The sequence below is a fragment of the Panthera uncia genome (assembly GCF_023721935.1).
Source record: "Panthera uncia isolate 11264 chromosome A1 unlocalized genomic scaffold, Puncia_PCG_1.0 HiC_scaffold_17, whole genome shotgun sequence".
NCBI classification, from domain to species: Eukaryota; Metazoa; Chordata; class Mammalia; order Carnivora; family Felidae; genus Panthera; species Panthera uncia.
This window is the reverse complement of record NW_026057577.1, coordinates 2563700-2635788: the sequence shown is the minus strand read 5'-3', so window position 1 is coordinate 2635788 and position 72089 is coordinate 2563700. Positions and strand designations below refer to the sequence as shown.

Genomic DNA, 72089 nt, shown 5'->3' with positions numbered 1-72089 from the left:
CCTGGGTGGCTCAATTGGTTAACCACTGGACTTCAGCTGCAGTCATGATCTCATGGTTCATGGGTTCAAGCCCCACTTTGGGCTCTGTGCTGACAACTCAGAGCCTGGATTCTACTTCAGATTCTCTGTGTGTGTCTCTCTCTGCCCCTTCTCAGTTCATGCTCTGTCTCTCTCAAACATAAATAAACATGTAATTTTTTAAAGAGATGGTTCTTAGAAAGAATTAATGAAATTTGTAAACCCTTAATGAGACTTATCAAGCAGAAAACAGAAAAGACCCCAATAGATAAAATCACAAATGAAAAAGAGATCATAACCAACACCATAGAAGTACAAAAGTATAAGAGAATACTATGAAAAATTATATGCCAACAAACTGGACAATCTGTAACAAATGGACAATTTCCTATAGACTGACAGACTACCAAATCTGAAATCGGAAGAAATAAACAATTTGAACACCCATAACCAACAAATAAATTGAATCAGTTATCCAAAATCTCCCAAGAAATAAACTCCAGGGCCCGATGGCTTCCGAGGGAAATTCTACCAGACTTTTAAAGAAGAGTTAAAAGAGGTTTTTCCCAAACTATTCCAAAAAAAAAAATATAAAAAAAAAAAAAAAAACAAACGAAAAAGAAAAAGAAAGAAAGAAAGAAAGAAAAAGAAATTGAAGGAAAACTTCCAAACTCATTAGATCCAGCATTATCTTGATCCAAAACCAAAGACCCCACTAAACGGGAGAATTAATTACAAGACAATATCCCTGATGAATATGGATGCAAAAATTGTCAACAAGATACTCCCAAATTGGATCCAGTAGTACATTAAAAGACTTATTCACCTTGATCAAGTGGAACTTATACCTGGGCTGCAGTAGTTCAATAGATTCAGAAAAAAGCACTAGATGAATGTAGTATCCTTTCATGATTAAAAAAAAGTGTTAAATAGGTATAGAAGTAGCATAACTCAAAACAAATTTATATAACAATCTCACATATAACTTTAAATTCAATAGTGAAATATTTTTCTCTAAAATCAGAAACAAAACAGAGGTGCCCATCCTTACCAATCCTATTCAAAAGGTAATGGAAATCATAGCCAGAATAAACAAACAAGGGGGAAAAAACATCCTATTTGCAACAGAATACGTAATATTTTATTTGTGTGCATATGTTGTAAACTTATATACAGAAAATCCAAAAGAGTCCACCAGAAACTTATTGGAATTAATCAACAATTATAGTAAAGTAGTTGAATACAAACCAACTTAGAGAAAATATTTGTGATTGGGTGCCTGGGTGGCTCAGTCAGTTAAGCATCTGTCTAGATCATAATCTCATAGTTTGAGTTTGAACTCCGTTTTGGGTAGCACAGAACACGATTGGGATTTTCTCTCCCTTTCTCTGCCCCTCCATAGCTTTCTTGCTTTCTCAAAATAAATAAATAAAATTAAAAATAAATTATTTGTATTTGTATAAACAACAGAACATTAAAAAATAAAGAAAAAATCTGATTCATAATTGCATCAAAAAGAATTCAAACCTTTGAAATACGCTTAACGAAGGAAGTTAAAGGTCTACATATAAATGAATGTAAGAGTTTTATTTAAAAAATGATGAATATACAGGAGCTACTGGGTGGCTCAGATGGTTAACTGTCTGATTTTTGGCTCAGGTCATGATCTCCCAGTTCCTGAGTTCAAGCCTCACATTGGGCTCTACGCCGAAAGTACAGAGATTGGTTGGGAATTTCTCTCTCTCTCTCTCTCTCTCTCTCTCTCTCTCTTTCTCTCTCTCTCTGCCCCTACCCCACTCACACATGATCTCTTTCTTTCTCTCTCTCTCAAATAAACATTAAAAAATTAAAAATTAAAAAAATTAAAAATGAATATACAGAAAAATGAAAACATTTCATTTTACTGGGTTGGAAGAATTAATATTGGTACGTATTCATCATACTAATAGCTATCTATAGATTGAATGCAATTCTTAAAAATTCCAATAACATTTTTCATAGAAATAGCATAAGTAGTTCTAAAATTTGTATGGAGACAGAAAAAACAAATAGCCTGCTTAAGCAATCCTGAGAAACAACAAGAATGAAGGTATCATAGTTTCTGATTTTAACCTATACTACAAGTTTGTTGTAATTTGTATTTGTAATTTGTAATTTGTTGTATTTGGAAATACAAATAATGCTATAGTCACAATAGGGCATGGGTATAAAAATAGAAACATAGACCAATAGAACAGAATTGAGAGTCTAGAAATAAACCCTTACATATATGGTCATCTAATATTTAGCAAGGATTCCAAGAATATTCAAAGGAGAAAAAAGAGTCTCTTCAATAAATAATATTGAGAAAAAATTATAGCTTTGAGTAGAAGAAATTGGACCCCATATTATGCCAGCCATAAAATTTAACTCAATACATGTTAAGGGTTGAAATATACTATTCCAAACCATAAAACTCCTAGAAGAAAATATAAGACAAAAAGCTCTGATCTTTGGCAGTGTTTCCTGGGTACAATACCAAAAGCCCAAGCATCAAAACAAAAAATGAATGTGATTACTAAAACCCTTTTGCATAACAAAAGAAATAACCAAGAACATAAAAAGGCATCCTACAGAATGGGAGCATATATTTGCTAATCATGAATAATAGGTAATATACAAATTATTAAAAAAAAACTAATTCAGCTCAATGGCAGAAATAAATCTTATTAAGAAGTTGGCAACAGAAGTGAGTAGACATTTTCCAAAAATGACATACAAATGATCACCAGGTGCACAAAAAGATGCTTAATCACTAGTCATTAGTATAAGAAATGTATAGCAAAACTAGAATGAATTTCACTTCACATGTGTTAGATTGGCTATCATCAAAATGACATGAGATAACAAGTGTTGGCAAATATATGGAAAAGGAAATCCTGGTGCTGTGTTGGTGGGAATGTAAATTGGTTCAGCTGCTACATTATGATCCAGCAATCCCAGTTCTGGGTTTGTATCAAAGGAAAACAAAAACAGAATATCAAAGATATAGACCTCCCATGTTCACAATAACCTAGACAATAGAGACAACCTAAGTGTCTATAAATGAATGAATAAATGGATGATGGGTGGATGGATGGATGGGTGCATGGATGAATGAATGAAGAAAGAAGATGCAGTATATGATATTTATGGTGTGTGTATATAGAATACTTATTTAATATAAAATATTCAGTTAATTTGATATAATAAAATGAATACCTCATTATATGTAGTCTAATTTTCATTACTGATAAAATCATATGAATTAATTTTTCATTAAGAAACTTTTGTGGGGCACCTGGGTGGCTGAGTCAGTTCAGTGTCAGACTTCAGCTCAGGTCATGATCTCACAGTTCATGGGTTTGAGCCCTGTGTTTGGCCCTGTGAGTATAGCTCAGAGCCTGTAGCCTGCTTAAGATTCTGTGTTTCCCTCTTTCTCCCTGCCCCTTCCTCACTCACACTCTGTCTCTCTCTCTCAAAAACAAGTAGACATTAAAAAAAAATGTTCCTTTGCAATAATTTTTAGAATAAAATGGTAAAAATTTTATAAATATAAATCTATGTGCATATATAAGACATAATTTTAAAGATTCACTTATTTAATACTATGTATTTCCTTCTAGCACAGGATGAGTACTTTCATTTTACCACAATTAATGTATATATACAAGTGTATGTATACATATTTCTCACTTCAGTAACAAAGGTTTCAAAACAAACTATTGAATGAACATTGAGTATTTAAAGTAACGTTTGGAAATTTTTCATTCGTTTTTAGAAACTTCCAGGAGAGGGTAAAGTGATACATATAGCCGTATTAGTCATTGATTTAATGTAATGATGAAATTTTGCTTCCCAAATTCCCTCTTAATTAAGCTTGAAAGGAAGCGAGAACAAAAGTTGCTTGTGCTTGCTAGACTGTTTTTGGTCCCTCTCTACATCTCTTTCTCTGTACAGAGGCATAGCCCTCTGGCTCAGATTTTCACAATAAAAAATGATCCAGAAGTACTAAGACAAAGATGCAATGGGTGCATGGAGATTCTTACATGCAGTACTTGCTAACATTATTGTGTAAGAAAACATGGGTCATGGATTTCAAAATTAAGTGTTTTCACTATTTAGAATCCATATTAATAGAAATTGAATGCTATTTTTAAATAACTTTTAATAAATGTTATTCATAGTAATTTTATTAACTAAATATTTAATGCATGAAGTATATTAAATGTATTACATATGTATTCTTGTATTAAATTACACACTTAGTAATATAAATAATACACACTGAACCAATACTTTAAATTATAAAAATGCATTAATTGATTTTTCTGTTTTGAGACATAGTTGATATAATTATACTATACTTAGGTGTACAGCATAATAATTCGATATATATATATATATATATACACATATATATAATATGTATATAGTAAAATATTATCACAAAAAGTTTAGTTACCATCTATAATCACCCATAGTTACAATTCATTTTCTTCTGATGAGAACTTTTAAAACCTACTCTGTTAGCAATTTCCTATGTACAAATGTACAATAGAAAATTGTTAACTAGAGTCACCACGCTGTTCATTACATTGCAGAACTTACTTACTTTTTAACTTATAAATTTTATAACTAGAAGTTTTTACCTTGTGAACACTTGCACCTATTTTGTCTACATTTTTATGCATTTTTGATAGTGGGTTGTAATATTGGAATTATATTTTACTCTCTCATGAAATACAAAAGTTCTATGAAAAGGTGTCATAGACTCTGGGTCTTCAGTTCTTTCTTGTCCAGCAAGAAAGTGGGACACAGGATTAAAAATGCAAGAGATGGCTAATGTCCAGGAGAAGACAGAAGCCCTGATTAAGGGTCTTTGCTCCGTTTTTATTAGGATCAGAAGGGTTATAAACATGGTGATAGACATGCACAAAGAGACAATGAAACTGAACATTAACTCATGGGCATGAGGGAAAGAGGGTTTTGAAAATATGTGGGATTAGAGGTTTGGGTTAATACAAAACAAAATCCTGGCACCTGGGAGAAGGTTGTTTACAGCACATTCAGTGAGGCCCTATGTCTTTTTACCTAAACTGGCTTAGGGGAGGAAATATACAGAGCATACTACCTCAGGGTCAGCAAGGCACCATTCTTTAGCTCCACTATGGGCAACTTTGCCCTGCAGTCACTATAGCCCTATTTACCTGTTTACCTAATTTTATCCTCCCTTCCTGTGAAAGCAGCTTTCTGCTATAGTACTAAGTTGGGGGACACTTCTGCCCCGAATACCTAATCTTGTTTACCTCATCTTGGATGTTTTGATCATGAGACTCCCTATTCCTACACTTTTGTCCTACACTGGGACCTTTGCCTCATTTTACCTATTCTTATTTACCTAATCTTGTTTACCCAAACTTGGGTGTGTACACCCTATGACTTTCTAATTCTTTATGCCTTTTTAACCCATCAATGCAGGCTCAGGGAATTCCTAAGCTTATTCCCCACACAAAGGTAGGTAGATCCCATAAAATGTGACTGTATTATAAAAGATAATTTTTTATAATTTCTTAGAATTTGAGAGGGAAGGCACAATATATTTTTAGATGTATGTGTTTATTTAAAAAAATTTAAATGATTACTTACTTTTGAGAGAGAGACAGAATGCAAGCAGGTGAGGGGCAGAGAAAGAGGGAGACACATAACCCAAAGCAGCTCCAGGCTCTGAGCCATCAGCACAGCGTCTTGTGTGGGGCTCGAACCCACAAACCACAAGATCATGACCTGAGCCGAAGTCAGACACTGAACCAACTGAGCCACCCAGGTGCTCTTAGATGTATGCGTTTGTGAAACTTTATTATTATCAGGGTTTTGGAGATATCCACTTCTTTCCATGCTTAATGGTATAGAAACTTATTTTGTTTCTATATTAATATAGAAAATACACACTTCAAGTATTTTTCTTACTATTTTAATGGAGAAAGTTAGTTTTGAGCATATTTTTCATTGCCTCAAGGACATCTTTATTCCTAAAGCTGTAGATTATAGGGTTGAAGGTAGGTGTGAGGATGGTATAGAATATTGCCAAAGACTTGTCCTGGCCTGGAGTGTGGTATGATTTGGGTCTCATGTATGTGAAAATAAATGGCCCATAATACATTGTGACCACCATCATGTGGAAGGAACAGGTAGAAAATGACTTTTTCCGTGCTTCTGATGATTTCATTTGAAATACAGTAATGAGAATTTGGACAAAAGAAGCAACGATTAGGGAGAAAGGGACAAGCAGAAAAATTAAGCCACTTACATAAATTCCTCGTTCATAGAGTGTTGTGTCCACACAGGACAACTTCAACATGGCAGGGACTTCACAGAAAAAGTGATCAATAGCTCTTGAGGCACAGAAGGGAAAGTGGAGTGCATAAGCTGTGTGGACTATGGAGTTGACAGTCCCAATAAGCCAGGACCCTCTAGCCATGACAATGCAGACATAGTCATTCATAAGAATGGGATAGTGCAATGGATGACAGATGGCTACATAGCGATCATAAGACATTGCTGCCAGGAGAAGGCACTCGCCACCCAGGAGAGTGAGGGATAGAAATACCTGGAAGCCACAACCTACAAATGAAATATTTCTGCTGCCTGACAGAAAGTCAGTGACCATTTTGGGAACAATGTTGGAAATATGCAAGATGTCCATAAAAGAGAGATGGCTCAGCAGGAAATACATCGGAGTGTGGAGTCTTGAGTCCCTGAGGATAAGGAGGATTATGACTGTGTTTTCTGTTACAGTCATAATAAAAATGATGAATATAAAGGAAAAGAAAACTAGACTTGATTGAGAAGAAGAGAAGAGTCCCAAAAGAATAAAATCACTGGTGAAAGTGTGATTTTCATGTCCCATCATGAACGTCTCTCTTTTTCCTAAAGTAGAAAATAAAAGAGAGCTAAAATAGAGTAGTGTAAATATTAAACTCATTTACATTTAGATGCACAATAAAATGAGAGTTAGTGATGCATATTTTGCAATTAAAGTTAATGGAATGTCAACCAGTTTTTGAAGTGGGTTTCTTTCACAACACGGTCATTTATTTGTTTGAATCAACTGATGATATTGAGTACATTGAGTGAGCTATTTACTCCATGTAGTCTCATAGTCTCAATTCCATATTCTTTATTTTGGTTCAATCTTTGTCAAGTGTCACCTTTTCCAGGAGACCTAACTGTAAACACTGTTTTTTCTTTCTTTCTTTCTTTCTTTCTTTCTTTCTTTCTTTCTTTTTCTCTTTCCTTCTTAACTGTGTTTCAAATTTTTATTTAAATTATAGTTATTTAACATATAATGTAATACTGGTTTCAGGAGTAGAAATTAGTGATTCAACACTTACATATAACACCCAGTGCTCATGATAACAAGTGCTCTCTTATTGCCAGTCACCCATTTAGCCCAACCTCTATTCACCTTCCCTCCAGCAACCCTCAGTCTGTTCTCTATATTTAGGAGTATTTTATGGTTTGCCTCCTTCTCTCTTTTTTTTTCCCTTCCCCTATGTTCACTGTTTTGTTTCTTAAATCCCACACATTGGTGAAATCATATAGTACGTGTGTTTCTCTGACTTATCTTGCTTAGCATAATACACTCTAGCTCCAAGCACATCCTGGCAAATGGCAAGATTTCATTCTTTTTGAAGACTGAATGATATTCCATTATACTTATATGCCACATCTTCGTTATTCATCAGTCAATGGAAATTTGGACTCTTTCCATAATTTATTTTTTTAAATTATTTTAATGTAATGTTTATTTATTTTTGAGAGAGAGAGAGAGAGAGGAGAGAGAGAGAGAGAGAGAGAGAGAGAGAGAGAGAGAGAGATACAGAGCATGAGCAGGGGAAGGGCAGAGAGAGAGGGAGACACAGAATCCAAAGCAGGCTTCAGGCTCTGAGCTGTCAGCACAGAGCCTGACAAGGGGCTTGAACTCACAAACTGTGAGATCATGACCTGAGCCAAAGTCGGACACCTAACCGACTGAGCCACCCAGGCGCCCCATCCATAATTTAAAATATCAGTATCAACACCCAAACCCCAACTACCATATTTCTCCTCTGCTCTCTTTGATGTATTTTGCAAATCAAATTTCATCTTCTATATATTAAATAAACTTATGAAATACATTCCTGTTTATTGTGATTCTAACCCACCAGAACTTGAATTTCCCAATTGGAAACTTTCATTAGAACTCTGTATTAGATGAATGGCTAACACAATGCTTGGTAGGTTGTAGATGCTGAATAATATATTTTCAATACATGAGTAAATGGATAGAATATGGAACTCAATTTTCTGTCTCATTTTTATCTGGATAAAACTTAAAGAAAATGAAATGTGTCATTTCTAAATTTTTCTAAAGTAATAAGTAATGAAATGCTACAAAGACTAGTTTAATCTATGTTTGCAATTTGTTTCAACGTTTTTTATTTATTTTTGGGACAGAGAGAGACAGAGCATGAACGGGGGAGGGGCAGAGAGAGAGGGAGACACAGAATCGGAAACAGGCTCCAGGCTCCAAGCCATCAGCCCAGAGCCTGACGCGGGGCTCGAACTCACGGACCGCGAGATCGTGACCTAGCTGAAGTCAGACGCTTAACCGACTGCGCCACCCAGGCGCCCCTCTATGTTTGCAATTTGAAATATCAGTATTTACATGTAAGTACATGAAAATTGTATTCAATTAAATAAGAATATATTTTATTTTAACTAGTTTTTTCAATTCTAGAAATTGAATTGTATTTCATTAATTGTTTATATAGGGAATCATATTGTCTTCTAAATAATTATATTGTTTATATGTGGATACTGGCTATCTAACTGGTCCCTTTACTATTAGCAGAAACTGTATGTATGACCTACATACACACATAGGAAAATAAATAAATAAATAAATAAATAAATAAATAATATGCACACATACATACTTACACACATACACACACAATTTTACAATTTTGGAAAATACAGATGCAGATCATGAAAAATAAATAACAAATATAAAACAAGTTATTTGCCATCTTTAAAAACTATTCATAAGTTTGAATGAAATGAGTTTGGCTTTTACTTTGGGGATGCAAGCGTACAAATGTGTTCCTGATGAAATAGGAATAATTTGTATTTTTCTCTTTTATTTTATTACAGTGAATATTGAGATTCTTCATTAGGAAATAAGCCTCTTAATTCTATTTCAATGTCCTGGATTGTGAACACTGTGTTGCTCTAATTTTTAAATATTAAAAGATTAGCATTTGAGTGAAGTTTGCAGACATATGAATGTTTAAGTAGTTCATGCAGTTTTGACTGGTTTGACCTACAGCTCAAGAAAATTTTATATAGACATAGATTCAGATTTAAGGACAGCGATGACTTCCATGAACTGGTGGAACATAAGTCTCTAAAATCTGTGAATCTTTCTGACAACTCAAATTCAATATATCCTTATCCAAAGCTGTTGAGTTTTTCCCACTCCCAAAACCAATTTTATCCTTCTGTTTTTCCTTTTTCCATTGATGATTTACTTTGTTCAACTCATTCCCATTCAAAAATCCATACTGAATTTTAGTGTTAGGAAGTATGGGTAATGTCTATTTTCTACAAAATTCCCATTATGTAGCAGTGCCTGGCCTATTGTAGGTTCTCAGTAAATGCTTATTAAAGGAATTTTTGACCATGGAATTGAAATCAAAAGTTTTCAACAATGCATCTATTATATTTACATTTTTAAAGAGTTTGTGCTGCCTCCACAAGAATGTCTGTATTTTGTCTTCCGATATTTGAAACACTCCATGATAAATTCCCTAACCGCTTCATCATCTTACATTTACTTTCTTCTTTCCACTTCCATGGGGAATATGAAGTTTCTACAACCATTTTTTAAGACTCTTTGTCTTACCAGTCAATCAGGAATTTGGACTATCCTCCATAAAGTTAGAATGGTAGATAAAATGATATCTTCCATGCCATTCAGAATGTCGAGTGAAATCTATCCTTGGATCCAAAATGCTATGCTCTAGTGGTGAGCTTCCTAACACGAAGATAAAAAATGGAGAAAACACATGTTACATACAGAGTAAATTCTTCCAAATATGTGCAACTCTAATAAAAGTTACAGTCTCTTTCTCCCCACCTGCCATTAAATGCTTTATTTTTTTGTATAATAATGCTAAATGTAATGAAGAAATGTAGCATGCAGTTTATATCTTCCTATATTCTAGAAGTTTGGAGACTAAAATGCTACTATTGAGGCACCTGGGTGGTTCAGTCAGTTAAGTGGCCAACTTCAGCTCAGGTCATGATCTCACAGTTCATGGGTTTGAGCCCCACATCGGGCTCTGTGCTGACAGCTCGGAGCCTGGAACCTGCTTCGGATTCTGCATCTCCCTCTCTCTTTGCCCCTCCCCTGCTCATGTTCTGTCTCTTTCTGTCTCAAAAATAAATATTTTTTAAATATTAAAAATATAGAGAATGCTAGTATCATTAGATGCCATTTTTGTTTAACTATAAACACTGTTGTATTCCAATCTTTCTTCCCAGGTATGTGAAAGGCCTCCATACTGTTTACCCAGTGAGTTCACTACAGTTAAATTATTTTTACTATTTTACAATTATCAAGATTTTCAAATGCATCGTGGATCCATTAATTTTGACTTAACAGGATTCAAAAATATTTTTTTCATTTCTCTGACATATCTATCAGTATATAAATAAATCATTTCAAATATTTTTTTAAATTTAAAGGAATTTACATTTAAAGAAAGAAATCAATCAATAATATCAATAAGGCTACACATTTATTCAATGATATATATACTTTGCCACTGCATCTTTAAAGTTTTTACTGTAAGACAAAAGACAAAAGCAACCAGTCATTTCTTCTAAAAAATATTTATTTTGAAAAGTGATTGATATAGAAACCCTGGGTAATAGTAAGTCTAATATACACACTTACACTTTATACTAAATGACCACACTGCTTTTATTTTTTGATGTAATCTAAAAAAACACAAAACCTTACAATCTCAATGACCCAATTGATTTAGCAATTATAAGTTCTATCATAAAACTTCAGTTATCAGACTTACATGGTTGCTGTGCAACTAGTTCCAATTCAGTGGTTGTTACTGATTATTCACACAACTGTAACAGAATATTTTATTGAAGATGAAGAAGCCTGACAATGATATTCCTAAATATGGATGGAATAAAATCATTCCTTATTTAAAGGACTTGACATGGAAAATATATGCCATAAATGTATGATAGACATGATTTTGCCTAGGAATATGTATGTTACTGACCCAAATAATTATATTAAGAAAGTATCAATATAAACCTAAAATCTCCATGATTTAAAGAGATAAACAAGAAAATTTAATGTGAATACAGTATTTTTAAAATACGTCACATCATGTCTTATTATAATACAACACATCAATCACACATAAAATTGTATCTGATTTTAATTTTTATCAAAATGGATGATAATGGCACATGCTTCACAGGGTTGTTCTGAAGATTAAATTTGACATCACATAAAATAACATGTACACACACACATGGAACATATCTTAGTATATAGTAGTTACACAGAAATCAATGCTTATTACTGTTGTTTCATTATTTTTTCTAAAATTACTATATTACCATTTCTATCATTTCTTTATTATTACTATTGTTATTATTATTTCTTGATATTTTAAATAAGCATTTAAGCTATCATATACTAGAAAAAGAGAGTGTAATATTCAGCATATGAAGGAATATAACTGAGTAAAGAAATAAAATTCGATGTGGTGATCAGAACTATATTGTGTACCAGTACCTGGTGAAATTGGTTCATGAGGCTCTCTGGGGGAAACAGAAATGCATTATGTTGAACGATAGTATGTGGTTTGCTTCTCACCCATATACACACATACAGATGTGCGTGGGGGAGCAAAGCAATGTTCCTTATTATGAAATCAGTCAGCTGAGCTGTTCACAAATTTATTTTATACTAGCCATTTGACATTATAATTAACTTTTTTTTTCCTCTTGACTTTTCAGGACACAAAAACATACACCAAAGAATCATTGCAAGGTGATCTTACATCTATTCCATTTTGCTTTCATAACCCATTTAAGGGAGTCCTGTGAGGATATTCTCACATCGACATCAGATTCATCATGCCCAACACGAACTGCCAAAGTTCTATGAAACATGTACCACAATTGGTACCACCATTTACAATAGCCCAAGCCAGAAATCTGAAAAAAGTTATCCCAAATTGTCTTTATCTCTGCACTCTTCCTTATGAAAATTATCATCTCCCACCTGTTCTACTTGTGTAAATGATTCCCCTGGGTTATTCCTTCTCACAGTGCTACATACCATGTGTGGTCATGGTGACTCTAAAATATCAATTCTATCCTTTTTAAATGGAATGTCTAGGGGCGCCTGGGTGGCGCAGTCGGTTAGGCGTCCGACTTCAGCCAGGTCACGATCTCGCGGTCCGTGAGTTCGAGCCCCGCGTCAGGCTCTGGGCTGATGGCTCGGAGCCTGGAGCCTGTTTCCGATTCTGTGTCTCCCTCTCTCTCTGCCCCTCCCCCGTTCATGCTCTGTCTCTCTCTGTCCCAAAAATAAATAAAAAACGTTGAAAAAAAAATTAAAAAAAAAAAATGGAATGTCTAAATCTGTACTACTTCAGTACCATCCACATGTGACCACATGCTTCACAACTCTTCTTGAAGTCAGTAGAGTGTGCCTGATAAAGTACACTTTGGACAATGACAGTGAAAGAGTGTTGGGATCAGAAGCACACACTCATTCCTTTATCCCATGAATTTCATATACATGTAATAATGTGTACTCCTGCATTCATTCTGGATGTGTTGTACAGGAAATAAAACACAGGAGTTCAGGAGCAGAAACCTATGAGCCCACAGGTAGCTTATTATGCATAATGATAATGTGTGAATATTAATGAAAAGTAACTCACCAAATTATTAAAAAAAATAATTTGGGAAGGGAAAAGGCAAGAGGTTTCCCTGTGATTCTTTCTTGTTATCTTTAACATTCCTATTGGGTCATACATTTTGGGGGTAAGGGATCTAGGATAATTCCAGTATGTTTATTCAAAATGTATAATACATGCTTTTATGACATAGAAACTCAAATGATTATGATATTGTGAAGATAATTGACATAAATGTCTGACTCCAATTTCTCCTTCCCCATAAATACATTTTTTGTTTACTCCAGTTTATTCTTTTTGCAACACAGTTTTGAGCATTGCATATAAGTTGCTAGGTTACAATGCATACAGATTTGATCCCAGGTACACTAAAAAAAATATGAAACAACCAACCAAATAATCAAACAAAGGAAAACACTTCCTATAAATTGTGAAACAGGCAACCAAATAATCAAACAAAGGAAAACACAAATCTCCCTATCTCGAGCTCCCATTTCCACTGAAACTACAGCATTGATATTTATATAACCTTGCCTTCTTGCAGCTTTGTCACACCCATATTCTTTCTTCCACATCTACAGTCTTCCCCTCCATTTCTAAGGTCTTTGCAGTCTTCCAATATCTAAGGTTTCATGTAAAAATATCCTTTTGTGGGTATTTTTTCTCTTTAGTTTATTCTTCCTTGCTTCTCTTTCTTGCTTAGAACTGGCCAGCTCTGACAGTTCATCTTATTTGAGCCACAGTTTCACTGTCTGAGTTTATGTTTGCTCTATGTACCCTGAATGATTTACTCATCCTTTTCTTACCTGGTTCCTAATGTTACCCCAGGGTCCTCTTCTCTCACCTCATTAAACATTACCAATTTCACACCACCCAGGACAGAACACTGTTGATGAGTTCTTTCACATCTAACACACTGGGCTCACTGGTTCCCCAGAGGCTTCCAACAAGTCCCTTCTCTTTGGTGTCTAACCATTTCTCACAGCATTCATGTGTCTGCTTCAATGTCACTTCTTCTATAGTGAGAGGCATGGGGTGATGCCTCAATCTGGGAATTTGCATCAAAGTACCTGAAAGTATGCAGGGGGAAGTTGGATAAATAGTTTGAGAGGACCAAGAAGACACAGGAAGGACACCTACCACCTTGACGTCCTGTGTCATGTAGCTTCTGGAAGAGAAAATACCCACCCTTTGATAGGTGACATAGGTCTCTAGGAGACAGCTGGGAGAGGAAGTGAAGGGTACATGAGGAAATTCTTTGTGTGGAGTGGGGTGGGGTCACAGAGATAGACAGGCATTCCTCAGGGAACAGCAGAAGAATCCTGGTGTCAGAGACAGAAGGGAGATAGTCTGATTCAGACTGATTAAACAAAGTGATATCAAGCATTTGTTAATAAAAAAAAAAAAATCCCACCTTTCTGAACCCTTCCCCATTACACCCTCTCTTCTTAGCATATTTTATTCCTATTCTTCAGGGCCTGAGAGCATACTGTCTGCTAAAGGAACTGTGTTTGGTCTGTCTCTTACATTTGATAAAAATTCTAGGGAAGGCCACTAGGCTGACCTCACTTGTTGCAGCGTTGAGAGTCTCCTGCATGTTTGCGAAGTCAATGAATGAACCTACTTATCATTCAGGCAGCCTACTACAGAGACGTACATAAAAAGATCTGTTTTATCTAAGTAATGATGATTATTTTTATTCTTGGTGGATTCATAAGTCAACTAAATGGGTACCAAATAACTAAATATAAAAGTAAACATAACAAAAAAAATCAGTTAATTTATTGGTCTTACACCTAATTATTATGTCAAGTATACAATAATGAGCATTTATGAATGGTGGACCCTATTTAAGCATCTAGTATTGATTAGCATCTTACAGTTATTAGTTGTTTATAATTGGAGATCTGTATGGTCTCACAGAGATTAGACAACATGCCCCAATTATAACCAAGGGTTTAAGTCCTGAAATTCTGGTGTGAGAACTCACATTCAAATGTGAAGACCGTTTTCCACAGTAATTGTTAATCTATTTTAACCCAACAAAGTGGCTTCATTGGACAACATCTTGTTCTTTAGGAAGGGAAAGGTTAGTTAAGTTCCATGGATTTCTGTGTTGTGTATGAGGGGATGTCCACCCCTACTTGCATAACTGTACTGAAAGCTATTTAAAATCAGACAATTGAGTTCAGATCTCTGTGAAGGGAACCATGAATTCAGCCCCAATATACTTGCCTTTCTTTTTCAAAAAATGCAAATATTGAATGTACCTCTCAGATTATGGTAATCATTAAAATGAAAACATGAAAGTGAAATGTTAAGCAAAATACACAGAGTAATTAATGAATTAAAGACATTTTATGTTTACTTTTATTGTTATATACAGTTATTTCATTATGTTCAACTATTTTTACTCCACTTGAATGAAGGATTAACTAATGTATGAATCTAAAAGTTTTTACAGATATAAAATATATAACAAAATTACCTTTGGATCAAAGTATGACTATATTGAGGAGCACAAACAAGGTTTAAACTACAATAAAACGGTAAAGATCAAGTAGAAATGCTGAGGGGCACCTGGGTGGCTCAGTTGGTTAAGCATCCGACTTTGGCTCAGGTCATGATTTCACTGTATGTGGGTTGGAGCCCCATGTTGGGCTCTGTGCTGACAGCTCAGAGCCTGGAGCCTGATTCAGATTCTGTGTCTCCCTTCCTGCCCCTCCCCCTATCGTGTTCTGTGTGTGTCTCTCTCTCAAAAATAAATAAATATATTTTTTAAAAAATTAGAAATGCTGAAGCATGGCATTCAGGTTTGGAAAAAATTCCTCAAGTAACCCTTCTTCTAAAGTCTATAGGTGCCATTTCCAAAGTGCCACAGCAGTTTGTAAAACTGGAACTTTCCATTCTCCTTGACATTTTCTTTTCTAGATTATTTGTCTTTTTTGGTTAATGAGAAAGAGACTATAAGACTCGGGAAATTGCTATAAAGGTGTTGTGAAAGATAGGATTCAGATTAAGCAAAAATGGGAAAAGTAAGAAAGTAAACTTTTAAATGTGTTATGTTAAACTACTGTCTCAAAGTTAATTTTGTATTTTATTGTTAGGTCTCTGGAGAGCACATAAATACAAAGTTGCAAATTCAGAGATATATTAATAAATTTCTATATATTTATAATTATTTCCTTTGAAAAAAACAACAACCTATTGTGGCACCTGTGTGGCTCAGTTGGTTAAGTGTCCAACTTTGGCTCAGGTCATGATCTCACGGTTCATGAGTTCAAGCCTGCATCGGGCTCTGTGCTGACAGCTCAGAGTCTGGAACCTGCTTCAGATTCTCTCTCCCTCTCTTGTTCTGCCCTTTCCTCACTCATACTCTGTCTCCCTCTCTCAAAAATAAACATTAAAAAAATGCGTTGAATAGAAAAACCAACAACTTCTTTAAAAGTGCCAAATTTCTTTCCTGAAAATCATTGCAGCTATATAATCATTTAACATTAAAACACAAGGAATATTTAGTGAACACACACCAAAACCTTATATTCTGTAACCTATTTCTATTCTTCAGTAGGCAAAAATTACCTGCTGCAGAAAAAATGTATCTGATTTTCAAGATATAATTTCGCCAGTGGAATTGAAATATTATGTTATGATGAATAATTAAAATAAATATACAAATAAATGTACAATTGAAGACCAATGGGCATAGTCAAAGAGTTGTATTACATAAATATCCATTTTAATTAAAATAGTCTTTGAAAACTGAAGAGCGAAAGATTGTAATAAAAATAAAATAATAACAAGAAATGCAAATATAATGTTTCAAAATTCCAAATAATTCTATGAATGTCATACACTATTTACTAGCAATCTATTAAATTATTTTTGCTTTGGAAGTATCTACATATTTGTTTGTTTTTCTAATGATGAAAATTTATAGTTCACTAAAGAAGATACATACATAAGCAATAGGGTAACACAAAATTTCTAGGAATCATTACACATTAGATAAATGTAAAATGAAAGTTTCTTGAGTTACCCCATACTAGAATATGTAAAATGAAAAAAGTTGACATTACCCATAATTGTCATTTGGAACAAATAGTATTCTTGTGATTTGTTGGTGGAAATGCAAAATTGAACAACCATTTTGTAAAACTATTTACTAAAAATTTGTCTGGCATTTACCAAATAAAATAAAAACACTTATCACAAAAGAAAGTTTAATAGCAGTTTTAGTCATAAAATTTCCAGACTGAAGATAGCTCACATGTTCATAAAAAAACAGTGAATAACAAACAGTAATGCATTCAGAGATGGGAATATTATTTATAAACAAAAAGAGAAAACTCTTTGTAAATGTAAAATTCTGGTAAAATCTTTAAAAATATATTAAGTTGAGAAAAAGACAGGAAATTAAAAACAAAACACCAGCTTTGTATTTTAAGTAGCAGAAAATTTTAGAAGTCAAACTAGGATAGAGATACAAATGGCCCCAGTGTTTTTATCTTGTTTGAGTGGTTTTACTTCTGGTCTGGTGAGAATTGTCTCTTGTTAGTAGGCTCATTGTTACAAGCCCAAGTTACTGAATCTGGTTGAAATGTATTCTTTAGATGTGAGCATTCTCGTGTTTATAAGTTATATCTCAATTAAAAATAACAGTATTCAAAATTATTTGCCTTTGTAATTCAAAAATTTATTGGGGGGGGGTGCCTAGGTGGTTCAGTCCGTTTGCGTCCCACTTTGGCCCAGGTCATGATCTCACGCTTGTGAGTTCCACGCGGGTCAGGGCTCTGTGCTGACAGCTCAGAGCCTGTAGCCTGCTTCAGATACTCTCTCCCGATCTCTCTTCTATTCTGTTCACACACACTCTCTCTCTCTCTCAAAAATAAATAAACATTAAAAAAAAATAAAAAAAAATTATTGTGGGGTGTGGTGTAAAAACATTCTAATGATTTGTGAATAACATATTTTTAGCATTCCCCAATTTGATTTGTGGATGACAATTTTATAAAAGATCCAAAGTAGGGATGTCTCTCTGCATTTCAAACTAAAATAGTAACCGGTAGAGATATAATGTATACATAACTTCTCTGCAGGAAATCCCTAAGAGTCTGTATAGTCGATTTCACTCACAATTGGAATGTAAGAAACAAAATTAATGAACAAAGAGAAAGAGAGACAAACAAAAAGAAACAGGCTCTTAAAAATAGAGAACAAAGTGGTTGTTACCAGTGGGAGGTGGGTGGGAGAATGGGTGACATAGCTGAGGAGATTAAAAGTACATTAACCTTGATGAGCACTGGGTAATGTATAGAATTGTTGAATCACTATGTTGTACACCTGAAAATAATGTAACACTGTATGTTATACTGGAATTAAAAAATAAATTTAAAAAGCTTTTGATAAGTTATATATGTATAACTTTCATATAAAAGACCTAGCTTTTATATAGTTAAACACATTAATTGATCTCAGCTTCTAATAATATTGGCGATGATATATGGCAAAGGTACAAATGTAAATTACAAATTATGTGAATAATGTCCTCCTGTTCACTTATATGGGTGTTAAGTGATGCAAAGACACACTTATTATATAATTGCAATTTATCAAGAATGTTTATTCATTATGCCAATTAATTAATAATAAAAGTGGGGGATACTTATTTAGAAAATGTTGAAAATGAAAAAAATTGGAAAAAAGTTATAAATAATTTTATGTCCAAGTTAAAATATTTGTAAATGGCAGATGAAAGATGTAAAAAAGGTTTATAATTTTCAAACATGCACCTATCAAGAAATATGTAGATCAAATAGAGTATTGTAAATGGTGAAAACTCTGTCATCTATTTCTTCATTTGCAGTGTCACACTTTTTGAAATTATGAAAAATGAGAACACCCCCTCATATTTTATTCTCCTAGGACTCTTTAACCACACCTAGTTCTCTTTGTGATGGATCTTTCTTCACCTCCCCAGTGGGCAAGATCCTCATGATTCTCCTGATTCATCAAGATGCCTGGATACACAGCCCATGTACTTCTTACTGAGCCAACTCTCCCTCATGAACATAGAGTTGGTCTCCACCATTGTGCCCAAAATTGCAGCTGGCAACTTGACTGACAAGAAGTCCATCTCATATGCTGGTCTTGGGTTGCTGATCTTCTTCTTCCACACTTTGGGAAGGGGGGGGGGTTCCTCTTAGCAGCCATGTCCTATGACCACTATATGGCTGTTTGCCACCCACTGAAATTCCCTGTCCTCATGAGCTGGCAATTATGCCTGAGAATGACTGTGGTGTCTTGGTTCCCGGGTCAGCTGATAGCAGGCTTCCGCTGCCCTGAGCTTTCCATTTTCATTAAGAAATAGTTTTTAACGTTTATTTATTTTTGAGAGACAGAGTATGAGCAGGGGAGGTGGAGAGACAGAGGAAGACACAAAATCTAAAGCAGACTCTAGGCTCTGAGCTGTCAGCACAGAGCCTGATGTTGGGCTCAAACCCACCAACCATGAGATCATGAGCCGAGCTGAAGTCAGATGCTTAACTGACTGAGTCTTCTAGGCACCCCAAGTTTTCCATTTTGTGATACACATGAGATCAATCATTTCTTCTGTGAAACCCCCTGGGCTTCTGCTGATATGTTTTTCTTTGAATATGTGATGTATGTCTGTTATATGTTAATAATTATCCTGGTCCCATTTTCTTTCATTCTGATTTCCTATAGTCTTATCCTTGCTGCAGTAATCCAGATGTGTTCTAGAGAAGCTGGCAAAAAGGCTTTTGACACATGCTACTCTCATCTCTGTGATGGGACTGTTTTATGGAGCTGCTATTTTTATCTACATGCAACTCAAATCCTACAGGTTAGCTAACCATTATAAAGTAGTGTCAGTGTTCTATACTGTCTTCACCCCTGTGCTAAACCACCTTATCTACAGTCTGAGGAACAGTGTAGTCAAGGGAGCCCAGAGAAAGTGTATGTGTGAATGTTTTGCCTTCAGTCATGACTAAGATTACATTGATTTGTGTATTTGTCTTTCTCTGACTGGCTTATTTCACTTAGCATTATACCCTTTAGATCCCTCCATGTTTTTGTAAATGGCACGATTTTATTTTTCTTTATGGCTAAGTGATATTCTGTTGTATATATGTAGGTATGTGTGTGTGTGTTTGTGTGTGTATGTGTGTGTCTATCCACATCTTCTTTATCCACATTTTTATCAATTCATCTATCAATGAACACTTAGGGTGCTTCCAAATCTTGGCTATTGTAAATAATACTGCAATAAATATCAGGGTCCATATATATTTTTGAATCAGAGTTTTCATTTTCTTTGGTTAAATACCCATCAATGAGATTATTGGATCATATGGTTAATTCCACTTTTAATTGTTTTATGTTATAAATGATTGTATTAAGAAAAAGTTTGAATAAACAACATTTCTTCCCCAAGATACTGGGAAGATTAATCAATCTCCCCTTTACAAACTAAAATAGTAACACCTAAATCATTTTTTTGACTGTACTGACAAATTAGTACAAGAGCTTTAATCTGATTAAGGTGGTATTCATTTTATTTCCTCAGATTGTAGCATAGATAACAGAATGTATTTTATATGTAAAATGTATAGAAGGTGTAATTTAACTGCAGGTTTTCTGGAGTTCAAAATTCATAAACAAATTACTAAATAGTAAGATATTAGTATGGTCTACTCATGTAAAAAAGATGACTCCCAACAAGCTTGATTTGCATCCCCTTTGAGCAACATCATCCTAAAACCCCTCTTCTTGTCTGACAATATCAAACTTGCTCAGTTTGCATCATTGTCTACTGTGCCTTATTAAGGGGCTTGGCCTATTGGCATCTTTTGCTAAAATTACTGTCTTATTAATAGGCTAGTGTAGCAGGGTGCCTGGCTGGTTCAGTCAGTTAAGCATCTGATTTCTGCTCAGGTCATGATATTATGGTTTGTGGGTTCGAGCTCCGTGTCAGGCTCTGTGCGTACAGCTCAGAGACTAGAGCCTGCTTCAGATTCTGTGTCTCCCTTTCTCTCTGCCCCTCCCCTGCTTGTGCTCTGTCTCTCTCTCTTTCAAAAAAAATAAATAAACGTTTAAAAAGTTAAAAAAATATGCTAGTAGTGCAAAATATGACTGGATGCCAACAATGTTTAATTTTCAAGAATTTTAGAGGTTCCAGAAGTTAAATATACTTTCATCTGCCCTTTCAGAAAGTTTTGATTCATTAAAATAAGAGAGAATCATTTAAAATGAAAAATAAAATGTACACAAATGACTTTGAAAATAATAACGATTTATTTTTTCATTTTTTTTTAATGTCTATTCATTTTTGAGAGACAGAGAGAGACAGAGCATGAGCGGGGAAGGGGCAGAGAGAGAGGGAGATGCAGAATCCGAAGCAGGCTCCAGGCTCTGAGCTGTCAGCACACAGCCCGACGTGGGGCTTGAACTCACGAACTGTGAGATCATGACCTGAGCCGAAGTCAGGCGCTCAACTGACTGAGCCACCCAGGCGCCCCATGATTTAAAAATACATTAAAGAGTAGATTTATCACGTTCTGCCACTGCTTGTTTAAATTTTGTTGAGGAGAAAAGATTTAATAGGGTGTTAAAAAGAGACTGAGAAGATAGGAGAGTAGGAGGATGACCCAAACTCACCTCATCCCATGTGTACAACTAGTTATCACTCACATGTAAGTAAATAACCCAGAGAGCCATGTGAAGACTGGAAGAACAGACTCCACAACTATATGTAGACAAGCCACACCAGACAGGTTAGGATGCGTGGAAGTAGTGGTTGGGAGCTGCCCACAGAAGGAAGGGAGTTGTCAGCTCAGAGTGGGAAAAGTGCCAGAGAGCTCACATGGGAATGATTCCTCATAATGTCTGATATTGAAAACCAGAGGGGCTAAATTCCATGCTTTGTATAACCACCAGGACTTGGAGTCTGGAGTTTTAAAATCAGCTGACTGAGCCCTGGGTAGGACAGGAGGGTAAGTAATAGCGGGGCTCCCACCCTTAGGGAGACCACAGCCCACAAGGAGGTGACATGAGGCCAGAGTTTGCTGGAAAGAAATGAAAAGGAGACCTGTTCGCACTGATTTTGTAGTGTGTTGGAGACTTCTCCAGGAACAAAGGAGCTGGGAGCATTTTCCTCTCCTGCCCCCCAGCAGAGAAACACAATCACCTTCTAGAAGTGGTCCTGCACAGACACTTGTTACCTAAGCTGCTGGCAGTCTGCCTCGCACATCAGTTCTCCTGAGGATATGCCCACTCCAAGCCTACTTGGCTTTGACTCTTGGCTTTCTGAAAATTTTGTCAATGTCATGCAGCCCCCACCCAGCCACAGCTTCCATGTGCCAAGCCCCTGATGGGCATAATGCTCCAGGAATCTGGCCTAGGACTAGTGCTTCAGTGCAAAATTTGCCATCACCCCCCACTACCCTCAGAACCAACCAGCCTGGGTCTCTCTAACATCAGAGAGAGCAAATGCAGCCCACAATAAGAGTCAGTGCACATACCTAGACTGAAAGGAAATGGTACTCAGACACAGTAGCAGGATGAACGCAACACACATATGAGATGCTGCTGAAGCATCAGGTTCTAGTTATCAGGGGACACTACCCTGCAGGGCACTACAGGACCTGTTCTTTTTTATTTGTTTATTTATTTATTTATTTATTTAGAGAGCATATGTGAGGGTGCATGAGTAGGGGAAGGTCAGACAGAATTCCAAGCAGACACTGTGCATTGTGAGAAATTTACTACATTCTATGACCACTTTCTGTCCCCCAGAATTATTGAAGACAGGCATAGTTAACACAAGTTAAAAGCCTGGCTTATTTTGATACACTCAGTGTTTATTTTGAAAAGTTGAAAGAATAAAATTTGTTTACACTTCAAAACAATAGTTTTATTACTAAAATATGTCGACAGAAAACTTAATTTAAAATATGATTTTTCAGAATCCTTTTATATTCTTGTCCTCCTAAGTAATTGAAGGATTTTGAGAAAAGCATGTGTATTTCTTTTTATTCACATATATATAATTTTCTATCATACCTCACTTCAGTATGTTCAAATATTTTATGTCAGAGACTATGTGCCAGTTGGCTATATATATGTATTTTTTTTTGAGAGAGATAGATACAGAGAAGGTGGGTGAGGGGGAGAGAGAGAGAGAGAGAGAGAGAGAGATAGTTTCCTAAGCAGGTTCTGTGCTATCAGCACCAACCCTGATTCAGGGTTTGATCTCATGACCATGAGATCATGACCTGAGCCAAAATCAATAGTTGGATGCTTAACCAACTGAGCCACTCAGGCACCCTTCTATATTTTTTACATATGCATATTACTTATATATATACACCCACAATTTCTCATTGAAATGACACAATGTATAAACTAGAAATAAGTCAATCAATATATGAGTGTCTAGAGTCTGGGAAATACATTATGATAATTTATGCTGCTTAACCAATAATGGCTTAAAAGTCCCTATGTCATAAAACCCTATGTTATAAAATAACAAAGATGATGCAGCTAATCATACTTCTCTCACCATAAACATCAGCAGTCTGAGGCATGTGAAAAGAAAACATGGAAGGTCAGTTATTTGATCTTAAATCACGTAGTCAGGTGTTATACATGCTTATTTCCCTGATGTGCAACAGTCCACCCCATATTACAAGGACAGGGGAAGTGCAATATGATTCTTAGTCGAGAAGAAGGAAGTCCAGATTATTATAAAACATTAGAATCAACAAGTTCTTTCTTCTGATTAACAAGTGTTTGACTCATTTAATTTTCTCCAACAAAATAAGTTCAGCTCTCCAAAATGGAGACAACTAAAAGTTTCCTTTAGTTATGGTGATCAGGAGGTACCAAGCAAGTCTAGATATGATTTCTTTTATCAGATCACCTGTGAAATGCAATTCATCAAAATCCCCAAAACATTTGGTGATTTAAGGACCTGATAATATCAATAAACACATATAGAGAAGTCAAAAGTAGGAGAAACAAAAGGAATTGGTTCTTAGATATTCTCAACTCTCATTAGGCAGGTATTTGGGTGCCTTCTATATTATAGATTAAGAACATTCATAAATAAAGCTACTTTTCTGTTTTCTTGGAATATTGTTCTCACTTTTTTTTCATCATTGTTCTTGTATCATTCCTCTGGAATGTTGTTTTTTTTGTTTGTTTTTCCTTTACAATATCATGATTACCTATTTACTATGATAATATTAGAAAGTGATCTTCTGTGGCTAAGTGGTTTTCTCAGTAACCTTCCTGAGGATGTGTATTTGGAATCTGTGGATGATAAAATATTATTGTACAAATATTCAGTGATTTATTCTGGTCTCTATGAGAGGAGTGAAGTATCCACCCCATATATGTGGGTCAAGACATATAATCATTTGTTCTGTTCAATTCTATATGGCTGGCAATGTCTTTTACCAATCCTAAGCCAAGGAATTTAGAGATAACACTTTTTTTTTCATTTTTCTGTTGCTTATTCCTTGCCCATGAGAAGTGTATGCTTCAGAAGTTTGTCACTTTTCACCTCCAAAACTTTAATTTTTTTCTGTGATTAATTTCTTCATCTTCCAAAAAGGAGATTCTTATGAGTGTCCAGGTATAGAAATGGAAATCACTTTATATATTTTCAAACAGAGACAAAGAAATTCAGAAAGTTAATTTAAGAAGAGAAGGGAACACCAAAGAGCCACATAGAGAAAAGAAACTAGCAACCACAGAAAGTTTTAATCACCTTGATAAATGGAGGCACCTGCACAAAGTGACTTCCTGGAGCTCATGAATGGGTCCTTCATGTAGAATTTGAAAGCAAAATGGCAGGCAATTTATAGAACCATAGAAAGAGTAGTTGTCTCATGGGAACTGGAACCATGGAAAAGCTACTTCCAGGACCCCTACTGAAAAGAGACTGAGGGTCAAGGAAAGAGCACATATGTTGAATTGTAGCCTATAAAACTTTTTTACTATGTTTTTATTTTAATTCCAGTATAGCAACACAATGTTATATTAGTTTCAGGTGTACAATATGGTGATGTAACAGTTCTAAAAAACAAAACAAAGCAAAAACAATTCTATACATTACTCAGTGCTCATCAAGGTTTAAATGTACTCTTAATCCCCTTTTCCTATTTTACCATTCCTGCCACTCATCTCCCCTCTGTCAAACCATAAGTTTGTTCTCTATAATTAAGTAATTTTCTTCTTTTGTCCCTCTTTGTCTTATCTTTTCTCCCTTTGTGCATTTTTTGTTGTTGTTTCTTCTTAAAGTCCATGAGGGTATTTATCTTTCTCTGACTGACTTATTTTAGCGTTACACTCTTTAGCTCTGTTCATTTTGTTACAAATATCAAGATTTCATTATTTTTTATAGCTAAATAATACACACACACACACACACACACACCCCACTTCTTCTTTATCCATTCATCAATTGAAGGACTGGACACGGGCTGCTTCCATAACTTGGATATTGTAGATAATGCTGCCATAAACATAGGATTATATATAACCCTTGAAATTAGTATTTTTGTATTCTCTGGATAGATACCCACTATGTGGGTAATGTGATTGTTTAATCATAGAGTAGTGCATACTGTTTTATAGAGTGGCTGCACCACTTTGGATTCCCACCAGCAATGCATGAGAGATCTTTTTCTTCCACAGTCTCACCAACAATTGTTAATTCTTTTTTTTTTTTTTTTTTAGCTACTCTGACAGGAGTGAAGTAATATCTTACTGTAGTGTTAATTTTCACTTCCCTGATAATGAGTGACATTGTTTTTATTCATTTTTTAATTTCAAGTACAATGAACATGTAGTATTATATTAGTGTCCGAAACTGTTTTCTCAAGGCCCTTATATTTTTGCTAATAGTTTCTTTGAGTTTTGTTGTTTTGCTTGCTTGTTTATTTTGTATTCTGACTGCCACTTGATCCTATGAAAATATGACATGATGTTAGTACTAGTTTTGGCCCCATTCCTTTTCCATGAATCAAAATATGTTGCAGGTAATATAGTTGCATAGCAACCCAATACAAATGTTAGTGGTTTAAAATAATAATACTATATTATTTTTCTCATAAGCTTGTTTAGGCAAATTTTGGTGGACATCTCATTTTTGGGTCAGTCAAGGCAACTCAAATGGGATCTAGACATTCATCTATCACAAGCATGAAACCTACAGATATCACAATGACACTAAATCCATATCTTTCAATAATAATGCTGAAGGTAAATGGACTAAATGTTCCATCAAGATATAGGGTATCAAAATGGATAAAAAAACAAATCCCTCTATATGCTGCCTACAAGCGACTCATTTTAGACCAAGGGACACCTTCAGATTGAAAGTGAGGGGATGGAGAATGATCTATCATGCTACTGGAAGTCAAAAGAAAGCTGGAGTAGCCACACTTATATCATACAAAGTAGATTTTAAGCTAAACGTTGTAATAAGTGATGAAGAAGGGCATTATATCATAATTACAGGGTCTATCCATTAAGAATAGCTAATAATTGTAAATGTTTATGCTCCCAGCATGAAGGAACCAAAATACAAAAATCAATTAATCACAAACATAAACGATCTTACTAATAAGAATACGGTAATTGCAGAGGACTTTAATATTCCACTTACAACAGTGGACAGATCATCTAGGCAAAAAATCAACAAATAAAAATGTCCTTGAATGATACACTGGACCAGATGGACTTGACAGATATATTCAGAACTTTTCAATCAAAAACAGCAGTATACACATTTTTCCTAGTGTACATGGAACATTCTCCAAGATAGATCACATACTGGATCAAAAAACAACCCTCAATAAATATAAAAGAATTGAGATCATACCATGCATATTTTCAGATCACAATGCTATGAAACAAAATCAACCACAAGAAAACAATTTGTAAAGCCTCCAAATGCATGGAGGTTAAAGAACATCCTGATAAAGAATAAAGGGGTCAAATGGGCAATGAAAGAAGAAATTTTAAAAATATATGGAAGGAAATGAAAATGGAAACATAACAGTCCAATACCTTTGGGATGCAGCAAAGGCAGTCCTAAGGGGGAAATACACCGCAATCCAGGTCTATCTCAAGAAACAAGAAAAATTCCAAATACAAAATTTAACAGCACACCTAAAGGAACTAGAAGCAGTACAGCAAAGAAACCTCAAAGACACCAGATAAAGAGAAACAATAAAGTTTAGAGTAGAATTAAACAAAATACAATCAAAAAAACAAAAACAAATAAAAACATGGAGTACAGATCAATGAAACCAAAATTTTGTTTTTTGAAAAAATAAACAGAATTAATAAAACCCTGGGCAGACTTCTCAAAAAGAAAATAAAGATGACCCAAATAGACAAAATCATGAATGAAAGAGGACAGATCAAAACCAACACCACAGAAATACAAACAATTATCAGAGACCACTATGAAAAATTATATTCCAATAAACTGGACAACCTGGAGGAAATGGACAAATTTCTAGATACCCACACACTACCAAAACTCAAATGGAAAGAAATAGAAAATTTGAACAGACCCATAACCAATGAAAAAACTGAACCAGTTATCAAAAATCCCCTAACAATTGTAAGAGTCCTGGGCTGGATTGCTTCCCATGGTAATTATACCAGACATTTAAAGCAGAGTTAATACCTATCCTTCTCAAGCTGTTCCAGAAAATGGAAATGGAAGGAAAACTTCTAGACTCATTCTATGAAGCCAGCACTACCTTGATTCCCAAATCAGACAGGGACCACAATAAAAATGAGAATTACCGGCCAATATACCTCATGAACTTGGATGCAAAAATTCTCAACAGGATACTAGCAAATCAAATTCAACAGCATATAAAAAGAATTATTCACCATGATCAACTGAGATTCATTCCTGGACTGTAGGGCTGGCTCAATATTCACAAATCAATCACTGTGATACATAACATTAATAGAAGAAAGGATAAGGACCATATGATCCTTTCAATAGATGCAGAAAATGCATTTGACAAAATGCAGCATCCTTTCTTAGTAAAAACCCTCAAGAAAGTCGGGATACAAGGAACATACATTAACATCAGAAAAGCCATATATGAACAGCCCACAGCTAATATCATCCTCAGTGGGGAAAAAACTGAGAGATTTTTCCTTAAGATCAGGAACACATCAGGGATATCCACTCTCACCACTGTTGTTTAACATAGTGTTGGAAGTCGTAGCCTCAGCAAGCAGACAACAAAATGAAATGAAAGGCATCCAAACTGGCAAATAAAAAGTCAAACTTTAACTTTTCACAGGTGATATGATATTCTACATGGAAAACTCAAAAGACTCCACCGAAAAGCAGGTAGAATTGATACATGAAATCAGCAAAGTTGCAGGATACAAATTCAATGTACAGAAATCGGTTGCATTTCTATATACCAATAATGAAGCAACAGATAGAGAAATCAAGAAATCAATCCCATTTACAATTGCACCAAGAAACATAAGATACCTAGGAATAAACCTAACTAAAATATAAAAGATCTGTTTGCTGAAAACTATAGAAAACTTCTTAAGGAAATTGAAGAATACACAAAGAAATGGAAATACATTCCATGTTCATGGATTGGAAGACCAAATACTGTTAAAATGTCAATACTTCCCAAAGCAATCTACACATTCAATGCAATCCCAATCAAAATTGCACCAGCATTCTTGTCAAAACTAGAACAAAAAATCCTAAAATTTAGATGTGAGCACAAAAGACCTCAAATAGCCAAAGTTATGCTGACGAAGAAAACCAAAGTGGGAGGCATCACAATACCAGACTTTAGCTTAAACTACAAAGCTGTAATCATCATGATAGTATGGTACTGGCACAAGAACAGACACATAAACCAATGGAATAGAATAGAGAATTCAGAACTGGACCCCCAAAGGTATGGTCATCTAATCCTTGACAAAGCAGGATAGAGCATCCAATGGAAAAAAATGTAGGCTCTTTAGTAAATGGTGCTGGGAGAACTGAACAGCAACATTCAGAAGAATGAAATGGGACAACTTTCTTATACCATACACAAAAGTAAACTCAAAATGGATGAAAGACCTAAATGTTAGACAGGAAAACATCAAACCCTAGAGGAGAAAACAGGCAACAACTTCTTTGTCCTCAGCCACAGCAATTTCTTGCTTGACACATCTCCAAAGGCAAGGGAATTAAAAGCAAAAATGAACTATTGGGACCTCATCAAGATAAAAAAAGCTTCTGCACTGCAAAGGAAACAATGAACAAAACTAAAAGGCAACCAATAGAATGGAAAAGATATTTGCACATGACATATCAGATAAAGGGTTAGTATCCAAAATCTATAAAGAAGTTACCAAACTCAACACCCAAAAAACAAATAACCTAGTGAAGAAATGGGCAGAAGACATGAATAGACACTTTTCCAAAAAAGACATCCAGATGGCCAACAGACACGTGAAAAGATGGTCATCATTATTCATCATAAGGGAAATACAAATCAAAGCCATTCTGAGATACCACCTTACACCGGTCAGAGTGGCTAAAATGAACAACTCAGGAAACAACAGATGCTGGCGAGGATCTAGAGAAATGGGAACCCTCTTGCACTTTTGGTGGTAATGCAAACTGTTGGAGCCACTCTGGAAAACAGTGTGGAGGTTCCTCAAAAAAAAAAAAAAATAGAACTACCTTAGGATCCAGCAATTGCACTACCAGGAACTTAGCCAACAAATACAGGAATGTGATTCATAGGAGCACATGTACCCCTTTGTTTATGGAAGTGTTTTCAACAATAGCCAAATTATGGGAAAAGCACAAATGTCCACCAACTGATGAATGGATAAAGAAAATGTGGTTTATATATACAATGGAATACTATTTGGCAATGAGAAAGAATGAAATCTGGCCATTTGCAGCAACGTGGATGGAACTGGAGGGTATTAAGCTAAGTGAAATAAGTCAGTCAGAGAAAGACAGATATCATGTGCTTTCCTTCATATGTGGAACTTGAGAAACTTAACAGAAGACCATGGGGGAAGGGAAGGGAAAAAATAGTGTCAAACAAAGAGGGAGGGAGGCAAACCATAAGAGACTCTTAAATACAGATAACAAACTGAGGGTTGATGGAGGGGTGGGGGAAGGGAAAAATGGGTGATAGCCACTGAGGAGGGCACTTGTTGGAATGAGCACTGGGTTCTGTATGTAAGTAATGAATCATGGGAATCTACCCCCAAAACCAAGAGCACAATGCATATAGTCTATGTTAGCTAACTTGACAATAAACTGTATATAAACTGTATAAATATATAAATATTTATTATAAGTATATAAATATGTATATATCTTCTACAAGTTTTATGTATTTTGTTTCATATTTATTTCATTTCTAATTTATTTGAAATTTTTTATAAAAATTATAGAAGCTAGTATATACATTGCTTTTTTAAAAATAATTATTCACTCTTTAAATAATTCATCCTCATAATTTTATACAGACACACACAAACACACATACAAATGGCTGATGTTGTTGGTACAAAATGAACAAATCTTTTAGGATCTCTGAAAGAAAAAAAAAATCCCCCAGCTCAAGTTAGGACAGCTGACTGGGATACACAATCTTCACTAACAGCAGAAAACATAAAATGTTACAGTCACTAGATCAAAGATATTTTAGAAAGTTATAGACCTTATCTTATAGGACTATAACCTTAAGGCTTAACTATATCTGCAGGATTGTCTGACTTCAGTCTCATGTGAACCAAGAAGGTTTTACTGTTTACTTTATTTTTGGAATCCTCCCTTTTAAGTTACTTATAAATGAAGTAGATGTACATGGGCTCCCAGGGCAGAAATTGAACCCATATTGTGAGATTTGCTGACTTGGTAATGGTAAAGTTTGGCTTTCCTGAGAGCACATGATCAGGGCCCACAAACATTAAGAGTTGAAAATCCCCTTTATTTTATCAATGTATAACATATATTTTGCTTACAGTGCCTCAATCATTTATTCTTATTACTGAGGTCCAAAGTCTACAACAAAAATACTATGACAATATCTGAAAGCAGGACAAATGGAAATTTTAATGAATTTACCATATATAAATGAAATAGTTAAAAAAAAAAAAACAGCACAAACCGGCCAACTGAGAGCAATATACATTGATATAACACAAGTTTCAAAATCTGGATTCATTTTGGCTGCTGCCAATTTTGCAAATGAGTCCCACTATAGATGTCCCAGAAAATGTTTCTCCAGCCACTTTTTCAAAGCCCCCTTGACTTCTTTATTCCTCACACTGTATATAAGAGGGTTCAACACAGGTGTAAAGATGGTGTAAAAAGCAGAGACCACCTTGTCATGGACCACTGTATGGTAGGATTTGGGCCGCATGTAGGTGAATATGAGAGTGCCATAGAAGAGCCCCACAACAGCCAGGTGAGAGGAGCAAGTGGCAAAGGCTTTCTTTCGAGCTGCAGTGGACCTCATGTTGAGCACAGCAGCCAGGATGAGACTGTAGGAAGCCAAAATGATAGACAGAGGGATCAAGAGCATCAGGATGCAGCACACATACATGAAAAACTCAAAAAATGTAGTGTCCGCACATGCAAGGCGAACGAGCGAGGGTGCCTCACAGAAGAAGTGGTTGATTTCCCGAGAATGGCAGTAAGGGAAGCTCAGAGTGGTGCCAGCTTGCATCAGCCCATCTACCCCTCCCAGAATCCAGGAGCCTGTGGTCATGTTCAAGCAGAGCTTCTGATTCATGAGGATGGGGTAGCGCAGGGGGTGACATATGGCCACATATCGATCATATGCCATGGCAGCTAAGAGGAAGCACTCGCCCCCTCCCAGAGTCAGAAACAGGAATATCTGGGCCCCACAGCCAGCAGGAGAGATGGATCTGGTGTCCATTAGGTAGTTGGCTGCCATTTTGGGGACTATGGTGGAGACAAGCATCACATCCATGAGGGAGAGCTGGCTAAGCAAGAAGTACATGGGCATGTGCAGTCGGGGGTCCTCATGGATGAGCACAATCAAGAGGGCATTGCCCATCAGGGAGGAAAGGAAGACCATGAACACCATGGAAAAGAGGAACAGATGGGTCTGAGTGTGGTTAAAGAGCCCCAGAAGAATGAAGTTTATGTCTGTGGTGTTATTTGCATCTTCCATGGCTCCAGTCATGCCTGGAAGACAAGGAATGATTAGGAAAACAGGTGTTTGAAAGGAAGCTTATGCATTTTCTTAAGAAGACATGGTCAAATGATGTAAAAATAAATGAGATCTGGAGGAATAATTATGTCTCTAGCCTTTCATTTCCTGACAAGACATTTGCCTTACCATCCTATCATACATCTCTGCTGTTATTTCACAATATTTTTTTCCAAAAATTGGATAACAAGTATACATTGCAGTGCACATTACATTTCTATTATTTCTGTATATCTTGTTGGTATGCCACACATAATTTACTCACGGTGTTAGTAAATATTATGCCTTCCTAGTTTTCTAATGCCTGGGTACTTCTGTGTTGGAAGAGCCTCATAGTCATGCATTTTGGCCAATATTAATGTGATATATCTCTTAATTAGAACTTTTTCATGTTTCTCATATGTTTAAATTAGTTTCTCAAGATTTCCTTCAATGTCATGAGGAGTTGTTTTAATTTAAAAAATATACAAACTAATGTGCAATTACTAGCACTCATTTTGATGCTGATAGAAACAAAACTAGCTGTATTTCTCTATTTTACATGTGTATGCAGCCCATGGTTCCAATATCCAGGCTTCCAGCTACCACAGATTCTGTTCTGGAGTACCTACTACCATATTGGTCATGTTAGCATGATGCCTGCTGGTGATTACAGGGAATTTATCTCATTTTAGAGACCTCTTAGCAGTTAATTTTTATATCTAATATGTACTCACAAATTTCTGGATTTAATTAAATGTGTGCATTGAAAATAACCAGTTTTATAAATAAATATAACCCTAAGGCACATAAAAAATCATCTTATTTACAGTCTTAAACACTTTGTTACCAGTAATCACACATCCTAAAAGATAGGAAATAGATTAGTTTATTAACTGATTAAATTATTAATTACTTTTTAATTAACTGATTAGTTGGTTAATTACCTAACTATTTATTTAAGACTTGCTCAAATAAATTGATGTCCCAAATTACTCTGAGGTACAACATCACCTGGAAATAAAATATGGAGCATCTCATTTATTTTCAGGGATTTATTATCTTTTCCCTGAAGCCTCAAGCTTTTTCTTATCTGTAAATATATATTGTGTAGAATTAGATGTTTATGCAAATGACTTTCTCTTTTATATTTATGTGACATTTAACATTTCCTTACGAATTTACTTTTTCAAAGAGAGCAATCTGTTAATGATTTCCAACAACATTAAGTTTCAGGTTTATTCATAATCTGTATTACAAGTCCTTATTTAGTTTCTATGTAAATTAATTAGTAAGCATTGTAAAATTTTTATAGGCAAAACCTTTTGTAAATATTAACATTGATTTCAGTTTCTATCATTTATAACCAATACCATTATATATCATTAAATGATACAGATATACCATTCATCAAAATAGCTATAAATAAAACATAATAATGATCATATCTATCTCTGCTTTATTTCAATGATGCATACATATACCATATATATATGTATATATGTGTGTGTATATATATATATATATATATAGTTTATTAAGTTATCACTTACTACCCCATCTTGTTACATGGTATACTTATAGTGTAACATATTTATGAATATTTGGAATTCTTCTAATTTTCTGTTAATATAATTTATGGCCTGATGCATGTGGCAAGATTTCCTCTAATAAATAATCTAAATGTAGTACTTTTAGTCTTTTAGATAACTGAATCCCTATCTTTTACACTCTCAACAACTGTTGATTTTTGCTTCAGTTTTTCCATGTGATACCATTAGTTACTTTGAGGTGCAATAATTACAGCCAATCACAGAAGAGTGAAAATTAATTTTGTTTTAAATTACAAGTTTGTTAACTCAACTTTAGCAGAAACTCTTTTAATATTCAACTTTATATTACTTCTGCAAACTCACTGTAAACATCTTATGTTCTCATTTTCTATTGGATTGTTTGAATTTTATTAATAGATTTAAGTAATTTATATGTATTTTGTTATTTAGGTACATTGTTTTAATTTTTTGTATACTTTGCAAATTCCTATATTCTATGGAGTTCACCTCTTTATTATGTGATGTGAATAGACACATATGTGTCTTAATGAATGACAAGAAATTGATATAAGCATTCTCCAATTACACAACCCCAGAGTCAGGACATACTGGACATAGAGACATGAATTACAAATTGTTTATATAACATGAAGAAAGGGTGATAAAACACTAAAGTATTGTGCTCACTTACTTCATAGATACCAGGAAGATTTGTGCATGTTTCCATCACTATAAAGTCAGTCTCCTTGTTTCTAGATTCAGGTACTTGATATTTTGCTAGACTGTTTTCTAACACTGGCTTCATTTGTATCTGTTATGTCTCACTTTGTGCTCTGTCCTTGTATTGAAAATTATCAGCTAATGCCCATGCTTGAAACCACCTTTAAATATATTCTCGAGATGAAAAGTTACTTTAATTATGAGTTTGCAGGTCTTATGCGAATTTACAATTGAAGAAGAAATTATTTAAAGTTAATAGGACTTTAAAATAATCATTGTGATAAGATCACTTTATTCATTCTATATTATATTTCCAAATGAAAAGTCATGTTACATATCTTCATAATAAACATTTAAACATTAGGAAATTAAAGTTTAGAAAGTTATGTGGTTCATTTAATACCGCACATTTTAAAAATTAGACAACAGATAACAGTATTGTACTCCCTGATCCGTAACTCAATAGAATGGTTTTCTTTAATTGTATGAGCTAAAGAAGTACAGATTTAAGGACTAGACTTCTTGAGTTTGAATATCTATTCAAGTGATTGGTAGTAGATAAATTTAGGTAACATAATTTAAATCTTTTTAAAACTCAGCTTTATTATGTGCAAAATTGAATGACATATAGTATTTTTCTTTGTTAGAATTAAGAGCTAATGCATACAAGTACATAGCATATGACAAAATACAATAACTCTACAAAGATTAGCTTTAATAATTTCCTTACTATTATATTTATTAGCTATAAATAGTTATTTTCCACACAAATATTTTCAAGTAAATGAATATTTTTTGAGAACTAATATATGATTTAATTATAATTTGTTAAAGTCTAGATATAGTTTAAATGACATAATATTTACAATAAGTCTGGGTTGAACATTGCAGTCAATACAACATTTGTGAATTTTTTAACGTGAGCAAACACCATGAGCATGTTTAATCATTCCAAGACAACAGGTTCTTTGATTATTAATTTTGAATTTTTTTATGTTTTAAATATTTTACTGTATCATGGAATTTATGACACATAAATAATTTCTTTCACTAAGAAAAAAAGAGAGGTTAGAGTGGGAGAGACCCAAAGCATAAGAGACTTTTAAAAACTGAGAACAAACTGAGGGCTGATGGGGGGTGGGAGGGAGGAGAGGGTGGTGATGGGTATTGAAGAGGGCATCTTTTGGGATGAGCACTGGGTGTTGTATGGAAACCAGTTTGACAATAAATTTCATATATTAAAAAATAAATAAATAAATAAATAATAAATAAATAAAAGCACAAAGATTAAACAATAAAATCTTATGTGGTATTTCCTGTCAAAAATTTAATTCATTTGTAAGTCCACAGGTTTAAAATGCGAAGTAGATTTAAAAGTCAAAACTATGTGGTGCCTGGGTGGCTCAGTCGTTGGGCATCTGACTTCACCTCAGGCGATGACCTCCCTGCTCCTGTGTTCCAGTCTCGTTACAGGCTCTGTGCTGACAGCTGGGAGCCTGGAGCCTGGAGTCTGCTTCTGATTCTGTCTCCCTGTCTCTCTGCTCCTCCCCTGTTTATGCTCTCTCTCTCCTCTTTCTCTGTCTCTCTCTTTCTCTCTCTGAAAAATAAACATTATAAACAACTTTGAAAGTCAAAACTTTGGGCGACTGGGTGGATCAGAGAGTTGAACATCAGACTTCAGCTTTGGTTAAGATCTTGCAGTTCATGAGTTCGAGCCCCATGTCAGACTCTCTGCTGTCAACGCAGAACCTGCTTAGGATCCTCTGTCTCCCTCTCTCTCTACTCCTCCTCCACTTGTGGGCATGCACTCTCTCTCTCTCTCAAAAATAAATAAACATTAAAAAATTAAAGTCAAAATTATATCTAGTCATCTGTGTTGTTCCGCACATTAAAAACAAGGTAAAAAACACATTCTCTTATTTTCTGTTTGTATAAAACCTATGATTACACAGAATCCAATATCCTTTCAGATTCATTGTTCCATTTCTATCCACACTTCAATGTGGTTTTCTCAGAATTAGCAAAATTTTCACCATTCCCAAATGCCTGTTCTATGTTAAATACTTCACAGACCAATATTTTGAGCTACAGACTTTGAGTATGTTCTCTCTTATGCAGCAAGAGAGCAGACACAGAATTAAATGTGAGAGTGGTTAATGGCCAGGAGGAGACAAGAGCCCCAAGTAAGGGTCCTAGCTCCCTTTTCATTAGGATCAGAAAGCTTACAAGTGTGATGGACATCCAGAAAGAGATGATGAAACAGTGATTGTTGACTCCTGTGTATGACAGAAAATGGGTTTTGAAGATATGTTGCTTAGAGTTTTGGCTCCACAGAAAAGAAAATTCTTTTTCTTTTCTTTTGGATCCACAGAAAAGAAAATCCCTTTGCCTAGCAGAAGGCTGTTTACAGCAGGCACCAGGCAGAGTCTGTTTATCTTAAATTACCTAGGAATAAGAGAGACCAAGCATGCTACCTCAGGGTTATCAAGACACCTTTCTTTTGCTAATTAGTTCCACTCTGAGCAATTTCACCCTGCTGCAGTGGTCTATAGCCCTGAATACCTGTTGATCTGTTGACCTGTTCTGGACTCCTCCTTCCTGTGAAAACAGCTTTCTGCTTGTGTTTTATGTTATGGACGCTTTCGCCCTGTTTACCTATCCTGGACACTTTCATCCTGTGGCTTCCCATTCCTAAGCTTTTGTCCTAAGACTTGTTGACCATTTCGTGCAAGCTCAGGGAATTCCTAAACTTATTCCCACACTGATCCTAAATATTAACGCTGAAATGACCCTGTTTCTCATTTTTATGCTACAAATGTAACAACTCAGACAAAATAAGGATGTTAAAAAATGTAGAAAATAATATTTCAGACACTATGATAACCCCTTAATATGCATTATCTCATCCAATATTGCAACACCTAAAACACATAGATATGGCAATTATTTTGATATTGTACATGAAGTAGCTGAGATGTGAGAATATGATTTGTCTCTGGAAAATCAAGGGGAGAAGCCAGGTACCAATGAGATACCATCAGTCCATAACCCAGTTTGTGGAAGTTAAGTTCCCATGTTCATTTTAGTTTTCTCAGTTTTTATTTCTAACTATTAAATTGATAGTGAGATTGGCACATTGATTAACAAACAAAATAAAATTAATAACGGATTCTCAAAGTTGCAGGCTAGACTAAATGATTGTCTTTCATGTAATTGATAAACAAATTTTAAAAATGCAAACTATTTTTTACCCTTTTCTAGGTGGATGCATTCCAAGGCTCAGTTTTGTTACAAAATAAATCTCATGGCAAACAGGAAATCCAGAATAAATATTTCTAAAGTGAATTTGTGAACACACAAAAACACATATAAGATAAATATCGGAAAATTGATTGATCCAAAGGAACACATGATTCCCACCCTCTCTACCATTTAAGTTACATAAAAGACCCTCTCGGTAGATTCCAGGTCATCCACAATTCAAGCAGAGGGAATTGAGCGTGTTGAGTGTATGGGCTTGTGCCTCTCACAGAGCACACTTGTAGGATGTATTCCAACATTGCAAATTCTGTGAAGTAAAGCACATTCTGTGTTTTAGGAGCCAGTCCTTAATCACATTGTATGGCTGTTGTAAGGATAAAATAAGATAGTATATAGAGAGTACTTAACTGATTACTGGAAATAAGCAAGTTATCAATAAATAGTAGTCACTGCTTTCATGTACTCAAAACCATCATTTTCCTAGAGGAAACTGAGAAATAGAGGAGGTGAATAACGAAATCAAATGCATCCTTCTAACTTTGGGCTGGGGCATGAAACAAATCCCAAGTCTCCGGAAAAGATCATCAATATATTGTACATAATTAACATTTTATAAAGACAGATTTACATATCTATAGAAAATGTATACTCTCAGTGGATATTAAAGAAACACACAGATTAAAGAAAATAATTACTATTTTGATACCTTTATTACTGGATTTAAGTTTTTCTTTGTAACATGCATTACCAGTTAGAATATAGTAAAAATTAATTGTTGAATAAAAATAAAAAAATGTCTTATGTATCAGTTTGGAAATATTAAGAAATAACTCTAAAACTACCCTATCGCTTGGAATCATTAATATGTCCTTACAGATATCATTCTAAAATATAATGCAAAATAAATTGAAAAACACCCAATATACACAAAAGATATTTCACATTCATTTACAATGTGTAGTGAGAAATTGTGACAAGAAATTATTAAAATTGCCACTAGGCAACCCAGGACAACAGCAAGAATGGTGTTCAATATTATGTTAATGGAGAGATGCAAACGTATGTTTTAAAAATTTATAAAATGTTTATGGCAAAGAGTAAAAGAATAGTTATGATGTCATTGAGTGAAATCTTTATATTTTAATTTCTCTGTTTTTCTATGGATGCTTTTCTATGTATTACTAGTCCTTAAATTTCTGGAAGTAAATAGAAAAAACCAAAAGCACTAGAGAACATGACCTTAAGTTTTATGCACCGTGTCTGAGACTCCTGGAACTCACCTGCTTCAGGGTCAGCTGCCTAGTGATCCATGTCTCTGACACGCAAATCACTATTTGGAACTCAAAAAATGCTTCTGTACTAGTATACAGTACAAGTCACCTGGCTAAAGTCTAGGAAGTCCCAGGTTCTAGGTTCTGCAAATGCCAATGGGAACACATTTGAAAGAATACGGAAGGCCAATTACCTTCTCCATTTATCATTTCCATACATATTATTTTAAAATCTCAGGATATTTGATCCCTGAAGGAATGTGTTGTTTGACTCACATAATGCTAAAATCCAGGGGGAGCACCTGGGTGCCTCAGTTTGTTAAGCATCTGACTCTTGGTTTGGGCTCAGGTCATGATCTCATGGTTTGTGGGTTTGAGCCCCGTGTGGAGCTCTATGCTGACAGCACAAGGCCTGCTTAAGATTCTCTCTCTCTCTTTCCCCTACCCCCTTGTTCTCTCTGTCTGTCAAAATAAATAAATAAACTAAAAATGCTAAAATTAGGAAATGAGTGATTTGAAAGTGACATCTGCCTCATAATATTGTTAAATAAGATAGCATGTAAACTACTTGTCTTATACCAAAGAGTGCATTCAACCCTGCTATCCTGTATTTTAGTAGTAATCAATATGTCAAGAAAATATGGTAATTGCATAGGGTACATAGTGTTGAAGAAAGGTATCTTCTCCCCCACGAAAAAAAATCTTCTAAAGAGGGAAGGCTAAATTTAACCTTAGTCGTCTCAAAACTTTCTAGATATATGATTTGTGGTGAGTGACACATACACTCCAAGCTTCAGTTTAATCATCTGTAAAAGGGGGAAAATGATGTTTCTTTCACAGTGTGATTTATTGAGTTTAATTTATACAGTGAATACAAGGCAATAGATGTATCAAATAAATATTTGCCTGTTTCTTTGCTTTTGCTGTAACAGAAAATCTTTCTTATTGATCGATAGGAATGAGGAAAGGTAATTAAAAAAAAAAACAAAAACACCTGACCTGGTGACAAATGCTTTCATAAAATTTGGAGATTATTACAACAGTTTACTGATGATCAAAGCAAAGCATAAGTGTTTGGTATTACTTTACATCAATTAAACTCATTTTACTGGGATTCTCCAAACCAATATATAAAGCTTTTTTTTTAAATTTTATATTTATACAAGTATTTACCAATGCACAATCAATGAGGTGAGAGAAATATATATATATATATACATATCAAATGGTGGTAATTCTGGTGAATTAAATAAGAAAAAAAATAAAATAACAATTTTGAATAATAATGATATTAATAGCAGCACTAACAAATATCAAGAGTATTATTTTTATTGAGAAATTACTGAGTGATCTGCATTGTGCCTAAATGTGTATTTTCATGATTCTACATAAATATGACTAAGGAAAAACCCTGTATTTCATGATTAAATGTCAATCATTACAATCTTGCACTTTTTTAATTCATTAGTTGTAACACATTTTAAATTTTTATTGAAGTAACAGTTTTAATTTTACTAAAGTATATAAATTCATATAAATTTTACTAAATTTACTAAATGTATATAAATTTTACTAAAGTATATAAATGGACAGTAATATGAAAGATTTATAGCAGTACAGTTACATGAAGTAACACCAAAAATCCACATGTTATATAAATGATTTAGGTAAAGAAACAGCATATTGTTCACCAAATATAAGTAGTCCCTGATATTCATGGTTGACCAGGTATCATAAATTATGCCTTGGTATTGATTGACTGGAGCTGGGCTTGGTGTTCTCCTTTTACATATACACAGATTCACAGAAAGCCGTATGGTAACTATAAAAATGGACCCCCAAAGATGTCCATGTTCTATCTCTGGACACTGTGGGTGTCCAGAGATAGAGCATATGTTGGGTTACATGACAAAACAAAGTCCAAGATACAGATGGAATTACAGTTGACTTTATTTTTTTAATTATTTGAATGTTTATTCATTTATTTTCAGAGAGAGAAAGAGAGAAAGAGAGAGAGAGCACAAGTGGGGAAGGAAAGAGATAGAGGTAGATAGAGAATCCCAAGCAGGCTGGATGCTGTCAGCACAGAGCCTGACATGGGGCTCAATCACATGGCTATGAGGTCATGACCTGAGCCAAAATCAAGAGTTGGATGCTTAGCTGACTGAGCCACCCAGGTGCCTTACTAAACACTTGACTTTAAAATAGAAAGATTATTCTGGATATCAATAAAGCCCAAACTAATCATAAAGGTCTTAGAAGTGGGAGGAGGAGGAGGAGGAATCAGAGAAATGGCAGTATGACTTTTCAGCTCAATATTGTTGACCAAACATCAGAGAAGAGGACACCAGCCAAGGAACACATCTAGAATGTGAAAAGGCAAGGAAACTATTCTTTTCAAGAGCTTCCGGAAGAAATGCAGCCTGACAATGACTATATTTTAGCTCAGTGAGACCAATTTCAGACCTCTGACTACCTGAAGTCTAAGGAAATAAATTGGTGGGGTTTGTGTGTGTGTGTGTTTGTGTGGTTTTTTGTTGTTGTTTTGTTTTGTTTTTGTTTGTTTAACTGATAAGTGTGTAGTAATGTGTTATATCTACAGCAGGAAGCTAATTTCATCAACAGAAAACACAGCCATTCTGTGACCCTGATGGACTAAAGCAGAAACAAGACTGCTGCACAATCCTGTCTGAACATAGACATAGCATGAACATCATCCACGTTGTAAAAATTACCAAGCATGTTCCTTTCCTAAGAATGAGTGACTATAGCTTTGTTACCAATTACTGTGTTACCCTTGGTCTGGTATACTTCACCTATGTGTAAGATTTATTAAGACAGTCATAGAATTACCCATGCTTATTGACAGCAACAATCCAAAGCAAACCAACACTTCCTAAAACTCTTGTACAATCACCTAATACAAACCCAAATATTATATATTCTTTCTACAGTTTTCTCCTGAGGTGTCCTATGATTCAACCATGATGGGTGATTCCTTATTCACTATAAGAATAAATAAACCCATTTTGATTAATAGGCACAGCATAAGGAATATACTCCCAGATACTGTAATACTATTGTATGGTGACAGATGGTAGCTACACTTGTGGAAAGCATAGCAGCATGATATATAAATTTGTGGAATCTTTATGTTGTGCACCTAAAAGTAATTTAACAATATGTGACAACTACACTCACATAAAAAATAAAAATAATAATAAATAAGCCTTTCTCTTTCCTTTATTCCCAGTTTATTTTTTAAGTTTTTTGTTTTAACTTTTTCAATTTTAGTACAGTTAACCTATAGCATTATATTCATTACAAGTATACTATATAGTAATTTAACATTTTCATATATCACACGGTGCTCATCACAACTGCATGCTTTAATCCCCATCACCTATTAATTTTAGCCATTCTGACAGGTGTGAGGTGCTTTCTCATTGTATGCTTGACTTGCATTTCTCTGATGATGAGTGATGTTGAGCGTTGTTTCATGTGTCTGATTCCATGAGGATGTCTTTTTTGGGGAAGTGTCTGTTCATGTGTCTTCTGTTCAACTTAATTGGATTATTTGTTTAGTGGGTGTTGAGATGTGTAAGTTTTTTTATAATATTTTGGAACTAATCCTTTATCAGATATGTCATTTGCAAATATTTTCTCTGATTCAGTAGGTTGTGTTTTATTTTTGTTGATTGTTTCTTTCATTGTGCAGAAGTTTTTCATTTTGATGATGTCCCAAAATATTATTTTTGCTTTTGTTTCCCTTGCCTCGGGAGACCTATGTAGAAACATGCTGTTATGGCTAATGTCAGAGACATTATTGCCTGTGCTCTTTTCTAGAATTTTTATGGTTCAGGCCTCACATTTAGTTCTATAATTCATTTTGAATATATTTTTGTGTATGATGTGAAAAAGTGATCCAGTTTTATTCTTTCTCATGTAGTTGACAGGTATTCCCAGAACCATTTCTTGAATAAATGGTCTTTTGCCCATTGATATTCTTTCCTGCTTTGTTGAAGATTAATTGGCCATAAAATGTTTATGTGTTTTCTATAATTTTCTACTTATCTATGTGTCCATTTAATGCACTTCAATACTGTTTTGATTAACCCAGCTGTGTAATATAACTTGAGTCTGGAATTGTGAGTCAATGGACATTTGGGATCTTTCCATAATTTGGAAATTGTCAATAGTGCTACTGTAAACATTGGGGTGCATAAGCCACTTTGAATCAAAAATAATGAAATCTTGCCATTTGCAACAACATGGATGAAAATAGAGTATATTAGGTTTAGTGAAATAAGTCAGAGAAAGACAAATATAATTTCACTCATGTGTGGAATTTAAGAAACACAACACATGAACACAGGAGAAGGGAAGGAAAACTAAGATAAAAAAGAGAGGGAGGCAAACCATAGGATACTCTTAAATACAAAGAACAAACTGAGGGTTGCTAGAAGGGAGGTGGGTGGGGGAATGGGCTAAATGGGCAATGGGCATTAAGGAAGGCACTTTTAGGAATGAGCACTGGATGTTATATGTAAGTGATGAATCACAGAATTCTACTACTGAAACTAATACTACACTGTATGTTAACTAACTTGAATTAAAAAAAAAAAAAGAACTATTTTGGCTTCTTGGGGTCTATTCTGATTCCATATAAATTTTAGAATTTTTTTTTATTCCAGTCTGTGAAAAATTCTGTTGGTATTTTGTTAGGATTGCATTACATGTGTACATTGCTTTGGGTATTATAGACATTTTAACAATGTTTGAAAATCCGTGAGGATGGAACGTCTTTCCATTTCTTTGTGCCATCTTCAATTTCTTTCATCAGTGTTTTATAGTTTTCATTGTACAGGCATCTTTGGTTAGGTTCATTCTTCTGTATTTTATTGATTTTTGCTGTAATTGTAAGTGGTATTTTTTAAAATTTCTCTTTATGTTCCTTTATTATTAGTATATGAAATGCAACAGACTTCTGAACATCGATTTTGTATCTTGTGACTGTACTGAATGCATTTATCAGGTCTCATAGTATTTTGATGGAATCTTTCAGGGTTTCTATATATAATAACATCTCATCTGCAAAGAGCAAAAGTTTTATTACTTCCTTACCTATTCAGATGCATTTTATTTTTTGTTTTCTAATTGTTGTGGCTAACACTTGCAATATTATGCTGAATAAAAGTGGTGAGAGTAGACATCCCTGTCTTCATCTTCAATATGCAGGAAAGATTCTTAGTCTTTCCTTATTGAGTTGTGGTATTTGCTGTGAGTTTTTCATATACGACCATTATTATGTTGTTTTATATTCTCTCTAAAGCAATGTTATTGAAGATTTTTATCATGAATGGATGTTGTACTTTGTCAAATGCTTTCTCTGTGTCTTTGAAATAATTACATGGTTTTTATCCTTTCTCTTATTGATGTGATGTATCATGTTAATTATTCACTAATATTGAACTGCACTTTTATTTTGGAAATAAATCCTATTTCATTGTGGTGAATGATGTTTTTAATGTACTGTTGGATTTTTTTGCTACTATTTCACTGAGGATTTTTACACCTATGTTTACCAGAGGTATTGCCCTGTATTTCTATTTTTTAGTTGTGTTTTTACCTCGTTTTGGTAGCCAGGTAATTTGGCGTCCTAGAATACTTTTGAAAGTTTTTCCTCCTCTTTTGTTTTTTGAATAGTTTGAAATTATTAGTCTTTTTTGATATTAAGTCGTTTTTAAATGTTTCATAGAATTCACCTGTGATGTCATCTGGTCCTGGAATTTTGTTCGTTGGGAGCTCTTGATTGCTGATTCAATCAACTTGCTGGTAATCAACCTGTTCAAATGTTCCATATCTTCCAACTTAGGTTTTGGTAGGTTATATGTTTCCAAGAATTTAATCACTTCTTCTATTTGTTTAATTTGTCAGCATATTGTTTGTTATATTTTAAAATAATTTTTGTATTATTGTGGAATTGATTGTTACTTCTCTTCTTTCACTTGTCATTTTGTTTATTTGTCCTTTCTGTTTTATAGTGAGTTTGACTAGAGCTTTATCAATTTTGTTGATGTTTTCAAAGAACCAGCTCCTGGTTTCATTGCTATGTTATATTGTGTTTTTTTGTTTGTTTGTTTGTTTCTGTATCATTTATTTTCACTCTAATCTTTATTATTTCCTTATTTTTGCTGGTTTGGGGCTTGTTTGGGTTCTTCTACTAGCTCTTTCAAACATGGGGTTAGGTTATTTTTTTGATATTTTTCTTATTTTTTTCTTTTATTGCTACATATCTCCTTATTAGGCCTGCATTTGTTGTATCCCATAGCTTTTGGATTTAGTGTCTTCATTTTTCTTTGTTTCATTTACAATTTTATTTCTTATTTTATAACTTGTTTGATCTATTCATTGTTTAATGACATATTATTTAACCTCCATGTATTTGTAGTCTTTCCAAACTTTTCTTGTGATTGATTTCTAGTTTCATAGCATTGTGTCAGAAAAAATGTGTGATAGGACTTTGACCATTTTGAATTTGTTGATATTTGTTCTGTGTCCTAATATGTGACCTATTCTGGAGAGTATTCAATGTGCACTCAAAAAAATGTGTATCCTGTTGTTTTAGAATGGCAAATTCTGAATATTTCTGTTAAATCCATCTGTTCTAGTGTTGATTTAAAGCCATCATTTCCTTCTTGTTTTTATTTTTGGATTATCTGTCCATGAATGTAAGTGGGGTATTAAAGTCCTCTACTATCAGGAGTAGGAGTTAAGGTGGCAGAAGAGTACAGGAATCCTATGCTTGTCTCTTCCTTTGAATGCCATTGGATAAATATCAAATAATTCTGAACAAACATGAAATCAGTCTAAATGCTGAGAAAACAAGCTGCAGAATTACAGGAAGAAATGAAGCCACATTGTGGAAGGTAGTAAGGTACAGATGTGATTCCAGGGAGAAAAGAATGAAGTGTGTTGTGGAGTGGATGGAAACTTGATCTCAGAGAGAGAAGAGAGAGAGATAGTGATAGAAAAAAGAGAAAGCAGCATGCAGGGGATTGCACAATAGAAACAATTCCCCAAGACCATTGATGGGGGAAACCAGAGTGGTAGATTATCTCAAGTTTTTACAAGAAGTGGAGCTCTGGGGCTCCTAAATGGCTCAGTTGGTTGTGTATCTGACTTCGGCTCAGGTCATGATCTCACAGTTCGTGGGTTCATGCTGACAGCTCAGAGCCTGTATCCTGCTTCGGATTCTGTGTCTCCCTCTCTCTCTGCTGCTGCTCTGCTGCTTGTGCCCTCTCTCTCTCTCTATCTCTCTCAAAAATAAATAAACACCAAAAAAGGAAGTGGAGCTCAGAATCTGAAGTTTTAAAGCTTCCACCACTAGGTGGAGACTGCCAGGCATAATGGTTCTCCTGAGGGGAAGGAGGCTAGAAGCCCAGGAGCATGCAGTATGGTTTAAGGATTCCCTGGGTTGTACTGGGAGAGACAGTTCACTTTCTTGGAGTACATTTGGAAGAGCTGACATGGTATTTCAGAGGACAAAGCTGGCAGGCACCACCACGCTGCCCTGTTCATTAAGGTAGGAACAGAGACACTTTCTGAGGACAGCAAACCTTGGTGTTGGCTTTTATTGTACTTTACCATAAACTCCAAATCCCTGAATGATTCTGCAGCTGCTTTTCTGGGGCATAGCGGCACCAGCCACAACATGGTGAGACCCTCCACCAAAGAATAAGGGCAGGTGGTTTACACTGCACCAGGTCCCTAAAATTTGGAGTTTTGAAACACATCCTGAGGTAAAACACAGGAGTACTGTGCTGCCAGGTGAGTAGATAGCATGGGTACATACAAGGTATAGACAGGTACCCAACAGAAACTATGGACACAAGAAGAGAGATTTCTGATTCTTCTGTGAGAGTTTCCTGAATAGTGGTGGGCATGAACTCCCCAGTCTTGGGATGAGAGAGCAAGGTGATATCATTTCCCCCACCTATCAGCAATGATAGACATCAGTGAGCAACACAGCGCCCCCAGTGGAAGCTAGAGCCAGTTGCACAGAGCCCCACTGCACCCTGCAGGTGCATCTTTATGAGAGTAAGTTTGCCTGAGAACCAGCACACCAGGCCTCTCCCCCAGAATAACAGCACAAACCCCTCACAAGCAACAGTCTATTGATGATAGAGTCCTGCAAAACTTCAATTCTAGTGGAAATAGGATCAAGCTTATTTTAACAAACAGACCAAAGCAGACCATCTAGTTAAAATGGCACACAGTGAAAAAAGTCCAACACTCCCCACTGCAAGCAAAGAGAAACTCCACAGGGGACTGACATGAGGGAAAGGACAACCAAAAAATAAAAGCAAAGTGCACATTCTGAAAAGCTTCCTGAAGTGCCAGGCCCTAGACAGTATAGGACTTGCTCTTAATATAGCCATGAGTTGAAAGGAGGAAATACAACTGGCTTTCCAAACACACACACACACTCGTGACCAAGGCAAAATGACAAGACTGAGGAATTGACTCCAAAATAAATAATGAAGGGGTAAAGGCCAGAAATCTAATCAAAACAGATATAAGTAATAAGCCTGAACCAGATTTTAAAACAACAAACATAAGGATATTAGTTGGGCTGGACAAAAGTATAGAAGACTTTAGAGAAACCCTTACTACATAAATAAAAGAAATAAAAACTAGTCAAGCTGGAATAAAGCAAATGCTATAACCAAGATGAAAATCAAATGGCTGTGGTGACAACGAGGATGAATGAAACAGAAGAATGAATAGTGATACAGAAGATTATAATTATGGAAAATAATGCAGCTGAAGAGGGAAATAAAAATATTGTATCTTGAATGTAGACCTAGTGAACTCAACAAATTCATAAAGCACAATAACATTCATGTCATAGGAGTCCCAGAAGAAGAAAAGAAATAAGAAGGGGCAGAAGGTTTGAACAAATAAAAGCTGAAAACTCCTCTAATCTAGGGAAGGAAACAGACATCCAAATCCAGAAGGCATGGAGAATTCCCATCAAATTCAACCAAAAACCTTTTACAATGTTGTTGATGGGAATTCAAACTGGTGTAGCCACTCTGGAAAACAGATGGAGGTTCCTCAGAAAATTAAAAATAGAAGTACCCTATGACCCAGAAATTGCAATACTAAGTATTTACCCAAAGTATACAAAAATTCTGATTCAAAGGGGCACATGTACCCCAATGTTGATAACATAGCACTATCAATAATGGCCAAATTATGAAAATAATCCAAATGACAATCAACTAATGAATGGTTGCCATTCATTAGTTCATGGTAAAGAATGGTAATGAATGGTAATGAATGGTTGTCATTCATTAGTTCATGGTAAAGAAACATTCATGGTAAAGATATGGTATATATGTATATATGTATGGAATACTACGTGGTGATCTAAAGAATGAAATCTTACTATTTTCAACAACTTGGATGGAAGAGAGTGTATTATGCTAGCAAAATAAGTCAGTCAGAGAAAGACAAATATCATATGATTTCACTCATATGTGGAATTTTAGAAACACAACAGATGAACATAGGTGAAGGAGAGGAAAATAAGATAAAAACAGAGGGAGGCAAGCCATAAGACACTCTTAAATAGAAAGAACTGACTGAGGGTTGATAAAGAAGTAAGTGTGGTGATGGGTTAAATGGGTGATGGACATTAAGGAAGGCACTTTTCGGGATGAGCACTGTGTGTCATACGTAAGAGATCAATCAGTGCGTTCTACTACTGAAACCGGTACTACACTGTTTGTTAACTAACTTGAATTTAAATTTAAAAAGATCCAAACAGAAGCTACCCAACACCAAGGCATATTATAGCAAACTTTGAAAACTACAGAGATAAGGAAAGAATCCTGAAAACAGCAAGGGAAGATAAATCTCTCCCCTAAAACTAAAGACAAAGTTGGCAGCAGATCTCTCCACAGAAACTTCAGAGGCCAGAAGGGGGTGGCATGATATATTCAACGTGTTGAAGGGGAACCATACGAAGCCAAGAATACTTTATCCAGCAAGACTGTCATTCAGAATAGAAAGAGAGGAAGATAGTTTCCCAGACCAAAAAAAAAAAAAAAAAAAACTGAAGGAGTTTGTGACACTAAACCAGCCCGGCAAGAAATATTAAAGAGGATCCTTTGAATGGGAGAGAAAGACAAAAAACAAAAAAGACGAGAAAGGAATGAAGAAAATCTCCATACAGGTAATACAATGGCAACAAATTTTATCTATCAAAGGTTATCTAAATATAAATGGACTAAATACACCAATCAAAAGCCATAGGGTATCAGAATGATTTAAAAAAAAAAACAAACAAACAAACAAGCAAACAAAAAACAAGACCAAACAATATACTGCTTACAGGAGACTCAACTTAGACCTAAAGCCTCTGCCAGATTGAAAGTGAAGGAATGGGGAACCATTTATCATGCTAAAGGACATCAAAAGAAAGCCAGGGTAGCCATATTTATATCAGACAAACTAGATTTTAAAATAAATAACTGTAGCAAGAGATGAAGAAGAACACTATGTCATAATAAAGGGTCTGTCAAACAAAAATATCTAACAATTGTAAATATTTATGCCCCCTACTGAATACAACCCACACATATATAAATCAATTAATATCAAATATAAAGAAACTAATTGATAATAATGCAATAATAGAGGACTTTAACCTACCACCTACAGTAGTGGACAGATCATCTAAATACAAAATATACAAGGAAACAATGGCTTTGAATGGCACACTGGAACAGATGGACTTAAAAAACATATGAGAACATTTCATCCTAAAGCAGCAGAATACACATTCTTTTCAAGTGTACATTGAACATAATTCAGAATAGATCACATACTGGGTCACAAATCAGACTTCAACAATTACAAAAAGGTTGGGATCATACCATGCATATTTCCATACCACAACACTATGAAACTTAAAGTCAACCACAGGAAAAAGTTTTTAAAGACCATAGATACATGGAGATTAAAGAATATCCTACTAGGGGCACCTGGGTGTCTCAGTTGGTTGAGTATCTTCCTCTTGATTTTGGCTCACATCATGATTTCATGGTTTTTGAGATAGAGCCAAGCTTCTAGCTCTGCGCTTACAGTGAGGGGCCTGCATAGGATCTTCTCCTCCTCTTTCTCCCTCTCATACACTCTCTTTCTAATTCCATAAATTTAGAATAGAATAGAATAGAATAGAACAGAATAGAATATCCTACTAAAGAATTTTCTGGGTTATCCAGGAAATTAAGAAAGGAATTTAAAAAATACATGAAAATGAAAATAAAAACATGACAGTCCAAAACCTTTGGGGTGCAGCAAAGGTGGCCATAAGAGGGAAGTATATAGCAATACAAGTTTACTTCAAGAAGTAAGAAAATTTTCAAATATACAACCTAACCTTATATGTAAAGAAGCTAGGAAAGGAAGATTAAATAAAATCTAAACCCAGCAAAGGAAGGGAAATAATAAAGATTATAGCAGAAATAAACAATATAAAAAGCCAAAAAAATAAAATTGCAGTAGAAGAGATCAACAAAGTAAGAGCTCGTTCTTTGAGAAAATCAATAAAATGTATAAATCCCTAGTCAGAAAGATCAAAAAGAAAGGACTCAAATAAATAAAATCAGGAATGACAGAAGAGGGGTCACAACCATCAACACAGGAATGCAAACAATTATAAGAGAATGTTACAAAAAAAATATGCCAACAAACAAGACAATGAAAAAGAAATGCATAGGGGTGCCTATGTAGCTTAGTTGATTAAGCATCCAACTTTGGCTCAGGTCATGATCTTAACAGTTTGTGAGTCCATGCCCTGCATCGGGCCCTGTCCTGACAGGTCAGAACCTAGAGTCTTCTTCAGCTCCTGTGTCTCCATCTCTTTCTGCCTCACCCCTGCTTGCACTCTGTCCCTCAAAAATAAATAACATTAAAAATTTTAAAAAAATTCTGTCTCTCTCTCCCTCTGCCCCTCTCCCAGCTCATGTACTTGCTCTCTCTCTCTCTCTCTCTCTTTCTAAAACTAAATAATGATAATAAAAAAGAAATGTATAAATTTCTCAAAACATACAAACTACCAAAACTGAAATAAAGATTAATAGAAAATTTGAACAGATCCGTAACCAGAAAGGAAATTGAATCAGAAATAAAAAATCTCCCAAAAAACAAAAGTCCAGGGCCAGATGGCTTCACAGGGAATTTCTAAGACATGTATAGAATAATTAATATTTATTCTTCTCAAACTGTTATTAAAAATAGAAACGGAAGTAAAACTCCCAACTACATTCTATGAGCCCAGCATTACATAGATTCCAAAGTTAGACGAAGACTCCACTAAAAAGGAGAATCACAGGCCAATCAAAAGACCTGATGATTTTTGATGAAAAAAATCATCAAGATACTAGCAAATCAAATCCAACAGTACATTAAAAACTTATTCATCATTATCAGATGGAATTTGTTCCTAGGTTACAGAGGTTGTTCAATATTTGAAAATCAATCAATTAATCAATCAACATTAATAAAAGAAAGGATAAGAACCACATTATTCTCTCAATATATGTTGACAAATGGAGCTAGAATGTATTATACTAAGCAAAATAAGTCAATCAGAGAAAGACAAATATATGATTTCATTCATAAGTGGAATTTAAGAAACAAAAGAGATAAACATACGGGAAGGGGGATAAGAGAAGAAAGAGAAACAAACCACAAGAGGCTCTTGACAATAAAGAACAAATTGAAGATTGATGGGGGGGATGGGCTATATGGGTGATCAATATCACAAGGAAGGCACTTGTGATGAACACTGGGTGTTGCATGTAAGTGAAGAATTGCTGATACATATATACATATATATAACTAATATATATATTAGTTAATATATATATCAGTATCTCAAGGAAGGCACTTGTAATGAACACTGGGTGTGTATGTAAGTGATGAATTACATATATACATATATATTATATACATATATATATATGATACATATATACATATATACATATATGTATATATGATATATACATATATATTAACATATATATACATATGTACATATATACATATTCTACATATATATACATATATATTAACTAATATATGTATTACATATATACATATATATTATACATATATACATATATTCATATATATTAACTAATATATATATTAGTTAATATATATATAATCTAACACACACACACATATATATGTATATATGTGTATATATATATATATATATATATATATATATTAAAAGAAAACCCAGAAATGTACCCACAGCTATTTGGTCAACTAATCTTTGGCAAAGCAGGAATAAATATCCAGTGGAATAAAAGACAGTCTACTTAACAAATTGTATTGAGAAAACTGGACAGTGACATGCAGAAGAATAAAACTAGTCCAATTTATTACACTATACACACAAATAAATTCAAAATGGATGAAAAACCTAAATGCAAGACAGAAAACCATCAAAATCCTAGAGTAGAACACAGGCAGCAACCTATTTGACTTTGACCATAACAAATTCTTACATGTCTCTGGAGGCAAGGGAAATAAAAGAAAACATGGACTATTGGACCTCATCAGGATAAAAACCTTCTGCACAGCAAAGGAAACAATCAACAAAACTAAAAGACAAGCTACAGAATGAGAGAAGATATTTGCAAATGACATATTTGATAAAGTGTTAATATCCAAAATCTATAAAATATCATTGAACTCAGCAAACAAAAAAATAAATAATCCAGTTAAGAAATGGGTGGAAGACATGAACAGACATTTTTCCAAAGAAGACATACAGCTGGCTAACAGACACATGAAAGAATGCTCAACATCACTCATCATCAGGGAAATTCAAATGAAAACCATGCTGAAATATCACCTCACACCTGTCACAATGGCTAAAATTAATAACACAGGAAACAAAAGATGTTGGCAAAGATGTGGACTAAGGAGAACCCACTTACACTATTGGTGGGATTGCAAACTGGTGTCGCCACTGTCAAAAGAAATATGTAGTTCCTCAAAAAGTTAAAACTAGAATTTTAAAGCTATGACTCAGCAATTTCACTACTAGGTATTTACCCAAGGGACACAAAAATAGTGATTCGAAGGGACACATGGCCCCTGATGTTTACAGCAGCATTATCAATAATAGTCAAACAATGGAAAGAGCAAAAATGTCCATCGACTGATAAGTGGATAAAGAAGTTTTGTACATTTCAAAAAGAATGAATTTTGGTATCTGCAATGATGTGGATGGAACTACAGAGTGTTATGCTAAGCGAAATAAGTCAGTCAGTGCTATATGATTTCATTCATTTGGAATTCAAGGAAAAAAGCAGATAGATATAGTGGAAGGAAAAAAAAGAGAGAGGGAAGCAAACCATGAGAAACTCTTAACTATAGAGAGTATACTGAGATTTACTGGGGCAGGGGAGGCTACTTGGCTGATGGGTATTAAGAGCACTTGTTATGATGAGCACTTGGTGTTACATGTAAGTGATGAATCTCTCAATTCTACACTGGAAAACAATTTTACCATATATTAACTAACTAGAATTTAAATTATAACCTGAAAAAATAAAATTAAGTCCTCTCCTACTATTGTAGTACTATCAAACTTTATCTTTGTTATTAACATATATACACATACATACATACATACATACACTGTCATGTTGGGTGCATACGTACTTACAATTGTTACATTTTGTTGTTGGATTATGTCCCTTAATATAATGTCCTTCTTTGCTTTTACAATCTTTATTTTTTGTCCAATATAAAAATTGCTATTCTAGCTTTTTTTGACACCATTTCTATGGAAACTGTGTCTCCATCCCCTCACATTCTTTCTTTCTTTCTTTTTTTTTTAATTAACTTGTTTTATTTTTTATTTTTTTAAATTTACTTCCCAATTAGTTAGCATAAAGTGCAACAATGATTTCAGGAGTAGATTCCTTAGTGACCCTTAACCATTTAGCCCATCCCCCCTCTGACAGCTCCTCCTGTTACCCTCAGTTAGATCTCCATATTTATGAGTCTTCTGTTTTGTCCCCCTCCCTGTTTTTATATTATTTTTGTTTCCCTTCCCTTATGTTCATCTGTTTTGTCTCTTAAAGTCCTCAAATGTGTGAAATCATATGATTTTTGTCTTTCTCTGACTAATTTCACTTAGCATAATACCCTCCAGTTCCATCCATGTAGTTGCAAATGGCAAAATTTCATTCTTTTTGACTGCCAAGTAATACTCCAGTGTGTATGTGGGGGTGGGGTGCACCACATCTTTTTTATCCATTTAGCCATCGATGGACATTTGGGCTCCTACCATACTTTGGCTATTGGTGATAGTGCTGCTATAAACATGGGGGTGCATATGTCCCTTTGAAACAGCACACCTGTATCCCTTGGATAAATGCCTAGTAGTACAATTGTTGGGTTGTAGGGTAGTTCTATTTTTAATTTTTTGAGGAACCTCCATACTATTTTCCAGAGTGGCTGCACCAGCTCTTGTTTCCACCAACAATGTGAAAGAGATACTCTTTCTCTGCATCCTCGTCAACATCTGTTGTTGCCTGAGTTGTTAATGTTAGCCATTCTGACAGGTGTCAGATGGTATCTCATTGTGGTTTTGATTCATATTTCCTTGATGATGAGTGATGTTGAGCATTTTTTCATGTGTTGGGTGGCCATCTGGATGTATTCTTTGGAGAAGTGTCTAGTCATGTCTTTTGCCCATTTCTTCACTGGATTGTTTGTTTTTTGGGTGTTGAGTTCAATAAATTCTTTATAGATTTTGGATACTAAGCCTTTATCTGATATGTCATTTGCAAATATCTTCTCCCATTCTGTCAGTTGCCTATTAGTTTTGCTGATTGTTACCTTCGCTGTGCAGAAGATTTTTATTTTGATGAGGTCTCAGTAGTTCATTTTTGCTTTTAATTCCCTTTCCTCAGGAGATGTGTTGAGTAAGAAGTTGCTGTGGCCAAGATCAAAAAGGTTTTTGTCTGCTTTATCCTCAAGGATTTTGATGGCTTCCTGTCTTACATTGAAGTCTTTCATCCATTTTGAGTTTATTTTTGTGTATGGTGTAAGAAAGTGGTCCAGGTTCATTCTTCTGCATGTCGCTGTCCTGTTTTCCTAGCACCACTTGCTGAAGACAGTCTTTATTCCATTGGATAGTCTATCCTGCTTTGTCAAATATTAGTGACCATACATTTGTGGGTCCGTTTCTGGGTTCTCTATTATGTTCCATTGATCTCAGTGTCTGTTTTTGTGCCAGTACCATACTGTCTTGATGATTACAGCTTTGTAGTATAGCTTGAAGTCTGGGATTGTGATACCTCCTGCTTTGTTTTTTTGTTTGTTTGTTTTGTTTTGTTTTGTTTTTCTTCAAGATTGCTTTGGCTATTCGGGGTCTTTTCTGGTTCCATAATTTTAGGATTATTGGTTCTAGCTCTGTGAAGAATGCTGGTGTTATTTTGATAGGGATTGCATTGAATATGTAGATTGCTTTGGGTAGTATCAACATTTTAACAATATTCGTTCTTCCTATCCAGGAGCATGGATTCTTTTTCCTTTTTTTGTGTCTTCTTCAATTTCTTTCATAAGCTTTCTATAGTTTTCATTGTATAGATTTTTTACCTCTTTGTATAGATTTATTCCTAGGTATTTTATGATTTTTGGTGCAAGTGTAAATGGGATCAATTCCTTGATTTCTCTTTTGCTTCATTGTTGGTGTATAGGAATGCAACTTATTTCTGTGCATTGATTTTATATCCTGCAACTTTGTTAAATTCATGAATCAGTTCTAGCAGTTTTTTGGTGGAATCTTTAAGGTTTTCCAAGTAGAGTAACATGTCATCTGAGAAGAGTGAAAGTTTGACCTCCTCCTAGCCAATTTGGATGTCTTTACTTCTTTGTGTTGTCTGATTGCAGAGGCTAAGACTTCCAATACTATGTTGAATAATGGTGGCAAGAGTGGACATCCTTGTCTTGTTCCTGACCTTAGGGGGAAAGCTCTCAGTTTTTCCCCATTAAGGATGATATTAATGTTGGGTCATTCATATCTGGCTTTTATGATCTTGAGGTATGCTCCTTCTATCTTTACTTTCTTGAGGGTTTTTATCAAGAAAGGATGCTGTATTTTGTCAAATGCTTTCTCTGCATCTATTGAGAGGATCATATGGTTCTTGTCCTTTCTTTATTGATGTGATGGATCATGTTAATTGTTTTGTGGATATTGAACCAGCCCTGCATCCCAGGTATAAATCCCACTTGGTCGTGGTGAATAATTTTCTTAACGTATTGTTGGAGCCAGTTGGCTAATATCTTATTGAGGATTTTTGCATCTATGTGCATCAGGGAGATTAGTGTATAGTTCTCCTTTTTAGTGGGGTCTCTGTCTGGTTCTGGAATCAAGGTAATGCTGGCTTCATAGAAAGAGTTTGGAAGTTTTCCTTCTATTTCTATTATTTGTAACAGCTTTAAGAGAATAGGTGTTAACTCTTCCTTAAATGTTTGGTAGAATTCCCCTGGAAAGCCATCTGGCCCTGGACTCTTGTTTTTTGGAGGATTTTTTATTAGTAATTCGATTTCCTTACTGGTTATGGGTCTGTTCAAATTTTCTATTTCTTCCTGTTTCAGTTTTGGTCGTGTATATGTTTCTAGGAATGTCCATTTCTTCCAGTTTGCCCACTTTATTGCCATATAATTGCTCATAATATCCTCTTATTATTGTTTTCATTTCTGCTATGTTGGTTTTGATCTCTCCTCCTTCATTCTTGATTTTATTTAATATGTCCTTTCCTTTCTCTTTTTGACAAAACTGGCTAGTGGTTTTTCAATTTTGTTAAATCTTCCAAAGAACCAGCTTCTGCTTTCATTGATCGGTTCTACTGTTTGTTTTTTTGTTTGTTTGTATGTTATTGTTGTTTTGTTTTGTTTCAATAGCATTAATTTCTGCTCTATTCTTTATTATTTCCTGTCTTCTGTTGGTTTGGGGTTTTATTTGCTGTCCTTTTCCAGCTGTTTAAGCTGTAAGGTTAGGTTGTGTATCTGAGATCTTTTTTCCTTCTTTAGGAAGGTTTGGATTGCTATATACTTTCCTCTTATGACCGCCTTTGCTGAAGCCTAGAGGTTTTGGGTTGTGATGTTATCATTTTCATTGATTTGCATAAACTTTTTAATTTCCTCTTTAACTTCTTGGTTAGCCCATTCATTCTTGAGAAGGATGTTCTTAAATCTCCAAGTATTTGTTACCTTTCCAAATTTTTTCTTGTCATTGATTTCGAGTTTTATAGCATTGTGGTCTCAAAATATGCACAGTATGATCTCGATATTTTTGTACTTGCTGAGGGCTGATTTGTGCCCCAGTATATGGTCTATTCTGGAGAACGTTCCATGTGCACTGGAGAAGAATGTGTATTCTCCTGCTTTAGGATGAAATGTTCTGAATACATCTGTTAAGTCCATCTGGCCCTGTGTGTCATTCAAAGCCATTGTTTCCTTGTTGATTTTTTGATGAGATGATCTGAATACATCTGTTAAGTCCATCTGGCTCTGTGTGTCATTCAAAGCCATCGTTTCCTTGTTGATTTTTTGATGAGATAACCTGTCCATTGCTGTGAGTGGGGTGTTGAAGTATCCTACTATTATGGTATTAATATCAATGAGTTTCTTTATGTTTCTGATTACTTGATTTATATATTTGGGTTTTCCCACATTTGGCACATAAATGTTTACAATTGTTAAGGTTCTTGGTAGATGCACCCCTTAATTATCATATAGTGCCCTTCTTCATCTCTTGATACAGTGTTTATTTTAAAATCTAGATTGTCTGATATAAGTGTGAAAACTCCGGCTTTCTTTTGTTGACCATTACTATGATAGATTGTTCTCCATCCCCTTACTTTCAATCTGAAGGTGTCTTTAAGTCTAAAGTGGGTCTATTGTAAACAACATATAGATGGATCTTGTTTTCTTATCCATTCTGTTACCCTATGTCTTTTGCTTGGAACATTGAGTCCACTGAGGTTTAAAGTGAGTACTGAAAGATATGAGTTTATTGCCATTATGTTGCTTGTAGTTTGAGTTTCAGATGGTGTTCTCTGGTCCTTTCTAATCTTTGTTGCTTTTGGTATTTATTTATTTATTTATTTATATTTTCATCTTTTCTCCCCTCAGAAAGTCCCCCTTAAAATGTCTTGCAGGGCTGGTTTACTGGTCACAAACTCCTTTAAGTTTTGTTTGGGAAACTTTTTATCTCTCCTTCTATTTTGAATGACTGCCTTGTTGGATAAAGAATTCTTGGCTGCATATTTTTCTGATTCAGCCACTCTTTTATGCCACTCTTTTATGGTCTGTAAAGTTTCTGTGGATAGGTCTGCTGCAAACTGATCTGTCTTCCCTTGTATGTTAAGAACTTTTTTTCCCCCTTGCTGCTTTCATGATTCTCTCCTTGCCTGAGTATTTTGTGAATTGAATTATGATATGCCTTGCTGATGGTCGGTTTTTGTTGAATCTAATGCGTGTCCTCTGTGCTTCCTGGATTTTGATGTCTGTGACTTTTCTCAGGTTAGGAAAATTTTCTGCTATGATTTGCTCACATAACCCTTCAACCCCTATTTCTCTCTCTTCCTCTTCTAGGACCCCTATGATTCTGATGTTGTTCTTTTTTAATGCTCTAATTCTTTTTTTTTAATTTTTTTAAACATTTACTCATTTTTGAGAGAGAGACAGAGTGTTAGTGGGGCTAGGGTCAGAAAGAGAGGGAGACACAGAATCTGAAGCAGGATCCAGGCTGTCAGCACAGAGCCTGATGCAAGTCTCAAACTCATGAACCATGAGATCACGACCTGGGCCAATGTCAGATGCTCAACCAACTGAGCCACCCAGGCTCCCCTGCTCTAATTCTGAAATTGTGATCTTTTGCCTTAATCTCTCTCTTTGTTTCTGCTTTGTCATTCTCCATAAGTTTGTCCTCTATATTTCTGATTATCTGTTCTGCCTCATCCATCCTTGCTGCCATGGCATCCATTAATGATTGCAGCTCAATTATAGCCTTTTTATTTCATCCTGACTAGCTCTTACTTCTTTTATCTCTGCAGAAATGGATTCTAATCTATTTTTGACTCCAACTAGTATTCTTATTGTTGTGATTCTAAATTCTGATTCAAACATCTTGTTTGTATCTGTGTTGGTTAAGTCCCTGGCTGTTATTTCTTCCTGCTCTTTCTTTTGGAGTGAGTTCCTTCATTTCATCATTTTGAGGGGAGAAAAGGAATTAATGAGATAGAAAAATTAATATAAAAAATTAAAATTAAAAAAATATTAAAATTAAAAAATTAAACACACACACACAAATAGAATAAATGATGCTATACCTTATGTGTGTTTGGGTCTGGGTGTTCACAGTGGCTTGAAAGATTAGAAAAAAAAAAGGGGGAAGAAGGAAAAAAAGGAAATCGTTTGAAAATTTGAAAAAATGAATACACTGAAGTAGACCCAAATTAGTCTACTTTTAGTAATGATGGAAGTAAACTACAATTTGAAAAAATTTACACAAAAGTAAAAAATATAGCAAAAAAATTAAAGAAAATGTATTTTTAATAAAAAGTAAAAATAAAGATATTTTTTGTCTTTCTGTATTCAAGAAAAAGAAACTAAAAAGAGAAAAAAGAAAAAAAGAAAAAAGGAAATCGTTTGAAAATTTGAAAAAAATGAATATACTGAAGTAAACTAAAATCAAATGATGTAAATAAAATAGAATTTGAAAAAAAATTACAAAAAAGTAAAAAATATAGTAAAAAATAAAGAAAAATATTTTTCATAAAAATTGAAAATAAAATGAATTTTTCTCTTTTTTGAATTAAAGAAAAATAAATGAAAAAGAAAAAAAGCAAAAATATAAAGAAAGAAAGAAAATTGAATAGATGGACTTGCTGAGACTGAAACACAACTGAAATTACTTTGTTTTCCCCTAGAAGTTAGACTATGAAGCTCCTTATAGTCCATGAACTAAGCAGGTGGTGAGGCTTCTGTTCTTGTATAGTGAGGTTAGCCTAGTGTGAGAGGCTTAGTGTAAGGGCTCAGTTCTCCACTAGATGGCGCTGCTAGTCCACTGGGGTGTATTGTTGTGGTGCTTGTAGGTACTTATGCACATGCGCGGGAGAGGCAAAAATGGTGTCACCCAGCTACCCAGTCTCTCATGTCAGAACTCTGTTCTCCCTCATCAGCAATCATGCACCTGTCCTTTGGCTTCAACTTTCGTCCACTCTCCTCTTTTATGCTGTCCGTGAACAAGCCCAAGTAGTTCCTTTCTCCTGAGTTTTGTCTCAGATGCGGCTGAAGATGCTGCGGAAGCCCAGAGAGTGCAGCCAGGTGCCAGCCCACTCCAGAAAAAGTTTGCGAGATACTGTAGCAGCAGTGTTTCAGGGATTATGGAAAATCAGAACACACATCTGGCACCAGGCTTAACCCTTAACAACTTTGTTCCATCACATGCCAATGTGGCCATTCTTTGGAGTCTGCTGGGCCCAGGTTTCCTCACAGCCTCTACCAAATGTCCTTCTAGCAGTGGAACCGCTTCTCCCTGTGTGGCCCAATAACTTCCTGGACTCCACTCTGCTCCTGGGGATTTGCCCATCCCACCAAAGCACCACCAGGTATCGAGCTATGGAGTTGCAGACTGCACTCTCTTTGATTACAGTCTTAATAGAATTTAAACCCTCTCCTTTCTCCTTTCTCCCTTTTTAGTTCAGTCCCTGTGGCTGTTTCCAATTTTCCACTTTTTCTTCAGCTGCTTTTGGGGAGGGGTGCTTTTCTCATATTCTCCCCATCGTCTCTGTCCTCTCTCCTCAGGCAAAATACTTCCCTGCCTTCTGTGGCTTCTATCTTCCCAAGTTCACCTCTCTGTGCTGTGTACCTGCTGAATTCTGTGGCTCAGGTTGTGAAGATTGTTGTGCTAATCCTCAGATCAGTTTTCCAGGTGTGCAGGATGGTTTAGTATTGGTCTCGCTGTATTTCATGGCCACAAGACACACAGAACACTTCCATACTGCTCCACCATCTTGGCTCGCCCAGAAAAATATTTTAAGTGAGTTATGTAACATAAAAAGTAAATTCCTTAGGATGGTTATGTGAAAATTAAATTTCAAATGGTGCCTGTGGTATGAAGATGGAGGTATATGCTTAAGAATCCATACATTGGGCCATGCAGTGGAAGTGGATTGGAGGGGTGGAAGAGAACTGAGGAAGGCTGGCTTAATTTGTCCAGATAGAACAGGAACTTATTGTTTGCTTTGTTTACTCAGAGATTAACTCCTAACTTTTTATTGGGAATCATGGTAACACCTACTGCTTAGAGTCAGTTTTAAGAATTAAATTATTTAATTTAATTGGAAGTAACTTCCAGTGTTGCCTGGCATGCTGCAAGCAGTTAGTAAGTACTAATTTTAATAATGGTCATTGTTTTTGTTATTTTTATTTGATTATCATTCTATATAAACTAAAATGCATCCAAGAATTGAGACATTTCCAGTGCTTTGCTCCAATATGAACACAAAACTTTTCAATATTTATACACATCCAAGTGTGACCTACTTCTATTAAACACTCAAAAACAAACAAACATAAAAAAGACCAAACTATCCCAACAGAAAATAACTTAAAATTAACCCTGTAGTATAACCACTTATCTGCTTACATGTGCAGCCCAACCCAACCACATTGATACTGATCAGAGCTGACCTACTCCCGCTCCTCAGTTCACCATCACAGGTGCATCAAATGCCTATTTTTCCCACCTGGGAAATACTTTAGTCCCATACATGGGAGCTTAACCCCAAATAGTGAACTGAGAGGGATCTAAGGTTTCTTTACCTCCATTTCTAAGTTTGGTCCACACAAGAAAGGAAAAGAAACATAAAATATTGTCCTGTAGTAGCTGATCCAAAGTAAAAAAAAAAAAAATTAGTTTAAGCAAATATATCATGAAAAAAATGAATAATTGCATCACTATGTCAGATAGCTTTCCTTTAGGTGTAGAGACTGGGCACTTTTGTTCCTTAAAATCAAGGAAAATTTGAACTTCAGGAATTGGATCAACCCAAAGCTCAAGAGCAAAACAGTATTACCATGATGTAATTGAAAAGAACTACTTCCAGTTTGTTTTTTCTGAGTTGTACTTCAAATAAAGTATGACATTGTAATTTACTTAATTTTCAGGGAAAATCATCTTAGTTATTCATTTATTTGTTAGTTAACTCATTCATAATAATATACTGATTAGGAAATAAATACCAGGGGGAATGTTAAAACCCTGAAGTACAAAGATGTATATGTAATCCCTTCTCTCAAGAAGTCCACAATAAAAGAGATGGATAATAAGATCATTACAGTTAAACAGATAGGTATAAATGCATTATATTCAAGAGGAAGTGCATCTAACTCTGTCAGTTGTGGCAAGAGGGAGAAGGGAGGGGAGGTGGAATAAACAAGTGTAGAAGGGCAACATAACAGAAGTCGTAAAATCTACATGGACACTTTAAGATTATGAGAATGCCTAGCTAAGTGAAGATGTAAGGATTTTCAGGAAAGTTATCATCTTGGCATCTGTCAACTCAACATTGTAAATATTACATATTCAGTTATAAAAAAATGAGTTACTACAGTGTAGTAAATATAGGGAAAGATAGTTATTAGGGTATAAAAATCATTCTATTATGGAGTAATTTACTCTGTTCTCATATTTCCATTTCTCATTAAACAAAGAAAGAATGAATCACAGCAAACAAGAAGCATGGTTTAGCAGTTCAATAGAACCTTGTTCCTTGAAAATAATTTGTTCATATGTTGACTCCTATAGATGGTCTTTCTGACATGACATCACTACCTACTTATATACCTCAGCAAATTACCTTTTTCATCTATATTTAGTAGTCTTTATTGTAACCATATAGAGGAAGACATGTCCTCTCCACTATAGAATATTTATAATCATATTATTATGGCTATATACACTGATGTTCTAGATGCTGCCTGGTTGTTCTGCATCCTTGATTTATACTGCATGGAGTTAAATTTATAAATGGCAGGAGATGAGTAAATGTTACTTCAGACACTAGCATGTTTAAGCACAGAGAAACATATGGTCATACATGAGAAAGTAAAATAAGTAGAATTATTGTATCATAAAATTTCAGGCATGATCAACTTATAAATACATGAATAAGCCAGATGTGTGCATTTATTAAGCAATTTATAGTTTTATATCATCAGATTTTCCAGATGAAATTCTATTTTTATGAGATACTGGCTGATATAATAGAAATAATGCCTATGTATATCCCACTCTTATGTAAATGTGTGTGTGTGTGTTTGTGTGTGTATTGTTTTCTTAAAATTGATATTCTAATTTGAGAGCCAATCTTGAATACATTGAATTTATGATTCAGTTCAGTGGTGTTCCTAATTCTGGGTATTTCCCTTTCTTCAAAGCACAGTTAACTATCTAAATGGACTCAGGGCACGTTGGGGAAAGCTAACAGGAATATTTTTAGCACATACACATGGATAGTGATTTACAGATCCTCTTCAAGTATACCTACCATCCCATTTTTCAAGAATGTCTGAATCTATAATTTTGTGCTAGTTCTGCAAATGCATAAAGTAGAAATTTGATCTTGTGAAGAACAGATATCACTTTGCATGGAAATTGCCAAAAGTGAGCTTGTACAAGATATTCCGATGAGAATGAAATAAAAATTATTTTTAAGGAACTCTTTTGCCAATCTGTGCTTATTAGACAACGCTTTATCATTCTTGTTCATTATGATTGCTGTGTTTTTGTCATATTGAAGAATGTTTTCTTGGCTCCCAAGTTATGACAATATTTGCCTAAATTATTTTCTTTATGCTTTATTGTTTTACCTTAAACATTTATATCTATGGCCACCTGGATTTGTATTTATTTTTAATTTACAAATGATATGGAAGAATGAGCACATATGTTTTTTTTTTTCTTTACACAAAAGTGTGCAGTTGATCTGGCAGCTTCACTGAACAGAATTTCCTCTTCACTGACCTAAACATCTACCTATGTCATAAATTACACATTACAATTAAAATAACAAAATGTAATAATAAAAAGTGAATTTTAAAACCAGCAAGTTGTGGACAGCTTGGAAGATGGTAATGTAAGAGGATCCTATGCTCACCTTGTCCTGCAGATACAACTTGATAACATTCACATCAGTGTAAACAATAGAGAAAAAGCCCAAAGTTGACAAAACAAACCCCACAACTAAACTGTGGGGCCACATTGTAGAGGGCAGTAAGACAGAGATTCAGTGGGGAGAAAAGGGGCCTCGGGACTGTCCATGATAGGAAGGTACATGTAGGCATAAAAAGGGAAGATAAACTATCACACTGAGGAGCCCCTATGGGAACGACAAACCTCTATATGATTTGGTTTTGAAAACTAGAGGGGCCAGATTTCATGAGTACATACTCCAGCAGGACTTAAAACCCAGAATTTTAAAAATCAGTAGGCTCCATTATAGGAGAGGTAGAGGGGAAGAGGGAACTTAGTCACTGCCCTTAGACAGCACAACCAACAGTCCAAAGAAATACAGTATAGAAGCAGCAAATTGAAACAGTTATTACTTAACCTGCTGACTGTGCACCCCACCCACCCATGCTTGGTGGATCTACCCCCTCTAGCCAGGCAAGCATCAGAAGACCAGCACACAAACCTTACCAACTCTGAGTTCTGTCCCTCCCCATGTTACAGTTATACTCCCTCCCTACTCTCTTGGCCAGAGCCCATCCAAACTGGTGCCAGAAATGTGGCAGTGTGCACACACTGATAGGAGCCAGAAACTCTCCAAAGTGACTCATACCACATGGAGATGGAAAGATAACCACACATACCAGTCTGATAGCAGCCCCAACAGTGAGCTGAAAGTAGGCAATTGGTTTGGTTGTAGGCTATGCCTACCAATGAAATCTAAGTGGACAACACAGGGAAAGCACCCTGTAATCAGGTGCTCTGACATCTATGGCAAATACATGAACTTATTCAACTCAAGTTCAAGGTGGCCCCAGCCTGGCCCACTATCACCACAGGGACCAAATGCTGTCCAAAACATCAGGCAAAGAGAGATACCCCACATGACTGAGATGAAGGAAAAAGTGGTTTAGCTACAACAGCAGGGCACACAAAGAAAATGCCCCGGAAAGGCCAAGTACTGGTAAAAATGGGACACTGCACTTTGGGTCACTGCAGGATCTCTTCTTCATAAGGCCACTCCTTCCAAGACCAGAAGACAGAACTGACTTTCGTACCCCACAGACACAGATGCAGGGAGTTAGAAGAAAGAAGGAAATAGATGAGTATGGCCCAAATGAAAGAGCAGGACAAAACAACAGCAAGACACCTAAGCTGATATCCCTGATAAAAAAATCACATGCTAATGGAATGGAAGAAAACACATTGTTAAAATATCTATACTACTCAAAGCAATCTACTCATTTAATGCAATCCCTATCAATATGCCACCAACACTTTTCACAGAGCTAAAACAAACAAACAATTTTAAAATTTGTATGGAACTACAAAACTTCCTGAATAGCCAAAGCAATCCTGAAAAAAGAAAACTAAAACTGGAGGTATCAAGATTTCAGACTGCAAGCTCTATTAAAAACCTGTAGTCATCAAGACATTATGGTCTTGGTACAAAAACAGACACATAGATCAATGAAACAGAATAGAAAACCCAGAAATGGACCAGCAACTATATGATCCACTAATCTTCGCCAAATCAGGAAAGAATATCCAATGGAAAAAAGACAGTCTCTTCAACAAATTGTATTGGGAAAACCAGATGACAACATGCAGAGAATGAAACTGGACCACTCTCTTACATCACACATGCAAATATTTTCAAAATGGATTAAAGACCTAAATAGGATACAGGAAACCATCAAAATCCTAGAGCATAACACAACAGTAACCTCTCTGGCCTCGAACACAGCAACTTCTTACTAGACACATCACTGAATGCAAGGTAAACAAAAGCAAACATGATCTATTGGGGCTTCATCAAGATAAAAAGCTTCTGCACAGTGAAGGAAACAGTCAACAAACCTAAAAGGCAACTGATGGAATGGGAAAAGATATTTGAAAATGATATATCAGATGAAGGGTTAGTATCCAAAATCCATAAGCATATCAAACTCAACACCCAAACAATAAAAAACCCAGTTATGAAATGGACAGAAGACATGAATAGTCTTTTCCAAAGAAGACATCCAGATGGCTAACAGACACAAGATGCTCAACATCACTCATCGTCAGGGAATTACAAATCAAAACCCTCATGAGATACCACCTTAGACCTGTCGTAATGGCTAAAATTAACAGCACAAGAAACAACAGGTTTTGGTAAGGATACGGGGAGAGGGAAAGCCTCCTACACTGTTGGTTGGAATGCAAACTGGTGCAACCACTCTGGAAAACAGTATGGAGTTTCCTCAAGAAACTAATAGAACTACTCTATGATGCAGCAATTGCACTATTAGGTATTTACTCAAAAGACACAAAATACAGATTTGAAAGAGAAATGCACCCCAATGTTTAAAGCAGCACTATCAACAATAGCCAAACTAAGTAGAGAGCCCAAATGTCCATCCACTGATGAATGGATAAAGAAAATGTGGCATATAAATACCACGGAATATTAGTGAGCCATCAAAAAGAATGAAACCTTGATATTTGCAATGACGTGGATGGAGTTAGAATGTAGTATGCTAAGCAAAATAAGTTAATCAGAGAAAGAAAAATACTATATGATTTTATTCATCTGTGGATTTTAAGAAATAAAACAGGTGAACATATGGGAGAGGGAGAAAAGAGGGAAACAAACCATAAGAAACTCTTTTTTTTTAAGTTTATTTATTTTGAGAGAGAGAGAGCATGAGTGCAAGAGGGGCAGAGAGGAGACAGAATCCCAAGCAGGTTCTGCACTTTAAGCACAGAGCCCTACAAGGGGACTCAGAAAACTATGAGATCATGACTTGAGTCGAAACCAAGAGCTGGACGCTTAACCGACTGATCCACCCAGGCACTCCAAGAGACTCTTAAAGACAGGGAACAAATTACGGGTTGACAGAGGACGGCACTTGTTTTGATGAGCACTGGGTATTTTATGTAAGTTATTAACCACTGAATTCTACTCCTGAAGCCAATATTGCACTGTATGTTAACTAACTTAAATTTTAAAAGGGGAAATTTTAATTTATGTATTTATGTATTTATTTATGTTTTTATTGTGATCTATTTTAGTTTATTTAATTTAAAAGCTTAAGTACAACAGATTTATAGGAAAGACATAATACACACAATAGTAATCAAAGAAAATTCACCATCTTTGTCAACATGCCATGAGATACATAGATATACATTAGTCTATCTATCTATTTACCAACCTGTTAACTATATGGACAGTATGATGTGGATGCCTATCATAGAAATTCAGGAAAGAAATACAGGGACATTGAATAAAGTCTTTTCCTTTTTTAGATGATTGACTCTATTCTATCATTGAAACTAATAACACAATAACATCCTACTTTTAAGTGCATTTCCCCCTGATTGCCACAGTAAAAAATTGAAAGTATTAAATTTTAGTGATATTCAATTTGGGAAGCTATATACTAGGATGTTCTGTAAAGATATACACATATTTTAGGTTATCAATCTCTGTATTGCAAATCTTTATTTTTCCTGCAAGGTTTTATTTAAATTCCAGTTAATTAACATACAGTGTAATAATATAACCGTTTCAGGTATAGAATTAATGATTCATCACTTACATGCAATACCCAGTGGTCATCACAGCAAGTGCTCTGTATCATACCCATTACATATTTATCCCACTCCCCTGCCAACCTCTGCTTCAGTAACCCTTAGTTTATTTTCTATAGTTCACAGTCTGTTTCTTGGTTTGCCTCTTTTCCCCACTTACCCCATTCATTTTTTTTGTTGTTTCATAAATTCCACATGTGAGTAAAATCATATGGCATTTGTCCTTCTCTGACTGACTTTTTTCACTCTGCATAATACGAACATTATCTATACATATACCATTTCTTTATTTATTCATCAGTCAATGGGCATCAGTCAAGGTTAAGTAGTATCTATATTAATTGTTGAGAATTAAGATATCTTAACTGACAAATTTGAATTTTCTAGATGATTATCAGGAAAACTTATATTTCCTTAAAAATGTAAGTTGTTGCTACCATTTTAGAAACCACTTGGCATAATTCCAAAACCATGAACATTTTCATATCCTGTGAACCAGCAATGGCTCTTGTCCATGGGAAATGGGGGGCATATACATCAATATTCATAAATTCAATATATGTAAAGCTTAGAATTGTAAGTTGCCTATCATCCATCCACCAAAATATAAACAGGAATTTGATAAGGTTAAAAAGAGAATTGCATCTAACAGTGAAAATGTATATTCCAGTTGCATTCAACTATATTAATACAGTGAAATAATGTCAAGTGAAGGAAAGTTGTAAAACAAATAAATTACAGCATAACAACTGTTTACACTGTTTAAAACACTGATGGTAAACATTGTATATTTTTTCATGAATATATATTCGGTAATTATATAATATAGCAAGACAATTATACTCTAGAAATTCGGAACAATGGGGGAGGCACGTGGATAGGATCAAAGATCTGAAGAGATCTAACAATTTTACTGTTTTAATTCTTGGACTGTTGGTAGGAACATTATATTATAAAAATAATAAGCTAAATAAAGAAGGATATCCATGAACCAAATAATGTAATTTATTTCAAATTAAGAATGCCCTTGAGACAAGTAAAATTGTCATGAAAATCACTGAAAATGGAAACACAGATATCAATGAGTCGCTAACATATTGGAAAAAAATATTTTTATAGTTTTCCTTTTGTACATTTTTTAGGTCTTTGTTTAAATTCCAGTTAGTTAACCTACAGTGTAATATTAGTTTCAGGTGTACAACACAGTGATTCAACATTTCCATACCAAATGCGGTGCTCATCACAAATATATTTTAATTTTAGCATCAGTTCATTGCATTACATACACCAACACTTAAACACTAGTACACTTTTATGTATTTCTGTTTGGAATATTTGATATTAAAACCACAATTTGTGTTATTAAAGTTAAGCATACACTTCATCTATGACCAATTTTATTCCTAAGTGTATACTAAAAGAATTCAGTGCATATGACCATAAGAAAATTTTTGTATGAGGAGGGTTATAGCAATTTTATTTATAATAGCTGAAAATATCAAACCATCCAATAAAACAATAGCAATATATTCATGTAATGGAGTGCAAATCAGCAATAAAAACAATAGCATCATTGCACAAGAGAAGTTTTTGTTTGATTCTATCAATAAGTGCTTCCATATAATGTTGATGGAAGTCAGAATAATGACCACGGTACAGTTGAGGTACTCTTAGTGAAGGAAAACGAACTGGGTGAAGGAATTGTCACCTCTGTGGGTTTCCTCAACAGCAATAATGATGGTTTCTTATTTAGTCCTTTTATTCCAAGATCTTAGTACAATTCTCTGCTCATCTGATTTCCTCATATTTTACATCATATCTATCCACAAGCCATAAATATCTACTCTCTACTAATCTCTGGACTGGTCACTTCATGCTACTTTACTATTACTACTTTTATCTAAGGCAGTATCTTGTAACAACTGCACTACTGCTATGTCTCCTAATTGCCCATTTCAATTCTCTCTGCAAGAAATATTTCTACTGGAAATATCCCATATTTATTTAAAGCAAAGATGTTTTACTACAAAGGGGTAAATGTAGAGAAAGAAGTTACTAGACTACAACGTTCAATTTAAGTACTCTACAACATCCACTCTAAGTTTAGCTCTGATCACATATTTTCATTTTTCATTAAGACAAAAAAAATAGAAACAACATGCAAATATAACAACAATTTCAGCAGTTAATTAAAACCCATTATTTAGAAAGAATCTGCCTGTACATTGACTTCCTTGGATGGTCTCAACTTTGACATGACAATACCAGCTACTTACAAATCTCAGCAAACTTCCTTTTTTATATACAATCAATAGTCTTCAAGGCAGATATCAATAGTGAAGGAATAGTCTGTTCTTTCTACTATAAAACACTCATAATTATTTTGTTTTGACTAGATACACTGACATCCTAGATGTGTGCCCAGCTGTTTTGCATCCTTAATCCCCTCTGCAATGTTAACAAAATTAAGGATAGCAGAAAGCTAAATGTTATTTTAAACACTAGCTTGTTTGTTTGAGGACAGGGGAATGATATGGTCACATGAAAGATTAAATAAATAGTACTGTTCCAAAAAATATACCATGCAGATATGCCTTTACATATAGGAAAAAGTCAGATGTGTGCATTTATTCTATAGCCTATACATCTATATCATATAATTTTGTAGATAAATTCAGTTTTCCATGAGGTACTGTGTGATATGATAGGAATAAGGCCACTAATATATATCCTGGTCCTTTTGGAGAAACCAGTAGGAAGATGTATAGCATGTATATTGTAAATATGATGGCATTTAAGAATATTACTCAAGGGTATCTTTCTTCCCAATGTTCAAAATTTGCTATATTTATTTTTTTTTAATTTTTAATGTTTATTTTTGAGAGATAGAGTGAGAGGGGCGGGGTAGAGAGAGAAGGAGGCACAGAATCTTAGCTCCAGGCTCTGAGCTGTCAGCACAGAGCCTCTACCTGAGGCTCTAACCTACAAACCACGAGATCATTACCTGAGCTGAAGTCGGACACTTAGTCGACTGAACCACCCACGCACCCCCAAATTTTCTATATTTCAATAACCAGCACAAGTTTTGCAAAAAAATGAAGCTAGAATTGGATCTTATAAATAATGGACATTTTCCTGCAGAACAATTGCAAGAGGTGAATGCATTGCAATATATCCAGATAAGAAGCTGCCTGGGTCTAGATAACAGAGGCTTTCCTTCCTGGCAAGGAAAGGTTAATGGGATTTGAGTGTCCAAGGTATTCAGATTTTTTAATCTACTTAGATGTTTCCATTTCAATTTCTCTTTCCAATCAGTATACAATTTTAGCATAAGTCATATTGAGTCAGAAAATTCAATTTGTTTTATATTTCATCTCATCTTCACAAGATTTTTATTATGTTTTGTTAAGAGACCCCTGCCTCAAAAAAAAAAAAATCTTTTTAAGACAGTCATTGAATTTCATTGATTCTCTGACTGCTTTGAGTTGGGAATTAAAAAAAAAAATGAGCTTTTTTTCCTGCAATTTATTTAGTGAGATCAGAAAAAATATACTCCAGTCCATAAATAATATGTTCTTTATTTCTACCATAATAAATTCTTTAAGGGTAAATTTTTCTTCCAAAATTTTTAGTGCATTAGATTTTTACCAATTGCCAGTGATAATTCAAACAACTTTTTTTTTTTTTTCGGTTACAGTACATTCTGGTATACTAGCATTCCATTTTTCACTGGCAATTATTCTATTATTCTCTTTTCATCTAATCAGATTAGGAGAACAATTTCAGATTCCCATCTTTGAGGTTTTCCTTCCTTAGGACATCTTCTGACAGCAAACACTGTGTAAATTTGCATTATTTTGTAAACAAAATTCATTCATGGTTTTCCAGGTATAATGGATTTTATGATAGTGATTTAAATGTTTACGTGTACTTTAGAATGGCTGGGAGAGTGAAGGCTATTTTTAAAGGGTCTTGGGAACTCATGTGGTGGGTACTACAAATCTCAGAATGTATGTGATATTCCCACTGAAAGTCTTAAT

At 34.9% G+C, this 72089-nt stretch overlaps 2 protein-coding genes and 1 pseudogene across 2 annotated transcripts; 1 reads left to right on the top strand and 2 right to left on the bottom strand.

The window, feature by feature from the left end:
* Positions 1-6010: 6010 nt before the first annotated feature.
* LOC125934793 (olfactory receptor 2AJ1-like) lies at positions 6011-6949 on the bottom strand. Its single transcript, XM_049648390.1, has one exon. The coding sequence runs from the start codon at positions 6947-6949 to the stop codon at positions 6011-6013; it is 939 nt and encodes a 312-aa protein (XP_049504347.1).
* Positions 6950-18931: 11982 nt separating this feature from the next.
* LOC125935087 (olfactory receptor 2T8-like) lies at positions 18932-20059 on the top strand (annotated as a pseudogene).
* An 11245-nt stretch (positions 20060-31304) lies between these two features.
* Positions 31305-32299, bottom strand: LOC125934795 (olfactory receptor 2T33-like). The gene is made up of 2 exons (XM_049648391.1): positions 31381-32299; positions 31305-31342 (listed from the first exon to the last, which is right to left on the bottom strand). The coding sequence occupies exons 1-2, from the start codon at positions 32294-32296 to the stop codon at positions 31305-31307; spliced, it is 954 nt and encodes a 317-aa protein (XP_049504348.1). The 5' UTR covers positions 32297-32299.
* Between the last annotated feature and the right edge of the window lie 39790 nt (positions 32300-72089).

What these genes read in the sequence shown, in the direction of transcription:
- LOC125934793 (XM_049648390.1), bottom strand. Translation starts at nt 6,949, where the DNA reads ATGATGGGACATGAAAATCACACTTTCACCAGTGATTTTATTCTTTTG.
- LOC125934795 (XM_049648391.1), bottom strand. Translation starts at nt 32,296, where the DNA reads ATGGAAGATGCAAATAACACCACAGACATAAACTTCATTCTTCTGGGG. An exon ending in GGCTTTGAAAAAGTGGCTGG is followed by an intron (nt 31,343 to 31,380) that starts AGAAACATTTTC and finishes TGGGACTCATTT; the next exon opens with GCAAAATTGGCAGCAGCCAA.